The 60,948-nt window shown below is 47.9% G+C and overlaps 1 protein-coding gene across 2 annotated transcripts; it reads right to left on the bottom strand.

Annotated features, from left to right (window-relative positions):
- Window positions 1-7,415: 7,415 nt before the first annotated feature.
- Window positions 7,416-34,874, bottom strand: LOC146191609 (proton channel OtopLc-like). 2 transcript variants are annotated; one of them, XM_084602135.1, is made up of 7 exons: window positions 34,494-34,874; window positions 15,079-15,458; window positions 14,224-14,350; window positions 12,383-12,575; window positions 11,086-11,240; window positions 10,270-10,486; window positions 7,416-9,290 (listed from the first exon to the last, which is right to left on the bottom strand). In XM_084602135.1, exons 2-7 carry the CDS (start codon window positions 15,396-15,398, stop codon window positions 8,338-8,340), a joined length of 1,965 nt encoding a protein of 654 aa, XP_084458261.1. In that variant the 5' UTR covers window positions 15,399-15,458; window positions 34,494-34,874; the 3' UTR covers window positions 7,416-8,337. The 2 variants fall into 2 exon arrangements, with proteins under 2 accessions (XP_084458261.1, XP_084458260.1); XM_084602134.1 differs by having other exon boundaries at window positions 15,079-15,461; window positions 34,494-34,873.
- Window positions 34,875-60,948: the final 26,074 nt, after the last annotated feature.

Genomic DNA, 60,948 nt, shown 5'->3' with positions numbered 1-60,948 from the left:
TTGTGGGCGACGCCACTGTTCTTTTTTTGCCATTTACTAGCTCCTGATAGCTGAGTCTTTAGGGAAAGTTGTAATTGTAGGTATCTAGCAATGCTAGGCAAATTTGGTATTATAATTCAAATGTCTCGTGTCCGGATCCCAGTGCTTACACTACCCCTCTTTCCAATTCAAAACAGTGGTAATCCATTCTTTTTTATATGGATATCATGAGTCTGAATCGGCTGGCACCAGCATGCACCGATGCTACAGGTGATGCGGAGGATACTGGTCGTGCTTTCGAGACTTTATGTCTGAATAGAGAAAAGGAAGTTGTGCTAGCTGCTGATCAACAAGCCTGTTTGTGGCATAGCAAGATGGATGTGCAGTATTGCTTGTCACAGTGCAGAATATCTTGTGAAAGCAAGAAACTGTCATATTGTGATGATTTATCCTTGTGACTTTTGCCTGTAGTAAAATCATGAGGGAACATTACAAAGGAGGAAAGTTTAGTTAGGATCACCATGGTGGCTTGGTGGTTCGGGCGTTCAGCTGCCAATCCCTAGGATGTGGGTTTGATCCAAAGCTGTGGCAGCCTTGTTTTGAAGGTGAAATGCAAGGCGTGACTCTGCATGCAATGTCAGTACGTTAATGAATCCGAGTTGGTCGAAATTATCTGGAGCCCCTCCAGTACAGTGCCCCTCATAGCCTGAATCACTTTTGTATTGTTAAACTCTATAATCCTAAAATTATTAATATAGTAAAATAATTTTAGTAATACGTCACTAAAATTATAAAGTGCGCACGAGTAATGGGTATCCCATCAATTCTCTCTCCAGGATAATTTTTAAGCTAGCTTTATCAGCACCCAACATATGGGCGATCGAAAATAATGCGCCTCTCCCCTCTCTACTCAACCGACGCCGGCGCGTAAGAAAAGCAAGTCGCGACGGCGCCCCACCACGCCCCTTCCCGCCCGCATAACTTGAGGGTGTTCAATGAGCTGGCGCGGCCAGCAGCCCCACTGACGTCAGTAGGAGGGGGGGGTGCGGGTGTGTCGTGGGTGCGTGCCGGCGTTTATGCCACGTGTGCTTGGCAGGGAAGGCACAAGGTTAGGCCGCGATACATGTGAGGCCTATCACATTAACAGGGAAGGCGATAACTGTGTCAGCACGCCTTCACTTGCCTTGTTTAAAAATTTGCCGACTATTATGTTACTTCCTAATGCGAAATTTGAGCGCAGCTTATCAGCTGTTCCCGCTTTTCGGTAGATAGGCAAAAAATTCGAGCAAGACATGTATATACAATTACAGAATTTTTATTTTTCACACATATTACTTCAAGAAACACCCCACTAACAGTTCTTGATTGTCATGAAGGAAGCTTTGTTGTCGGAGAAATAGATGGATATATGCTCGACTTACTGCACCAATGCATGTTTCTTAAAGACTAGGTCTATATGCAAGTGTTTCGCGAGGTCGGCACAGCCGTGGACGGCGTTACGAGCGAGAGGAACTGGATGTACTGCCCCGCATAAGCGGTAAGAAATTGTCTTTATATCTACATTAAAGTCCTCCACTACTAACATTGGCGGGGATCGAATGGCGGTTGATACGAGTAGCAGGAAGTGCGATTCACTGCAGAAAACGGCGGCGTTGTTGAACTCAACTCATTGCAGTGTTATTTATAACTATAATTGGTTTACAGATAAGGCGCTGTATCTGTCACACTTTCTCCAGCAAGTGCTGGACGGTACACCATCGTTCCTCTCGCGTGGCGTTCCTTGACACGCGTTCAAGTGTGGGATTGCAAATGGCAGTAACACTAGACAAGAACACATCTCGCAGAATCTCGCGAACAAGCTTTTGCCTTAAAATGTGACAGATATTGTGCCTTTCCTTTTCTATAAACGAACACAAAGTCAGCGTGGGACTGCAATGCTATGCGGTGCTGGGGTCCACAGAAATTCACAGGGAGGGAAAGACGTAGTATCTGTCACACTCATTTCTTTGACGGGTAGGAGGGGTTGGCTTTTCTTGGCCCTACGGGGCTGGGACTGATAGGTCAACGCCGCTTGCGGCGGGGGCTAGCCTGCCACCGAATTTTTATCCGTTAACAACATATTCAGATATATTACAGCATTTGCGCCTTGAAAGGCAGACATTCCCGAAGCCCGCTAAGGGTCTTAGTAAATCAGAAGAGCGTCATCTTCGAAAGTTACAAACTATATCATTTAATAATCCAGCAACACTTCACGCCATTGAGCCCGAGTCCTTTTCGATGCAGTGCACATTTTGTGGCCAGAAGGCAAACTTATACCATATGGTATGAGCTTAACAAAATACCAGTATTGACATAATAAATCAGCCAACATGGGAAGGCTGGGAGGTGGCCCTGTCCAGCTCGGACCTCAAGAAACAACGAGCCCTCGTCGAAAGAGCACGGGCAGTGGCTTTTACCAACGGTGTCCCGATTAGGGACCCTTAATCTAAGCCAATGGGGCTTTCAATAAACGTTTTCATCATCATCGTCGTCTGTTGTAGGCCGTCATTGCACCCGCCACCGCTTGGGTGGTGGACGACGGCTGTTGTGGCTGCAGGAAGAAAGAAAAGAAAATGCACGGGCCTGCTACTGGCTCTGTAGCTGAGCCACCTCCGCTGCCTCGTGCGGATAGAAGAGAAAATAGAGAAGAAAAAAAAAGACGGAGAGAAAGACGCGCGCGTCTTTCCCTCCTTTCTTCTCTAGTTCCTTTCTTCTGTCCGCACGAGGTGAAGGGTGGCTGTTCCTGGTCCTACGGGGCTGGGACTGGTAGGTTAATGCCACTTGCGGTGGGGGCTAGCCTGCCACCGAATTTTTATCTGTTGTAGGCCGTCATTGCACCCGCTACCGCTTAGGTGGTGGACGACGGTTGTTGCGGCGCACGTCTCTCTCTCCCTCTTCTTTTTCTTCTCTACTTTCTCTCTTCTGTCCGCACGAGGTGTGGTGGTGAACAATCAGCCCCGCCGGGGTGGTGCAGTGGTAAGACGCCCGACTACTGTGCCGGAGTACCCGGGTTCGAACCCGACCTCGGCGACTGCGTTTCGGTGGAGGCGAAACGAAGAGGCGTCCGTGTGCTGTGCGATGTCAGCGCACGTTAAAGATCCCCAGGTGGCCGAAATTTCTCCGTAGCCCTCCACTACGGCTCCTCTTTCTCTCTTTCCACTTTCGCTCCCACCTTCCTTCCCTTACGGCGCGGTTGCGGAGTCCACAGAAAACAAGTGAGACAGTTACCGCGCCTTTCCCTTCCTATAAATAAATCAGTTTTTAGCTACCACCTCAGCTCGTGCCATGCCGCGGCCGCATAGCCACGCTTAACCTTTCGCGTGACCTCGCTGCGTGACGTCATACCATCTGTGTAAAAACGGGGCCCCATCACACGCCGTCGCCTTGCGCGGCGCATAGCCACGGCCGCGGCCTGACTCCCGCTCCTCTCACAAGGGGCGCTGCGCGCTATGTGACGTCATACCATCTGCTTAAAAACGGGGCCCCATCGAACCTGGCCCTACGGGGCTGGGACTGGTACTCCCATGATGGGGCTGGGATAGGTGGGTCACCGCCGCAAAAGCGGGGGCTAGCCTACTACAGAATTTTTATCTGTTGCAGGCCGTCATTGCACCCGCCACCGTTTCGGTGGCGGACGACGGCTGTTGTTGCGGCGCGCGTCTTTCTCTCCCTCTTCCTTTTCTTTCTTCTCTATTTTCTCTTCTGTCTGCACGATTCCACAGAAAACAAGTGAGACAGTTACCGCGCCTTTCCTTTCCTATAAATCAATCAGGCAGCGGAGGTGGTTCAGCTACAGAGCCAGTATCAGGCCCGTGCATTTTCTTTTCATTCTTCCTACAGCCACAACAACAACACGCCGTCAGGCCGCGGCCGTCGCATAGCCACGGCCGCGGCCTGACTCCCGCTGTTCTCGTCAAGCCCATGAGATGCCGCCTCCAGCCTATACGCTTCGGCAGGTTGCAAAGAGAAAGCATCAGCGAGCTACGGAGACAGAAGAAGAACGAGACGAACGGCTTTCCAAGCGACGAGCTCAAGATGCAGCCAGTCGAAAAAAAAAAAACGCTCAGCGTCTTCGGCAGCAGAATCAACGGCAGAAGCAAGTGAGGAAGCTGTTTGACCGACAGTGTGGAATGGGCATCTCGTTCCAGGACTACTAGTTCGGAACGCCGGAACGCAGCTAAACGGAAGCGACGTGCTCAAGAAACTCCGGAACAGCGGCAGCAGCAACTCGAGAAGGAACGTGCGGAGTTTGAGCGGTTAGAGAAACACAGGCTAAACACTGAATTCAACCGATGTGAGCAGTTGGTGGCGAACAGAACAATTACAGTGGCCACATTGAACGTTAGATCACTCGCTGCTCATAAACAGAACATAGTCACGGACTCAGTGTTGATGTCTGCGCATGTCTTAGTCTTCACTGAAACTGGATACTACCCAGATGAGTATCCTTTAGATATGCGTGGATTCAACTTTGTAGGTGCAGCCAGACATGCTGACCAGACAAGAAATGCAGGGGTAGCTATATATGTAAGACAGCCTCTACAAGCTACCATCGTGACGCCCCCAGTGCCGATGAAGCAAGGGGAAGCACTCTGTGTGGCAATTGCTGCCTTGAACTTGGTTATAACGGGAGTATATATTTCGCCTCACGCAGGAAACGACGATGCCGTCAACATCTTGGCTAATGGTTTACCTGAACGCACCGACAGAACAATGCTCATCTCCACAGGAGACTTCAATAAAGATCCCAGAAGAGACCCATCGTTCATCGAAGCCCTCGACTCCAGATATTCCCTTGAACTATGCCAACTGCAACCAGTGTCAACAACTCAGTTGGGAAGCAGTTTAGACTTAATCATGTACAGACCTGACGAATATGTGATAAGTGATGTGCAGACCAAGAGTCATTTCTTCACAGATCACCGAAGCGTATTTATAGGTTTGAATAAAAGATGAAAACGAGTAACATGTGTGTGTCGTCATTCTTGTCTGTGCGTGTTTACCCATGCCACACATAGCACAGCCAAGAGTATCACCATAGCCATACTAGCATAAGCATAACCAGAGCATCACCACAAGCGGTACAATAGCAGAACCCACGTATTGCTCCGCAATTACCAGGCTTAACCAAGCTAAGCCACAGCCAATTTTTTTCCTTCTCTACTTTCTCCTGTCTGCATGATCCCCTGATGGGGCTGGGACAGGTGAGTCACCGCCGCTTCCGGCGGGGGCTAGCCTGCCACCGAAATTTTATCTGTTGTAGGCTGCACCCTGTTGTTGCACCCTCCATCGCTTCAGTGGCGAACGACGGCTGTTGTTGCGGCGAGCGTCGTTCTGTCCCTCTTCCTTTCCTTTCTTCTCTTTTTCTCTTCTGTCTGTACGAGGCAGCGGAGGTGGTCTGTACGAGGCAGCGGAGGTGGCTCAGCTGCCCACGTTAAAGATCCCCAGGTGGTCGAAATTACTCCGAAGCCCTCCACTACGGCTCTTTCTTCTTTCTCTCTTTCCACTTTCACTCCCACCTTCTTCCCTTCCCATACGGCGCGGTTGAGGTGTCTACAGAAAACAAGTGAGACAACCACAATCGAGGCAGCGGAGGTAGCTCAGCTACAGAGCCAGTCAGGCCCGTGCGTTTTTATAGCCACAACAACACAGGATCCCCCCCCCCCCCCCCCGGGTGTGTAGGGTGGCTGTTCCTGGCTCTACGGGGCTGGGACGGTAGGCCAACGCCGCTTGCGGCGGGGGCTAGCCAGCCACCGAATTTTTATCTGCACCCGCCACCGCTTAGGTGGTGGACGACGGCGCGCGTCTTTCTTTCCCTCTTCTTTTAGAGCGCAGCTCTTTGGCGCCCGTTCCTGGGTTTCGCGTCGTCGTCGGCCGCGTCGGCCTCGTAACCAGCTTCGCCCCCCTTTCATCCCACCAGTTCGAGCCGGCATTTCGGCAACCGGAGCCTCGCAGGAAGAGGGGGGGGGGGGTACACTCAGCGGCGAATGATGGGGGCAGGAGCGCGCATAGCAACCGCAGAACACCGGGAAAGGAAGGGGGGGGGGCGCCGGAGTAGCGCTAGCAGCGACTGACTGATGCCGTTAACGAGTCAAGACAACGTGACTGTGTAGATTGATTGATTTTTAGGAAGGGAAATGCGCGGTAACTGTCTCACTTGTTTTCTGTGGACACCTTAACCGCGCCGTAAGGGAAGGGAGGAAGGTGGGGGTGAAAGCGGAAAGAGATGCCGTAGTGGAGGGCTGCGGAGTAATTTCGACCACCTGGGGATCTTTAACGTGCGCTGACATCACACAGCACACGGACGCCTCTTCGTTTCGCCTCCATCGAAACGCAGCCGCCGAGGTCGGGTTCGAACCCGGGTACTCCGGCACAGTAGTCGGGCGTCTTACCACTGCACCACTCCGGCGGGACCTGACTGCGTAGAAAACCGTCGCCGCCATGTAGAAAGAGGAAGAGGGGGTCCCTCTTCCTGCGTGGAGGCGAGGGTGCTCTCCGGTTGCCGAAACGCCGGCTCGCTATCAGCGGATCACGGTGAGTGCATCCCGTTCTCACTCGCTTCACTCGCTAGCGGCATCAGCGGCATTGGTCAGTAGCTGCTATCTGATAATCGCGCAACGTTCCTATGGGCGCAACCTCTCGAAAATTAATTTGCTCTCTTTATTTCTCCGACCACAAAGCTTCTTTCATGACAGCCAAGAACTGTTAGTTGGAGTGTTCCTTGAAGGAATGCGTGTGAAAAATTAAAAAAAAAAGTTGTCTGTAATTGTACATACGTGTTTTGCTCGAAATATTTGTCTCAATCTATCGAAAAGGTGAAACAGCTGATGAGCTTCGCTCAAAGTTCGCATTAGTGGCAATAAAGAAAAAAAAAAAGGAAACAACGTAATTGCGGGCATTTTTTTTCTTTCTTCTCTATTTTCTCTCTTCTTTCCGCACGAGGCAGCGGAGGTGGCTCAGCTACAGAGCCAGTAGCAGGCCCGTGCATTTTCTTTTCCTTCTTCCTGCAGCCACAACAACAACACCCCTCCCGTAATAGTTCCCCAGGTTGTCGAAATTACTCCGGAGCCCTCCACTACGGCACCTCTTTCTCTCTTGCCGCTTTCACTCCCACCTTCCCCTCTTTCCTTACGGCGCGGCTCAGGTGTCCATAGAGCAAGTGTGACAGATACTGCTCCTTTCCTTTCCTGTGAACCAATTATTATTATTGTTGAACTTTATAATTTCTTGCTAAACGAAGCTGTTCGTTTTTAAAAAGAAATATGCGCACGCGCTTTTCTGGATAACTCAGAGTTCAATAATCGATTGTGAAAAAAATGGTATCACATCATCTCATTAAAAAGTTTTATGGGGAGAGGGGTTCAGCGGGCATAAAATAAGCGCACAGCGAGAAGAGATTGTGGAAGAGTGTGCCGTTATCTCGGTAGGTTTATTAAGCTCTAAAAACAGCACGAGAAGTGATGAATGAAAACAATGAAGTTTAAAAATAACGTTTGAAGTTACCTGCGACACAGTATGTGTTAGTAAAATTCGCGTGTGTATGGGCCTGACGCGATTGTAGGTTCGATAACATGTTTAACAATGAAGTGTTGGCAGTGCTAGAGAGGAAGATGATACAACTTGGTAATATTTTAGCTGAGAAACTAGAAACATGAGTACTTTTTACGACGAAGCGTTGACAACAAAGCTTGCAAGGCACGCAGTGAAAGCCCGTTAGCAACAGATGCACGCGTTATGTGTTAAACTCAATACGCCGCTGAAAGGCACCAGCACCACACGACCACAATTCCGCGTGCACGTTTTTCAGCACGTTGGAGCAGGCCTGTTTCAATTTCTTTGAATTAACACAGCTGTTCATGCACATTAAACGTTACTTGCGCTTCACTGACACAGCGAACAACTTTTGACATTAGTCCATATTTACGCAGGCTTTGTTTAACAAAAGTAAATTGCAACAGAGAAGATGATCGTCACAACAGGTCCATAATTTCACGTCACTTATCGATGTTAGCTGTGACTATGATCATGAGTATCTTCGTATGCAGATCTGGGAGAGCTGCCGCTATAGCTGCGCCGGCTCAGAAACACGACTCGAGTTTTACTGTACGGTATATCAAAGGAGAGAGGGAAATAGAAGATTCTACCTCGTAACAGCCACTGATATAGCTCGCATTTAACGCGTAGTTGCGGCAGCCACACTTTTTCAATCCGCAGATTGTCCCGAGAACGTCACGCATTGTCAAATCGCGGCCTTTTTCACAGGCACTTGGCGATCATTTCACGAGCAATCGTCCGCCGACGTCACAGCCCTGGAGACGCTCACTCTCTGCTCAGGTTGATGGGCAACTGCCATGCCTCCAGAAGAAAGACACACGAGTGAAACCTGTAGAATATGACCAACGGCAGGGCCACTCTCGAAATGATGCCCCATGACACGGCTCCGTACATGGCCAACTGTTGCTGGCTGGATATGTGATTCTGGCTTGTGAAGGTCTCCAGGAGCCAGAGCACCAGGTTGCTGAACATGAGAAATGTGACCACTTGCAGGCCACATTTGCCGTCCTTCTTGGGCAGGCAGCGCATGGCGAGCCTCTGGACAAACAGCGACTGCAGGCTTGCGAAGATGACCATGAACCCTCCATCTAGGAGGAGCAGCAGGTGCTCCGAGCCCTGGAGGACCTTCGAGGCGCCGGCAACCACGCCGAAAATGCCGTACGTATAGACGGCGAGAAGGCCAATGCCTTGTAGGATAGAGTTGAGTTGAGTCGTTCTGCCACGTTTGTGGTACGCGCCTCCGACTCTGCAGAGGCCAATGACTGTGGCAAACGCCGACAGACCCTGGACGGCACAGTGCAGTGTTGTGACTGCAGACAGGGTTTCGATTTCCATGTTCTCATTGCTCAGCACGAAGAAGAGGATGAGAACAATGATGCCGGCCACGAGCACGAGAAGACCAAGGAAGAGGCCCTTGCTGGAGCCCTGGCAGTCCACGATGCGGCCAGAAGAAGAGGTGGCGGCCTCGATGCGGTCGGCGGTGGGAGAAGACCGGCGGCCGCAATGAATCTTGCCCCGGGTGCAATACGAATAGTTGTCCCAGATAGTGTAGACGACCACAGCAGCCACAACGCTGTACTGCACAATGAAGGGTGTCAGGAAAGGCGAAGCCTTCTGCCAGATGGCGCCAACGGTCGTGTTGTGCAAACAGCGCTGCAGAGTCAGCATACGCTCCATGGGCAGGTTCTCGATAGGCCGCCACAAGCAGTCCGACGTGACTGCACGGTAAATAACGAACGTCAGTACCGGCGCCGAAAGTATCACTGCATCAGAGTCATATATGGCTGCTATTTTTCCTTGTGGCCGTCTATTCAAAGAGAACAGCAGCAGTTATAAGCTCTGGATACGCTTCGAAATCATAGCAGCCATCATGCTCACTTACTAAAGATGAGAAATATTTGTTTTCTTTAGGGTGGTCCTTGCCACCTTAAAGGATGCAAAATCCACGATGGCACTCATTTCTTTAGCCGGAAGATGGTATTGTTGGTGGTGGCTTGTGATAGTAACGACCTTAGCAAAAAGAAGTTTAATTAATGAAACAAGTTCTTTGGTCATGTCCCGGTCAGTTTGTAAATTTCGTGGCTGACCTCAATACTTAAGTATGGCAATGATCACTTGTGCTTGTTATAGCCAACAGCTTTTTCAAAAAGTTACTGGACCATTGAAGCCGTACGGGATCAGGCAGTGGGCCGTGCTGCAAAGTGATGTAGCGCTTTTAGGACTCGGGCCTTAGGGAGTACTTAAATGGGAAAGAAAAAATCTTCCTTATGGCTGGTGCTTTGGCGATTTCTTGGGCAAAGTCCCCAAAGCACCTACGGCAACCCCACTGCGCCACATGGTTTGGAGACAAAGAGGAAGGGAACCTTAATTTAGTGGGAGTGGGAGAAGAGAATAACTCTGCTAGCAGGCGTTATTCACTCTTTCGGATTTACGCCTGTACAATGCAAAAGAGGAATAAGAATAAGCTCGTTTGTGGCACCTAGAGTGCGGCGCTGCAAAATGCAGACTCGATAAATATTGTTTTTTTTTTTTTTTTGCTCTTCTTTCGTTTTGGGGCATAGTAACTTCAATGACTATATATGTTCAGCGCACTGCATGTAGCCCTGGCCGACGGTCGCATTCAGTGAAAGCTACTCCCGTGGCCTTGTGAGAGCATCCGACGCATATGTGTATGTAGTCGGTCAGCATCGTACGTACAGAATGCCTTGTGTTCCCCCTGGTCGTCGATAACGTGAGTGGTGAAGTTGAATCCCTTGGGTGGCCAGATGTTCTCCCCTCCTTGGACAACGTGGCTCTGCCGCAGCCATTCGCTTGCGGTCTCCCAGAGCAGTAGCTTGAGCCAAACCGCTATGTTGGTGATCACCAGGTGGACCAGCACCAGGTGGCGCAAGCAGCCCAACGACCGAGCCACGCTCTGTGCACATAAAAATGACAGAGCGTCGGTCTTCCTTAGGTGTCGCCATAAGAGTGCGAACGAGACAGAATAAAGTAAAGGCAAGCAGGCAGGTCAGCGAAGCAAGCAATGCCCTGTTGCCTACACTATATGTGAGAAGGGGAATAAATGCAGCGAAAGGAGCGAGACAAGGAAAGTTAAGTTCGTTGAACAACCCGTTCTGTGAGCGTTCCCGCTGTCTTTTGGTCTTTACCAAAAAACGCTTACGGTCCTATGGCCTGGCAAAGCCTGCGCGTCTTTAACGTCTGTGGCTCAAATAATATTTAAATAGTATATAGATGTGAAATTATACATTTCCTATCGAAGCAGCTGTCTGACCTGGAGAAAGCCAGCTGCTCCAACGAATGCTCATTGAGATGGTCATCACTAGCGGATGATATCTGGGTGCTGACATTACATTCGCTTTTTTTTTCTTCTATACGATCGATAGTGAAAACATCTCACATTTTAGTAGCGAAGATATCCAGGATAACTGCCTTATTGCGAAAAAAAGTCTGTGCTCCCTTTTGTATCGCGCTAACGCCTGCGGCCAGCACGAACCTTACTGCATTGCTACGGACCTGTGCATTCATGAAGACGAAGTGCATCTGAAGAAATGTGAAAAGCGCGTGAAGCACGGGCATGCCCAAGTTCACTGGATCGGTGCACGGCTTCGTCAGGGTGAATATGGTGGCGATCTCGAGGCCGCTCGACAGCAGGGTCCCCAGGCCAAACACTGTACGGAATGACGCAAAAAGAGGAGACGCTGAGACAAAAACAAAATATCTTGTTTGAAGACGCGCTTATTAACCAGGCCGTCCTGGATGTAATGCGCAGTCAGTATGGAATAAGGCATTAAGTAAGCTTTGTTTGGACGGCACCATTTATTATATGCATTCGAGGAATCGATGTTCGGAAGCCGGCTAAATTTTTCGAAACATAAAAACCGCATTGTATAGCACTTCCTGTAGCAAAAGTTTATGCGACATGAGCCATTGTCAATTTGTCAGTAGCGTGACAATATGTTTGCTAAGTACACGCATGCAGTAAACTTCTGCATAGTACATGCAAATTCAAGCCATTGGTCAGGAGCCAATAATCACATGTCTAGTGGTATAACTGTTGTCCACCAGAGTCGGCACAAACTCTTTATTGCTGTCATATACTGATTTGTGCGCAACAGTGCATAATGCGATAGTCTGCACAGAGGCAGCGATTTACGCAGCCCGCATGACTGTGACTGCTTATCACGACGCACCTTCCATCCTCCTCACTCATGCCACTGGACTGTAACTCCGCAAGACGCATTTTACACGAACATTGCGAAGTAAATAATGTGCCTGCACAAAATGACGACTCGGAATGCTGAGAAAGAGTTGCGTGGTTACCTTAGGACGTTTTGAACGAATGACAAATAAAGACTGTTGCATCCCTGGTTGCTGTGAGAAAGCGGTCATCCACTGGAAAGCACTGGATCCGCGCTTACTCTAGTCTCACCTCGAAGTTTTGCATTAATTTATGAACAGCACCTGATCTATTAGAATGACTTTACTTTGTTTTATTTTTATTTGTTTTATTGGTGTTGTTTTATTTGTTTTAGCTGGCACGGGACAGGGATAATTGAAAATCAGCGGCAAGGGCTTGGTCCTGCAGTGCATATGAGCGTGTACAGGGAGATGACGATTTTTTTTTTTTCATAAGAGACATTTTTAGGCGTCCCCTTTATGGTGCGTTGCGTGGTAACTGAATCTGCTGCCAATGACAACTTTGTCCAGATGAGCTCCAAAAATGCGATTGAGCCCCTGACATCGGGTTTCGGCTATCTGTCCTCTATTTTTAGCGAAATTTTCACGCGTTTCAAAGGAGTGTCTCTCTCACCGATGACCCCTATGCGCAAGTAGATGCTGACGTCCGAGCAGGATGTCATGACGCGACCGCGACGCAGCGCCATCTCCGGGTCGCCGGAGCGGGGCTGTCCGGTCAGCGCCGGGCACCGGTCCACCATGGTGCTCACGTAGACTCCCAGCAGGCAGACCACCGACCCACCCAGCAGGTACGCGTACAGGTAGCCCTGCGGCGGCACAGACGTCGCTCGGATTCGGTTCGCTATTCACTCACACATGCTATGCCGGGACCACCGTGGCACCAGCTGTGGTATGGTATCGTGATCTAGGCTTCACTAAAAATTTTACCCGTGCTGAATATTGAATATATATATTGATAAAGGATATTCGCCCCCAAAATACGAGAAGTGTCAAAATGAAAATCATTCTGTCTTCGGACGCAAATCCAAGCTCTTACTGACACTCGATGTTGGGACATCTCATACGATAGTGAAAGGACCATATGAATGAGGTGCAGGATTTTGGCAGACTGCTATCAATAACTATCTATAGACCACGCACGCTGCGCGGTTAATGTTTTTGCCCTTTTGAAACCATTACCTCCGTGGGCTAATAAATATATCGTTGAGCCCCATTATGAAGCAAGTGTTATTGGGCGTTTGTAGGCGTACTGAAACCGTCATAAAAAGATAACAGCGCAAGACAAAGGCGGGAGTACAATTTGCTCGTCAGCATGCCTCCCATGACGCGGAGGAGCAGGTCGTATTCTTGAAGATGTGAGTCGGGGGTTATGAATGAAGCCGAATATCTCTGCCCCGACTTCTGACGTCGTTTTTCTGCTGATATAGGGCTGTCACTTTTCGCTCATTAAGCTGGTTCTCAACGCTTACGAAATTTTCGCTGCATTCTCTGGAGAACAAGAAGAAAAATAAGGTCAGAAGTCAGGGCAGAGATATTAATCTTCATTAGGTTTTTCATCGGGGCAAGGTGGATTAGAGAATGTCTGTGCCTCCCTCCTTCTGTCTTTCTTTCACGTCCCCTGCCTTTTTACCCCATTTTGACACTGCGATCCTCGTATATCCCTCACGGCTCAATGCGATCCTCGAGCAAGCAGCTCTGCCTAGCTGTCTCCTTGTGGTGTGAAACTCAGGTTTGGTTTGAAAAAAAAAAAAAAAAAGTGTCATTTCTCTTTTTTTTTTTCCAGAAGAGAGAGAGAGAAAAAAAATATTCGCTCAATATTGCCATAAAATATCGAAGTTTAATGCTGAATATCATCGCGCAGCCTATGTCTTAGCTTTACAGCACTCGCAGAAATATGCTTAACTGGACCAAATTTATTACTGAAGGGCGCGGCGAAGTTATGCCAGAATCTGATGTAGTACTGTTCGAATTTTGAGATCGACTCCTAGCTGATTGCCGTTTTCTGCCGGTGCAATCTGAAGTTTCCAAAATAGGCGTGGAGGCAGACATCGCTTTTGTTCTTCCACGCGCTCGTATTTTTATGGCCTTACTAAAAGTAAGCACGTCTTCAACTTTTTTTTTTTTGTCATCGACATTGCTTATATTGCCAACTTACACAGTCCGTAGGGACAACAAAGCTTTGTTGGTATCGATTACAATAGAAGCAGGAACAGCTTTTCGTCGTCATTTCACCTTATATACTCTGTACCTTGATATAGAAGCCATACTGGGTTCTTCTCTGGCCACCCAGTCTTTATGGTGTAGTGTGTGACGCAGCTTCACATATCATGATCGATGCAATAGGTCGCGAAATTTATTTATTGTAGGAATTCGGTCTTTCGGAATTTGCCGGCGGTAAATTGCCGCAGACAATTTGATGCGACCTCGGGAGCTCGGACCGACGACGGGACTTACGTGGAAGCGTAGAAGGGGCACGGAGTTGTCCATGACTTCCGTCAGCACCAGGACAGTCGTGACAACAACAGCTATTTTGCCATACAGTGCGCTGACCATGTTGCACGTCATGGACTTGGTGCGCCTCCTGCGTGCAATCGACAAGGAAAGCATTGAACATGACCACTGACGTCTGCGGTCTACCCGATGAATGATATGGTACCAGCCGTTTTTCACCTTGAGATACGACGCATGAGATGCCATGTGCACTGGCAGAGTCGAGATAACACAACTCAAACGTCGAACCAGCTCGGGAAGAGGTTTGGTGTAGTTGTGATAGATAGTTTTGAATCCTTGAATATACCCAGAGACCCCGCATGCGTGTCATCAGTGTCACACATTGTGCGGGGAATTACTGCAAAGATTTTAAGTTCACGTTCTCGGGCAAAGGATGTAGCATTTTAGCTCATAATATGTGGACTTGCGACTCCTACCCACTATTCTATGCAGAACCTTCATGGCTTTTGAACATACTTTTGTACACACCACCTAAATAAACACGTCATTCCGTTAGCCGAACTTGCAATCCGCACAGAGTCGAACATTTTGCGTTGATTTTATGCTTACACTAAGCTTCTCGTCAGAAGGGTGCATATGCACAATATCATTTAGGGTTATGACGAGGTCGGGTTCGCAAAGAAGCTTCTGTGCCTACAACCTGTACAGCGAAGCGAACGCAGTGTTACGGTCAGTCTACAGACAGCACGTATTTAATCGGCTGCAGTGTGTCAAATTAGCCAAGCCGAAGACGTCAGATGCAATACATTTGCGTTGCTGCTCAACGTCTTCCAAGCGCGACTAGCGTGGCACGCGTACCTGCATTTGGTGGAGCTTTGCGAGGAGTCTGCTGAGCCCTTGCGTGGCTGGCCGAGTGAGTCGTCGTCGGGGACGGCGAAGGGCGCCCGTATCTCGGGCAGGCTGCCGTTGCCGTGCTGCAGCAGGCTCGAGTCCGGCTCGGCCTCGTGCACGGGCGGCGGTAGCGGCAGCGGCGGCGGCGGGGGCAGCGGTGCAGACGGCATCTCGAAGCCCGTGTCCTCCTGGTACGTGTCCTCCTGGTACGCCCTGAGCAGATCCCCGTTTCGCGCCGGCTGCAGGGGCTCAGCGGACCCGTCGTCCGCCACCCCGTTCCGAAGCATGGCGACCGCGAGCTACGGGGGCCTCGGCCCCTCCCGCTGCGGCTGCTCCTGGTGCTGCTGCTGCTGCGAAGCGGGCACACCGGAATGCACACTCAGACGCCTATTACACATATCAGAGAGTAATGATTATATTACAGTTCGCCTAATAAAATCATACGTCTTCGATGGAAAGCTACGCGGCTTTCTCAGAGTCAGCGCAATAGGAAAGTAGTGTGCTGGTTCGGTGCTCGAAGCCGAGACAACCACCTGTCCTGGGCAGCGGTCACACAAAGGCTGGATACAGCTCAATGGCTGTGATTAGAGACTTCTACACACGTTGTACTAGCTTCCTGTGCATTCTGGCTCCCTTGTTGGCGTGTCTTTGTGGTTTTTGTTTTTCAGCATGTACTTCAATAGCTGATTTGCATTGCTTTTTTTTTTACGGGAAGCCAAATATGTCCGCATTGGACTATTGCAAACACGTGCAGAAATTCTTCCTCGTACTGCAACTCGCCTTATACCTGAGCCTTTACGATATTCTTCTTTTCGGTAATAACTGTGATAGATCTGCTGAATTGCATCCTAAAGGGTAATTACAGTGGCAACGTGCGTCGAGCTGTGCGCGCAGCGGATATCGAATCCGGACCCTTTGGGTCCCGAGTTTGATCCGCTATATACCCCTATTAGGTTGCATGGGGACGTTTTTATGTACGGCTTGGTTAGAGCGGGACCTTATGTTTATGCCGGTTGGTCATTCGCATAATGTGGTAGCCTACGACTATATGCTAACTAGTACGTGTGAGATAATAAATAGAAGCAAAATTGAGGGATAACTGATTAAGCGTGTAGCAAAGGATTCTCAAAGAGGGGAGTCACAGACGGGAAGCCATTAATGTCGCGTTATGCGGTGGCGGAGCGTAAGTGTCCCGCAAATATTTTCCTTGATTCCGTGTCTCAGAAACTTTCTTGGGCACCTGTAGGTTTATATTGGTTCTTATAAATGGGCTTCATTCGCATTGGTCAGAACGTGATCCCATGTCATTAAAGTGGCGATGACGTTATTTATCAAACATTTTTAAATACTACCGCAACGGCAAGCGGGATAGGATACGGGAGAAGGACGGAACGCAGCTGTGACCATTCCGTCCATCCGCACGTTGAATTCGCCATGTCAATGCACGTTAAAGAACCCCAGGTGGTCGAAATTTCCGGAGTCCTTCACTACGGCGTCTCTCATAGCCTGAGTTGCTTTGGGACGTTAAACCCCACAAACCAAACCAAACCAAACACTCTTCTACCTCCTGAAAACGCACAATGCCTTGCCCCTAGATCTGAAAAACGTATCAGACATATGTGCCATAAGTTAGTGCTAAATGATCAGCGTCGATTTCGGTGTGCCGCTCTTGAATTATCTCTCGCCGTTCACACGCGTTACCATGAACCTCACTCCCTATAGAAGGAAGATGTCTGTCATGCATCTGCACCCGCTGTTGCGTAGCGTTGATGTCGCACCACGGAACGTATCTCCGAAAACATCACCCGCTTACACAGTAAGGAAAAACATACATTCTGCCTTTAGGGCGACATGTGAGGGTGTGAGCTTGAGAAATTGTCGGACAAAGGGGAGACGATACGGAGGCGGACCACTTATCATCGTGGCCTGTTGTCGCGCCAGCCAGACGCCTCCTCGTCCACGCGCCCGGTGTCAAATTGCCGTCCTACGACACGCGCAGCCCGCCTGAACGGATCTGTTAAAGGGCAACTCCGGGGGTTTTTTGACATTCGAATATTGTAGTGAAACTTTTACCACAGGTTCTCCTCTCCATCCTGACGCATTCTACAAAATTTGGGCGCCGTACGATAATCCGTTCACACGCAATAAATCCGTTCACACGGCTTTAAAATATGCCGTTTTCATGGCTTAAGTTGAGAGTATTTCTGCCGGCAACACTGAGTTTCTGACGTCACAAACAGTATGTCCACTTCCCGCGTGATTATGAAATTGTGAGGCTTATATTGAACTACCTCAGACATTTTATGCAGTGCGTCATGATTTCCATACTTTATTTTCACCATCCAATGCACGTACGAGTGTTTTTCTAATACTGAGTGTGACGTCACCATTTCGTCAAATGGGACGTCGTTTCTGGCCGTGAAAGCAGTTTCGGTTTCAATTTGCTGTTTTTCTTTTTTAAAAATACTTCCAATATGAATTTTGAAAAACGGTTTTTTTTTGTTGGAGTCAGGACGTGCCGAGGAATGTAATTCAATTAAAAACACAAAATGGTGAAAAAACCACCGGAGCTGCCCTTTAAGCGCATTCCGTATTTTCCGCCAGCTATGCAAAGCACGTGTACTAGAAAGTATGTATTTGGTGCCGCATAAGGCCTGCTCTGCGATTTCAATAGTTTTAATCCTTGGTTTGTATATGCATTGTAAATAAAAATTAAGAAATAAATAATAAAATTACAACGCGGTTATTTGCGGTAAAAGTTTTGAGATTATCTGGAGTGAATCGTGTGGAGAAATACGTGCACTGGTGACCTCAGATCGCCTTGCAGTCACCGTATACAGCGACGAGTTTAACGGGAAACGGCCCTGTACGGCGGTTGTTCTAACGTTAGAATTTAACCAAATCCCCGCTTATCTGCGCCGTATTTTGTAGCTGTGCCGCGTTCCCATTTCTGAAATCAGGGTTTCCGCTATACCGAAGACCGCGCCACTCAGCGGCAGGCTTGGAAATAATTAGAGCTCAGTTGCGTTAAACAAAGGTCTGGCAGCTTTTCACGCTCATTTACATCGTTTTCCCCCGTTCACACTGAAGAGTCGCGGACATCTTGCGAGCGGCTGAAAGTCGCGACCTGTGACCAGGCTCGCCGTTATCCGCCGCCTCAACGTTATTTAAATCAACAAGAGGCAGAGTACTGGCGAAGACATGCAGACAGGAACATTTCCAAATCTGCATATCCTTAGCAAGATTTATCCGTTGCAATATCGGGACACCTGCCCGTGATGAGGTAGCAAACCTTCGTTATACCGCATCACGTGGGAATGTAGAAATAACGATAGCTTTTGTAAAGACCCGAGTGCGGAACAGTGGGAGAGCCGGCTCTCCAGCGGCCATCTGGGTTACCAACTAGGTTAAACAACGTATACCGTGAGCCGCCTTCTTGAGGGCGTCTCGTTCGGGTAGAGAATCAACGGGAATGACGTCGCCGACAGGAAGGTCCGATGTAAAACAGGCGCCGCTAGCAGGCCCGATCTCATGTGTTGGACAGCCAGATATAGTGATACCTTTCGATCAAAGCCATCATTTTCGATAGTCCCTTTAAAGGCGACAGCATTACAGTACCCGCCACAAAGAAACACCTCCGGCTTCAGAAACAAATTTTCCTCACTGATCAAGGCAGTGAAGACGTCACCGAGGCCTGAAGCTCAGCGGAACCCTGGAAAAGGGGCACCGACCCTGTGAGAAGAAGGAAGATGGACCTCTTCTGCTACTAGCACAAGACCTTTCCAGAGAAATTAACGTATTTCCTATCCTATCCTATCCTATCCTATCCTATCCTATCCTATCCTATCCTATCCTATCCTATCCTATCCTATCCTATCCTATCCTATCCTATCCTATCCAATAAAAAACAACGTATACCGTGAGCCGCCTTCTTGAGGGCGTCTCGTTCGGGTAGAGAATCAACGGGAATGACGTCGCCGACAGGAAGGTCCGATGTAAAACAGGCGCCGCTAGCAGGCCCGATCTCATGTGTTGGACAGCCAGATATAGTGATACCTTTCGATCAAAGCCATCATTTTCGATAGTCCCTTTAAAGGCGACAGCATTACAGTACCCGCCACAAAGAAACACCTCCGGCTTCAGAGACAAATTTTCCTCACTGATCAAGGCAGTGAAGACGTCACCGAGGCCTCATGACCACGAAAATAGCTTCAATTTTATGCGATAGCCAGTTGGGCTCGTTCAGCCGAAAAGCTGTCGCCGTACCACGTAATTATCATATCGCGCAAGAAACACACCGAAAAAACCTACGCATGTAATTTCAGGTCAGAACATGACGCAATCATTCTTTGCGCATGCATTCAGAGTGGTGTCAGACCATTTCGTTTTCTATTCAGCATCATGCATGCTGCTGGTAAAGATGGAGGCTAGTTTGTGATAGGGATCCGAACCGACGACATATGCATCTTCAAATGCATACCATTCAATGTGAGTGTAGTTGTCCACCGAAAAGTGAGACAGATAGCGCGTCTCCCTTTCTTCAAATACAAGCATAACCAAAACAAAAATTCCCGGAATGAAAAGGCGCTGTTAAAGGTGCTATCGCGTCTACTCTTAAGGCGAAGTTTGTGTTCCCTAATTTTGTTCTGATTGGTTGAGACAGCAATGACTTCATAAAGGTCACGTGACCACGTAGGGCCAATCAGAGGACGACCCACAGGAGTACAGTAAAAAGGAAGCATGACACGTGCATTAGAAGTATTTTTCAAAGTTAAAGGATTGAACTTAAGTAGGCTTAACAGCGGAAATGCGGAGTCTTTCTCTTTCCTCTCAAACCCATGACGTTGTGCTGTCATCATTATCGCTATCACTACTATCACCAACTATCAATCATCACTATCACGGACTATATGGTCATAGCCACAGTCATCTGCACTATCACTAAAGCACATTTTCTGTGTAATGAATGCCATGTTTAAAAAAAGAAAGATGCGACAATTATAGCGCTCTCGTGTCTGGGCCAAGGAAGCTGATCTGTTTGGATGGTGGTGCGCCTCCTGGAGGTGGCACGATGTTTTTTTTCTTGAGTGCCAGTTCGTGCGGACACGCCCTGGTGGCAGGCTCTGTCCACGTCACTCGTGAGCCAAGAAATGCTTTCGCTTTAAAGCAGCAGCCTATGCGACGGAGGCATTAGGTGTTCACATCTCAGGAAAGATTCGAACCCCAACGCTCAGGGAGGTAATGGCGACAGCCTTTTTTGTTCTTTTTTTTTTTGGGGGGGGGGGGGGGGGGATGCGCACCAAGATCTTGTTTATTTATTATCAGAAAAAAGAAATGAAGGCAGTAAATGGGCAACATTATGCCAAAGTTCTCCTAAAACTCCTTTACGCCATCACTGAGAGATTTCGAAAATTAGTGACAAGACGCGCCCTCATCGTGAACGACAATGGCCCCGGTTCTCAAATTTCGTGCTGCCGCGGCCACCATTTGAGAGTGCGGTTTCAAAAAGCTGAACCACACACCCTTCATCGCCGTTCCAGATCCCAGTGACTTTTTAAGTTTCGAAACCATAGTAGGAAACAAATCAAAAGAAGGTTCGACGACATGAACTGACCTCAAGCTGTCACAGAGGAGTGGTTTGATAACCAGAAAGAGGGTTTGCTTTTCGAGGTACACTGACATAATTTTTAAAATACAAAACTGGCAGCTTTTATTGTATGCGAGTAGCAAGAATTTATTTTATCATCGATTTGCATCTGTGGTTTTTGGAATTAATATAGTATGTCCAGAATAGAATGTGGAAGGCAGAAACCACTGAAGAACCTTCATTGCGAGCGCTACCTTATAGAGGCCATGTGCGACGATCTTCTACCGCGGAGTAGGTAGTAGTACATTTCAGCAGCACTTAATTATCGTTACCAATTACTCCCTTTCTCTGAAAATAATTTGAATCACATTCTACTTTTACGGGTAACCTAAGCAGCGTCCAATGCTACCATCTAAGCATTTTGCACACTCATTAAATTTCTGATTCTAGATGATTCTTCCACCGTGTTCTAAATCATAGTGTTATAAAAAGGCTGCCACGCTTCTCTCTTTCTTTTTGTCGACGAGGCTTTAGTGCTATAAGCGTATGCCTAATGCGACCCCTGAAATATGCTGCTCGTACAGCGCACTTCAGGTACAAGGGAATATAACAGAGCTTATTGTTGACTTAATTTGTGTTTACATTTTATGGTATCACTTGTATAGCAACGGAGAACGAGATAAAAAACAAATGACGTTAACAGGATACGTGCATGCTCTGCCAACGTCTATCTTTCCGTTTGCTCCGCGCGGAGCTTCGCATGTCCCGAGGGTCATTCCCGGGCATCCACATTACAAAAAGCGAGCTTCTGCTACTACTTATTTCTTCTGTCCTGACGAGAGAGGGATCTAGAACGGTAAAATGTAGGATCTGCAAACTCACCCATGCAGCTACATTGCAGATGGCACAAGTTTACGTTTGCTTCGCTTTTCAGACGTCTCGCATGAGCGAAGAGGAAGCGCGAAGGAAAAGGGAAGAAACAAACAACAAAAAATTACCGCCCTTGCGTGCGAAGGGCAATTCGTTTCTGGAAATGAGGCTTGTCGGACGTTTTGCCGTACAGTGAGAGGACGATAATAAATGAATCCGTCTCGCGTGAGCATCACGGAGAGAACGAGCTTTAGCCCAGCCTTCGAAAGCAAATTCATGTACTAGGTTCCTGTAGCGTAGAAATATCTCCCGGGGCATCGTAGAGGAGTAGAATGCGAGGCTCTTCGCAGTGTCAAGAAATGGGAGGGGATATTTGAAATGGTAGGAGCCCTTTCGCCTGTATTTGGCTTTCCGTCTCGGGATTGGTGCGAGTTCCATCTGCAGTATACAAGCAAAGTTCCGAGACTAATACGTAGACAATATTTTAGGCGTGTTTTTACATTCTCAGCGGATGCAGCCCGACGAAATTGCTTACCCTGGGAAAGCCCCCCCCCCCCCCCCCCCCCCGTTCAAACTCGGTAGCGGCGGCTGCGTTAGATGAAGGTGTTTCAGGCGCCTGTGTACTGTGAACGTTAAGGAACGCTGGATGGTGAATATTATCCAGAGCCCTCTGCGACAGCGCCTCTAAGTGTTTCGCTAAGTGTTCTTGATGATTATTGCAGTGTCATAAGCATGTTGTTCATTTCGTGACTGCGACTTCAACTATTAATACAATTCTGGTAACAATATAAACGTTCATTATACCAATATAATGAACTTTCTTTACAAGCTATATTTGCTGGCTTGTTAAATACTCATGGTGTTGGAATACAATTGATATTCCAACGAGGGTGACAACAAGTTCACCCTCCTTGATTGATGTATTCAATACCATGAGATCTCAGCGATCATTTACCTATATTCTTATGTGCCAAAGGTCGGTTAATCAACAGGAAAGTACCCCATACTTATTTTGTTCAGAAGATACACCGCGAAAACTAACCTATAGTTCTATGGTAAAATTTCACGCACTTCGCGGGATGAAATATTTCTAACCAAAGTGTACACCGCATATCATATGTTTTTCAAGATATTAAAGCCAATTTACGAGCAAAGTTTTCCTCTTGTTGCAGCTGAAAAGAGTAGAAAGGTCCGAAAACATTGGATTATAGTGCAGAGCTTTCCGCTAGAATTCGAGAAAAAAATCACTTATACCGCCATTTTATCAAGAGTAAAGATAAAGAAATTGCTGCTTGATTTTAAAGCATACCGTAATCGCAAAGATAAAACTATAAAGAAAGCGAGACGTGAATATTTAGACAGTATATTTTGCACTGCAGCAGAGCGGATGGCCGCAGTTTGACGTAGGCTCAACTCGATGCTAAACGACAACGTAGCTCCTGAAAAGGTATGTAAAATAAATGTAAATGAATTGAACTAACCGGAAAACATCTTGCGGACGATTTCAAAGAATATTTCATAAACGTTAAAAGCACCGCGGCTTTTAATGAGCTGACGAATTCCCCACGCGATTCATGTTCGACTGTTCCTGACTCCAGTCAATAAAACGGAGATATAATTTTGAACTTAAAAAATGGTGATGCCAAAGACGTTCAAGGTATTCAGATAAAACCAATCAATCACGTTTCCCACCTTTTTGCTCCATGTCTAGCACATATATAAATCTATGTTTTGAACAGGCTATATTTTCTTTTAGAATGCAGGTTTCTCGAGTAAGTGTACTCCACAAAAACTGTGATAAAATTGATGTGGAGAATTCTCGCCCCATATCAGTATTTCCTACTTTTTCCAAAGATATCAAAGGAACCATTTTAAAACGAATGAGAACTCCAAGAGTGAGCGAAGAGGGGCTAGTTGATATAACATGATTATAAAACACAAAACTGAGAAGGGGAAAGACAGAGGAGAGAAGCAAACAGGACGAGCTCAGACTAACACCATGTACAAGGAAGAGCTTCAATTTCTTGGTTTGATTAGATGATATCGTTGGGTGTGGTGCTTTAAGTGTTTGTGGCGCATGCATGTTGCTTTTCAAGGAAAGGAGTTTGTTCCAATAAATCAGTTGTTAGTTTGAGCTCGTCCTGTTTGCTTCTCTCCTGTGTCTTGCCCCCTGCTCAGTTTTATGTTTTGTAAGAATGGCAACTTTTGGAGAAAAAATTAAGCTGCTAGCTTAATCCCAGTTCGGCTTTCGGAAAAGATTTAGTACAGACCTTGCACTTCTGACACAAAAGGAATACATTTTAAGCAGGCTGGAAGAGGGAATGCTGGTCTTCGGTGCATATGTGGACTTCTCGAAAGCGTTAGACACTATTAACCATGCAGTACTGATAAGAAAGCTGGAACATTATGGCTTCCGCGGAAAAACCGGTGCCCTTATGAATTACTACTAATATTGCAATGAAATTGTAGCTATAGGTGATTCCCTGTCCGACACACTTCATGTTTCCATGGCGCACCACAAGGTAGCATCATGGATCCCATCCCTTCCTTTTTAATTTATACCTGAACGATGTTTACAGCATAGCTTAATCCGCTACATTCATAAATTGTGCAGGTGACACAAGACTATTTTTTTTTTACAGGAAAGTCAAACGATCAGGTAATAGATGCAGCTAACACATCACTAATGAAGCTTGGTGAACGGAAATAAATAAAATTGCCTCTGGATAAACGTTGAAGCAAACGCGGTTCTATGCCGTCCTAGAAACAAGAATACCGATGTTCAAAATGAAGTTATACTACAGTCAAATATAACAGAAATTGTGCCTAGCTTTAAGACACTGGGCGTCATTTTACAAGACACAAGGTCGTGGGATGCCCACATCGATTTTATTGCAAAAAGTTGTCACAAATAGTCGGCATAGTTTCTCGGAATCGCCGCGTGCTCCCTTGTCACATTTTGATGTTAATTTACAATAACCTTTTCTCTTCCAGACTTAACTATTGTCATCTGGTATGGACATCAACTACTAAATCCAACATTGAAAAACGTTTCATTCTGCAAAAAGAAGTTTATGAGAGCACTCTCATACGCGTGAATTATTTGCCAAGTAGAACGTTGTTGCATCCACAAAATATTGTGAATACCTGCTTTGCGAACATTTTAAACAAGACATTAAATATAACAACAGATTTATTCGCAAAATAGCTAAACTAAAAAGAAATGTAGAGTCTTGCAATACGCTTCATTTCGAGCCACGGGAGGTTAAAACACTCTGAACAACGTGCGCTCTACAAATGGTATACAGAACAAATTGCCCATTATACTGGACATTTTAGATGCTCGAAATGTACAGGTTCAAAACATTAGTTTCAAGACACCGCATGATCTTTTCAAAATGTAGTACACATCATTCTTTTTTTTTTTACATTTTATTGTGTGCATTAAGTTGCAATTTCTGCCTTTGTTCGGAATTGCAGGTGAAATTAAGTTGTATGTATAATGTCGTTTTTGTCATATACGCTTCCTCATATTATTCCATGCACACTGCCCTTATTTTCTCTCGATATGACTGAGACGCTGTTTGTTATTGTTCACTGACTTCTGCCAACGAAGGGGGCCTGCGGACCTGTCAAGCTGGCTTTTGGCAGCTTTTTCTGCAGGCTTCCTGTATCATATATAAAGTGATGTACATAAAGTGCTATTGCATTGTATTGTATTGCATATGAGTTGGTATGCATGTGTCGTTATTGCTTCAGTAGCGTATTATCCGTGCAAGTATGTACGTAAAATCATTGATCGGCGCTACCGCTTCTGGTATAGGAACCGTTGCTAAGGGAGCGAGTGCAGTACCAAGGGCATTGTGGTCAATATGGTTACCAAGTGCAAATGTACTGCCAAAGTAAGCGCGAAATGCTAAGTGCGAACCAAGTTCATTGCCAGGTTTATTTCCAAGGTCCATGCTAACGGTGCCGGTCCACCACTGCCTAATCACACATTTCAAATGCCGTGTTAAATGCACAACACGTTGTTTTTGTTTGTTTGTTTAACAGTACCTGATGCCGTTTCACAACGACCCTCTGTTCCTGCTATGCTTCTGTTATCATTCCACCTCTATTTTGTTTTCAGTGAATGCTGAGCTGAAACTGAAGCCTAAATCATGCGCCTAGTCATCCCATGCAGAAGAAGAGCTCGTCCTATATGACGACGCCCGTCGATCCCTCCCTGACATCCCGTACTCGAGGAAGTAGCAAACAGGCCGCGGAACTCCGCGGCAAGGTCTGTCCAATGAACAGCGGTCGCCACAAAAGCAAGGCGCAAGGACCCGTGGCTAAGGGACCACGACACCAAGGACACCAAACGGCGGAGGGGTCAGCTCGTGCAAGAGAATGGAGAGGCCTGATGTCCGCTTGCCAGTTGGCCCCAGTTGCGTCAATAGTATGCGTAGTCATGACCGGACGTAGTGTACACAACACGAGTGGACCGTTTGCTCCACTCCACTCGGACCGTCGCGGCCGTTGTCGGTGCGATCAGAGCGCCACGCGCTTTACATGCACAAGCAGAGAAAGGGTGATGAATGTACGTGACAGTGGTGAACGAACGCTGGATGCGTTTACAAAGGATGCACAATGGAGGCGGCTTGCACGCAGTAGGGGTACGAAGGACGTGCCTAAACGTATTCTGTGCCCACTTCCCTCCAGTCGCATCTGTATCTAAACATTTTACACACCTCTCGCTGCCTGTATCGTGCTGGATCGTTTGGGCGACCTACTGCTGTGGGAACGCAAGTGAACTGTAAAATTGACCTTGTTCTTGGTTGGTAGAAGGTAATGCTGGCACTGCTTCGTTTCATGAAGTCTGCAGACACCTTTTTCGTTTTACCATGTCCCTTTAACGCTTGTGAGATTCGCTTTCTTTCCTTTCTGTTAAGCCGGATGACCCGGTTTCAGTCCTGACCAATCCTCGACTTTATCCTGACGGCAGAGCATCTGCTTAGAAATCGGGGAGTTCTGGGTCCACTCTCCAGTGCTCCCGGGGACCCGCTGGTGTTCCATTAAGATTTCCCCCGGCCTGGTCCTCAGACCTCGGGATTCCCATCTCGATAAGATAGGTCTATACAAATCGAACTCTTGGACGATAAGACACGCAACGCGTAGGCCACGCAGGCGAGTCCTCACGGCTTCCTTAAAGCAGGGCTATATGGATATCTACCGGTGGTTTTTCACAGAACTGGATATCCTATGACTGCATACTGATGAAGCTCAAATTAGGGGATTAGAGACTGTGCCATTAGCAAAGTCTATCTACGGGAACGAAGGTAGGCAACATGACCCTCAGATGGGAGCCATTAACAATATCAAGCTTAACTGTCCCCCGATTTTTTATGTCTTTACTGGGCTGCGCACTCTTATTTGTATTAGAGTTATCGCACTGTAAACAAAATGGCACCCTTAAAGGTGCATTTCCGTGTCTATAACTCATACCCTCCAGGTAGAGTGCATTAAGTTAATGATGCAGTGGTGCTTGCTGCACACATTAAAAGGGCGCACCATTAACTTAATGCACTCTTTCGGGGGAGGGGGGGGGGTCGAATTGGAGACAAGACAAGAAAGGGCGCGATTTTGTTTAGAGTGCAGTCAATAATATTTGCCCTCTTTACCTCCTTCGGCCCTCCTGAACAACGTTTGACCTTTCCATGATCCATTGCATCCCCCCAAATATGTTTCAAACACTGAACGGACGCACACTTCCTTAAGTGGACGCTTCTGCCAAGAGGCCATATCTTCCCATTGCTTTTAGGCAGGGGCCACTGGCCAAGACGACGCCGATCTTCTTGCCATTAGCGTCGAGCCTTTCTCTGCTCTCCGCGAGTGGCCTCTTCATCCGCACGAATGGTCAAGCGGGCTGCTGCGCTTTCTTTCGCATTACCCTCCCTCACACTATATATCTATCACATCATGCAGAACATCCCCACCTAAATAAGCGTATTTACCTGGTATGGATTCCTTCCCACACAGCATTGTAAAGAATCACTATACTCATATACCGGCTCCCACGCGCTCAGTCTTCCGGGCTTTACCACATGCAGAATGGTATGCAAATCCCATTCCCAGAGTGATAACCTCAATATTGCGGGTCTGAACTGACGTCGCTGGCTCGGTGAAATGGCGACTTTCTCCTTACATCCCATCTAAGTACTTTCTCCACATCCCATCTAACCCGCTACGCTGGCTTGCTCATCGGGGCGCCCGGCTTACTCACTGCGGTGGGTTTCTTGACACCCTTCATCTTCTCTGGTGGCACCATCTGCATCTGCTCGTAGAATCTCTGCCTAACTCTGTTCTCCCATGTCACTACCACCGATTCTTCCTTAAAGACGTGTCTGACAAACTCATCATGATCGAGCCCCAGCCAGACGAGCGCATCGAGATACTCTATATAGCTCCGGCGCGCAACATGCCCGCTTTTGGGTTCGTCATTTCGGGCAACATTCTCCTGCAACTCACCAGGGGAATGAAGCTCCCTCGTTTAGTTTTATTCTCCAGAATACTTGGGACTTTAGCCTCGGCCAGATGATGCTGCCGCCGCGTCGACAGTGGCTTCAATATATATTATCGTGGTCGGCTACTTGACCTCCACAGTTTCCTTCACAAATGTGGTCCTGGTTACCACCGAGTCACAATGTATTGCTATCGCGCTATTGCTAACTATACCCATCACAGACGCTCGCTGGTGCCTGAGAGGCGTTTTGAAGAGATTGACTGAGCCTTGCGACGGCGTCCTACCCCCGATGAGAGTGATCGCACGCACGCACGCACGCACGCACGCACGCACGCACGCACGCACGCAAACACACGCACGCACGCACGCACGCACGCACGCAAACACACACACACACACACACACACACACACACACACACACACACACACACACACACACACACACACACACACACACACACACACACACACACACACACACACACACACACACACACACACACACACACACACACACACACACACACACACACACACACACACACACACACACACACACACACACACACACACACACACACACACACACACACACACACACACACACACACACACACACACACACACACACACACACACACACACACACACACACACACACACACACACACACACACACACACACACACACACACACACACACACACACACACACACACACACACACACACACACACACACACACACACACACACACACACACACACACACACACACACACACACACACACACACACACACACACACACACACAAAGTCGGCTGGTTTTTGCAAGCCCAGAAAGTAAGTACACGCTGCCGTGGTTCCGTGTTACTAACAGTGTCAAACTGTTAAAGTCACCAACATGTTTAATGTTGAGTTTACTGGCCTTGGATTGCAACCAAGTTGCTTGAACGATCGCGTTTCGACAGGTGACCGGCCTATTTTTAACGACAAATATATGTCAGTAGTCTCATCCTCCGAAGCAGTGTTACAATACTGCCGATGTTGAAGTGCATTCTAGGCCTCGGCCTTATGTGGCCGGGCACAGACTGGTCGGTGGGATGTCTGGCGTATCTATAGACCACATCACACGGTTGAGTTAACAGCAACTTCCAACTCGGGTACGTCATTTGAAATGGAAGGTTGAGACAGAAATCGAACTCTCCGGAACCCTGGGACCCCGTGCGAGACACGCTACGCCTGGGCCGGCACGTCCCTACCGCCAGCAGCGAGGCTTTATATCTATGTCGGGTGGTGTTTCAGATTACGTGGTGAGTTATTGCTATATGCTAATGAGTATGTACGAGATAATAGAGACGCAGATTAAGGGATTAGGGATTAAGCGAGAAGTAAGCACACTACATGTAGAGAAGAAAGCACGCTACATGCACTACATGCAGATGCACTTGCCACCTATACGCGTACCAGGATCCACAAGGGAAACCGCGGACGGCCGCCAATATTGTTGTCGCGCATCAGTTATAGGCGGGGTTAAAATGGCCCCCAACTTTTTTTCGCATACTGCAGGGACGGAGGCATCCAACACTCCTGTCATGCATGCAAGTCTTATTAAGGCCAAAGCTTTACTATGTTGTCTGCAAAATCTGTCATGAAAATGAGTCGACGGATGCGATGTCATCACCTGGTGATGTCATATCGAGTCGCTGGTCATCAATAGTAGCGGTTAATAATAATAAAACATGATGAAAATAATAAAAATGATGATCACTAGTGATAACAATTAATGATAAAGATAATTAGTGCTAGTGATAACATGCTTAGTTATAACGTAATCACTATAAGATAATTAGTGATAGTAAAAATGTCACGGCAGTGCTATTCGCATTCTCCCAATGCACTTCTGCAGTGACAGCTAAGCTTTTCAGAATAAACTTGTAAAGTGATCGATGTACGCATAAAGGCTCTCTCTATAACCGATGAAATCGTGGTGCGACGTTCTGAACGGGAGCACGAAAAGTGCGATGAGGAGGCTGGGAATGCATTTCTGCATTAAGAATTGACCACATTAATTTTTGCACCCGGCGAGTTGGACGATGTGAAGCAGCATAGCTTTAGTGTAAGCAACTTTTCTATCTTTTCTGCAAATCCTGTTTTTTTTTTCTTCTTTTTCTACTCCATTGCCATTGCACCGGGCTTCAATATATTTTTTTCAAGGTTGCTGTCTAATTTTTGATACAATAGCATGTTTTCACATTCCAATCCACTTCAGACAAAGTAAGAATTAAAAAAAAAACAGCACTTCCAATAAAGATGAACGAATAAATTTAAAGCGGATGCACTTCAAATTTTGGCGGTGTATCTTGTGCCACAAAATCGCCCATGAGTTCTCTTTCCATTCAATTATCTTTCCATTCAATGATGACGTCTGTTAGCGTTCATATGGCCGTCAACTAGGCATTCTAACGTGGCAAAGGTGTTTTCTGTTGCTAACAGAATCTAATTCTCTTCGCATAGTAATAGGCGTATTGAGTATGAGATCGAGATGTCACTGATGTGAGGCAAAGCATATTCCCTCTTTGGTTGCGGCCCAGCAATAAATGAATGACGTAAACTTTGTTCGTTATTGAGCACTGGGAATATAAATGATCGGAGAAGAAAACAAATGGATAAAAAGAAATAGCGACACATATGCCTGAATTAAGCTAACTGAAGAATTTTGTTTTTAATTTCACAGTGTAAACAAATTTCGCAAAGATGTGAATGGCGCTTGCCATAGTGGGCGGTGTGCTGCTCTCTTAGCACAGAAAAGAATTGACGACTGCCCATCTTAACAGTCCAGCCACCCGGTTTGTCCCAGGGTCGTGAAAATGTCTTGTCAGATGTTATCAGATGTGTTACCTTGTTATCAGATATGTAGCAAGTGGTCCTCATTCAGTTCTGGCATGTCATGACCTCTAGCTTTTTGTGTTGTTATTTTATATTCTTTTTTTTTTTCTGGCACACTGATTGTTTACAATGTATCCCCCCCCCCCCCTCCCTTTTTTTGCTACAAATCCTGCGGGCGCTGCAGATATTTTCAATAAATAATTGACTTCCTCGCTCACATCCCTTTTTGCTGTTCCTGTTATGGCGAAGTGCGTTGTGTAAAGAAATAGCCTGCCTCTTGCTTTCCAGACATGCAAGAGGCCGAATGCCCTCTGTATTTGCTCTGTAAGAACTGGATTAGTGAACCTTTTTCTGACACCATTAGCTGCAAGCAGTATAAAAATTATGCTGCTTTCTTAATGTAATCTGATTGTGTTTCCCTTGTCACATTTTTTTTTTTTTTATTTTGCCATAAAACGCCATGCTGCCTCTCACTTTAAACCTTTCTGCACCCGCATTGGTTGACTACTTCATCACAAACTAACGCACTTAAGTTTTTATTGATAAGTCTCTATCAAATCGTCTTCTTACTTTGCTGCTGTGTTTGCAGTGCGTTTCAGACCACGTAAACGGCAGCCCGCCGGTGACGTAGAATAAGAATAAGAATAGTTAGGGCGCTTTACTGCTGATCCCAAGGAAGCGGCTTCTGTACCGGCCACTCGTGAACTATGCAATGTGAGCAAAAATTAATGAGCACCTGCCGATCAAAATTAACGTCGAGCGCTTCCCTACGGCGTCTCTCATAGCCTGAGTTTGGGGCGTTTGGGGAAGCCGAAAATGGTTGTGCCTTTCCAGAACGCAAGCGCCATGCTGCTAGCAAAGTAGACAACTGAATGCAGACTTTTGATCTGTAAAGCACACATCGTCGTTGCTTGTTTCAGCACCAAAGTGATGAATAGCATGTCCCGCATAGCTTTCACATAGACCGCAGGCAACAAAATGCGATTAATACACGTCAGAGTACAAACTCGAATTCCAGGCACCAGTGACGTTGAATAAATTTCGATTTGATTTGATTTGAATGAAAATTGAATTTCACACTCTTTAAATGCCTCGTATTTAAAGCAGTCTATGCTTGAACTTGTGAAAGTTATGCTGTAGACGATTTAATTACTAGAGCGGACGATTTCTTTCCTTAGCCTTATAAAATGCGCAGATGAAGAATAAGATACAATATAAATGCCTGCTTAAGTGAGTGTCATCCACGCAATACAGGTAAAACAGTTTCTCGATAGCTTCAGCACTCGCATACAAGATGTGTACAACATAGCCTGACAACCAAACTGCCAACGACGACTCGTCAGCGTTTTTCCTTCGCTCTCTCAGGATAGATTGGGACACAATGCTTACCCTTTCGGAAGCCTACCAGGCTGCTTTGATCTGATATTAGTATCTACTGTTTATTCGATTGCTTATGTTGCATGTCGTCGCATACCGAGTGTTGCTTCATTCATACTCGCCCTGACGGGAATTAATGGACGTCGTCATACGTAGGCGTTCGCATTCAGACAGACGTTGCTGAACAATGGTGATGGAGGGCGGCGTGTTGTAGGATATCTCTTGTCGCACAGTTCCCATTCGTGTGGAACGCATTTGCATTGCCTTGAAATTGTAAATTGACACCCTTTGGTTATGCATATAGCGACACGGACCAAGCACACAACCGACCCACACATACGATAGTGACGACGAGACGATCCCAAGGGGGACGCGCTTGAGCGCTCATTGACGGCTAGAAACGGCGTGGCAGATTTACGTTGCTGGGGGCAAGAGGACGTTTTGGGTTACGTTTTTGCGGCAGACCGCCCGCGGATGCGAACGAGGCGGCCCGAGCCGTGTCACTGGAGAAGCTCCTCTGCGAGGGACGGAGACAGTCATGATTTCCCGGAGCGATTCGCTTCTCTTCAGCCGTGTAAGCAGCGTGGCTGGCGGTTTCTCCTTGCCAGCGATTGCACAAGCATCGTCCCCACCCGGCGACTAGGATTCACGACCGAGCAAACTTCCGACAACGGGGCGGCGGCGGCGAGAGTTCTCGTCTCGGTGCGACGGTTGCACAAGACTCGGTCGTGTGACTGGGTTATGTTTGTCGAAGGCGGTTGCCAGTTGGTGAAGACTGCACGCATTGATATGACTGATAGGTTGCAATCGACTTTTTTCATGCCAAAAGCATTTTGTGATTGGTGGACGTTGTTGTTACTGTTTTTATTTTACCAACAAGGTTATTAATAAGCCAACGTTCTTTAAGCACGAACTGAAAGGTAGCGCACGCGACGAAAGAGTTGAATATAGCAGACTGTGGAGTTTCTTAAGTTGTTGTGGAGATTTCATGTACAGTTAAGTCACTCTACCGTCCGCTGCTGGCCGCTACGTTCACTGGTTGCCTTGCAATTCTCTCAACGCTGGTTAAGAGGTAAAAAGGAGCGCGTTTTCGTGTAGTAGAATGCAGAACAGATTTGATTTCAGTAAGAGCTGTTACGTGCATTAGCTCGTGTTAGTGAAACAAGAAATGAAGAAGTAACGAAGCTCGTGAGAAGCTGTCGCTTCCACCTGTAGTACACTGAGTTTGGTGGACAACTTAATTCAGCGGAGGATACCACTAGAGAGAGATACAATTTGCAACGTTTGCGCCGTCAATGGTTAAGACGACCTCTCTAATGACTGAGTTCATACGTTCATACTTACTGCTCGGCCTATGTAATATAGGGATGCGCATTAAGAAAAGGAACACTTACAGTAGAGGCTCAGAGTCAAGGTGATTACTCGGATGGGGTTTGTATTGTTTTCTCATTGACAAGAAGAGTGCGGCCTAGTATCTTAACTGTGCGCTTTTTCTCCTTCCTTTGAAAATATACTAGACGCGGACTAAGGAGGACTGCCTCGTAGGGCTGCGCGATGTAACGCGTTCACACATTTTACGGTACACGGGACAACCGCGTAATAAAGCGTCGCTAACTGCATGATGGTTAATTTGATTTACAAGAACCTGCCCAGGGATTGGTACCGGGCGCGCCTCTTCTTCAGTAGTGATGCGACGAAGCATCGTATGCCACCAAGCACGCAAACGGGACATATAGCGAAAATATCGTTAAGCAATGAGTCGGACTTCCAAAACACCGGCACTCGTATGCACACGTTGAAACGCTGACGATATTGCCTGCTGGCGGACGGCTTATTTGAAAGGTACGCGAGAGTGCCGAAAGATAACGACGAAACCATCGTGTGCTGATTTATAATCCTAAAAAGACTTTTAAAAGGAGATTGCTTGCATGGTTCCTGCTTCGCACATCATGGAAGACGCAAACGCATAACAGCGTGACAAGCACACAATCATATGTAAATTATTGTGGGCAAGAAAAAGGAAAGAGAGATAACGAGGAGATAACGACAGGTCTTCCTGGTGGCTGATGTATCCTTGCCTTCAGCCAAGTCACTGCTATACAAGGTACCCCACCAGCCGCAGTGCACGTCCGTATCATGGGACGACCATCCTCACCTCCGTTATATACAGCGCACTGGTCCTCCTTCGGAAGGGGCAGGCACACAGTCAATCCTCAGAGGAGACGACCAGTCGGCTTTCGTCGTCGGTGCCGGCGGCGAGGCGTCAACCGCGCACAACTCATCACCGGGTCCCGACACAACAGTGCGAACAAACACAGCGTCGGGAAGAGGCAGCGTTTCACCAGCGGCGGCGGAGGACCACTCTGCAGGCGATCAGCAACGCCAGAGCAACCTCGCGCGCGAGCGGCGGAGAGAGTGACGGCGTAAACCGCAGCATCCGGCGGCGTCGGGATGCGCGGGCCTTCGCGCCGCGCCTCTGGACCCAGCGAACGAGGCCCGCAGGCGGCGAGGGTACGCGGGGCCCGCCCGATGTCCGCGTGTAGCCCGCCGAGAGGCGCTCAGGGCGCGACTGATTTTGCAAGCGAGGAGGGTGATGGGAGGGGGTACATTGTGACGACGCCTTCTACTTGATGCTTCCCGTATCTTGGAGCCAGAAACAGCCTCCCTGTTGCATTTTGCTCACGTCAAGTTCTTTCCCACTACGCACTGACGTCGACAGCCGCGTCTGTCTAATGGGAGCTGCTTCTGTCACCGATGCTCTGTCGCCTTGTGTGGCCTTTGGTCCGGGAACCGCGCCTTCGTGGGCCTAGACGTTTTTGTCTCTTCAGCCAGATCTGTGCCATAGCGTATCTGCGCTCGCGTGTTCTTTACTGGTTGAACTACTCGCAGCATAGCCCTCGTCGCGTGCGTTTACTGGTGGTTTCATTGGTCAGTTGATATATACCTTTTACCAAATCTAAAGACAATCAAGCTATTAAAGAAAGGCTGCACGCTTTAGTCTCCTATAAATTGACTCTTCCGAGTAATAGTGGCGCGAACCAAAATAGATTAAAAAGCAAAGCTGGACGAGCATGAATTTTAGCAATGGTAAGACAAACAGGGTGACGTCAACAAGCAGTCGTATGACGCAGAGCATCCACGGTGCATCACTGGATGCATCAAAACCCATCCGCGCCGGAGGCCATCCCCAGCCACAAACAAGCTCAAATGAATAGAAAAATAATATTTGGACGCTTAGGAAGGCTTACGTGCATGAAGGCAACAGCTGGTCTCACACTGACGCCCGATTTGAAAACGAGCGCTATGCTAGGGCACGTGTTGTAGAGAGCTGATTAGAACTTGCATTTGGAGGCACATTAGTAGATTCGAATCTCGATCGCTGAACTAAACTAGGAGATGTCAACTAGGCAGCGAGATGGTTTAATACCACCCAGAACAGTGCACGGAGAACGGTTGCTTCATAATTGTGGTACCCGTTATAGTTCGCTCTTTAAGAGCGAATAGCGCGCTAGATGCATTAAGGCGGGAAGAGCCCTGACCTAGAGGTATCTGTCGTGATTGCCGTTTTGCCACTCGCTGCTTCGATGGCTTGACAATGACTGGTGTCACAGTTGGACTGGGACCCACGTCCTAATGTATGACATCACAGTTTCTGTGACAGCAGCTAGGGACTCGAACCATCGACATACTCTGCGACTCGAACCCAAGTCCTTCTTTGGGGCTGGAACCCATGACTTTAGGACTCGAACTCGTGACCTTTTCTGAAACTCAAACCCACGAGCGTCTCTTGGAATCGAACCCTGGACGTTACCCAGGGTTCAATTCCTAGACCTTAATTTAGGACAAACTTTCGATCATACTTTGGGACTCGAACTCTCTCTCTACCTTCTATCCCTAAAACCACTTACGTTATTACATCACACAACTTCCGGTACAACTACGAGCAGCTTCCGTGACAGGTTCTGAGGAAATGAATTGGTCTCATGAGCTGTAATTAGGCTTTGGCTTTAATAAATAAACAGTGGTGGAAAAAGACCAAAAAAGAAAAATTAAGGGGAAAATGCCAGTTAAAAAAAAAGCAGAGGTTTAACCTGGCTGAACATAGTATATAACATGCGAAAACACTAGTCTGGCGTAATTTATCTTGCATTGTAGGTGTTGATGTCTTTCTTCTCCTCAGTGTTGTTCACGTCGCTTGACGCGGCGTATCTCATCCTCCTCCAAATGCCGCGAAGGATCGCTATCCATTTCAAAGCAGACTGAATCACCCGGCTGATCGCGTGAGTTATGCAGTCAAACCACGTGACACATACTTCTCTGCTGACGTCACACATGCGTTTAAAAATTATGGGGGACAAGTAATCTCCGTATTTAAGGGTGTGACGCTGAAGGTAGACTACCACCGGACATATAAAGCCCCGCTCCGCGCCTTTGTGTCCTACGAGCACCAAATCAGAACTCCTAATCATACGCCCAAAACCACGCACCCTCCCTACAACATTCATCAGCATAACTCTGGAGGGCCAGCCTATACCAGAGGCAAACACCATACGTATCTTTGGACTCAACTTGCAAAACATCGGACACAACAGTTTCACTATCAAAACGCTTAAAAGCACAACAACTGCACTGGCACATCCACCCGGCGCGTCTCCACCAAACACTATGGGCTTAAAGAAGATGGCATCTGCCGCCTCATCTACGCCTTCTTACGGAGCCGCTTTTTGTGTACAGTTCCATATCTGAAAATATACCGTAGGGAAATAGACACCTTAGAAGCCCTCCTCAGGAAAGCATACAAAACCACTCTCCATCTCCCCCCTCATACACAAACCTTAAAATTCCTACAACTATAGTACTCCGTAACAACACACACGACCTCGTTGGCGCTCACAGACAAGTTCAATACCTACGGCTTACTAAGATCTCTACAGGTAGACACATACTTGTTAGACTGGGTATCCGAATACCGGCGAACCACCCTCAGCTCTCCTCCTCCCTAAACCCATACTCTGAAGCCTAATAGCTGTTGCCATTGCCCACGTTGAAGCTCGCTACATTCTATCCGATTCAAGAACTGCATTACTAAATTTCGCCAGAGGCAGGATCCATGAGACAGCATACCGCATATGATAGATCGATTTCTCCTGAACCATCGCGCCAAGTGGAGCTGATCTGGGTGCCTGCGCACTCGGGAAATCTTGGCAACGAGGCCGCCAATGTCCACGCTCGAGGACTAATAAACCGGCGGCGGCGGACTCGGACCTGGACGACTCGAGAGAGCGCATCGAGCTGACGCAGGCCTATCTAGCCGAGCGTCAGCTTTACCCCCAACTCCACCCATCCCTTGCCACACACTACCAAATTCTATGACTCCGCCTGCAGACCCGAACCCTCCCCACGTCCTACCTACTATCCCGCATGCATCCGGGTGCCTTCACCCCATCTTGCTCCTTGTGCTTTCATCCCACCGCTACCCTAACACATATCCTGATAGTATAGTGCCTACTGATAGAGTGCCTTGCTGATCCTCCCCCGCCGGGCTCGGAGCTGTCCACGTGGGAGTAATGGGAGGCCTTACTGCGCGCCACAGACCCACATCGGCAGAACACCGCCATCACTCGGGCCGCGGATGTGCTGCAAATACATGGACTCTCACACGTTTAATGCAGTGAGGCCATGCCTGGCCCGGGCTTGCGGCCCACATCAGTGGACAATAAAGTTTTTTTTCTCTCTCTCTCCTAAGAGCAGCGTGGCTGACTGTGCATCCAAGAGCACTGGAAGGTTGATTGTTATTCCACCATCCCACCTGAAATCAGCAGCCCGAATTAGCAGGCCCTCCCAACTTTCGATATCATGTGGTCTTGTTAAGTCGCGCAAACCATCAAAGAATCAGTCGGGGTGGCGCTGTGGTTACGGCGCTTGACTACTGTTCCCAAGGACGCGGGATCGAATCCCGGCCTCGGCGGCCGCTTTTCGATGGAGGCGAAAAGCAAGGTGCCTGTGTGCTGGGCGATGTCAGTGCACGTTAAAGAACCCCAGGTTGTGGACGTGTCCATCAACGACTCACATTAGGCAACGGATCATGAAGGTGGGCCTGCGGTGGAATCGCGATAGTGATTATGAGAAATGGACAATGGACAATTGCTATACTGTCAACCTTCTCGAATACATAAGCGCAACTGGACTTCACTCCTTCTTTTAACTTTCTATCTCCTGCATCCCATTCCCCCTTTCTCAACTTATGCCTTGTGGCAAACTCTTCAAAAAAAAAAAAAAAGAACCGCAGGTGGTCGAAATTTCTGGAGTCCTCCCCTACGGCGTCTCTCATAGCCTGAGTCGCTTTGGGACGTTAAACCCCACAAACCAAACCAAACCAAACCAATTGGCCCCATGCCTGCGATTTTTTGTTCAAAACGCCGCCACCGACGTCGGACTTTCTGTGTAAAGGGATCTTTAACACTATATCGCGTTAATATAAGCAGATAAGCAGATAACAGAAACCACCGACCGATCAGTGCCCGGCCATGTCACCTTTCAACAACTATACCTTCCAGAGGCACCCTCGTGAAGAGGCGCACGATGGCTGCTGCCGACGCTGCCATAGGTGACACAGGTATAAAGTCCCGCTTTGACCAATGTTAAGCTCGGGGTCCGAAGGTCCTGAAAGGATTGCGATTTAGGCCTCCCATCTGAGTGGAGAAGTCCGATCTGGTAACGCCTGCCATATAACTCGCACATTTAAAAAAATGCTGCCACGTGGCAGCTCTGTTGCAGTGTCCCTAAACGCGTCTGAAAACACGAAACCCGCTTTCCTCTGGACCGCTCTCCCCAGTAGAGCTTTGCGTCCGCACTAGATACACTCCAAGTGGTTGGTCATATATGTAGCTTTCTTTAAGGTCGGTAAATTACGCTTCGTCTCGATACCCTGCAGTAAACATCTCAGACAGGTTTTTTTTCTAGATGCTCTACAACTTGAAGTTTGGAACTTTTCTCCTGGAGGCTGTAATCAACTGGCCTTTACTAGTAATTTTTGAGAATAAAATAAGAAACAGTAAATGGGCCACGCTTTTCCCAATAGCAAGAACGACACGTGGTATCACGAGGACAAAATTCTTACATCATTTGCTTTGTTTTCAACCTGTGTCCCCATTGATTTTTTTTTTTTTTTTTTCATCGTCAGCGATGCCATTTTATACTCCCTCTGGGACAATGCCTTGCCTCCTGCTGTTAGCCCAAGGCTTCACAGAAGAGCCGAGGGAAACACCGGCCTTGGAAGGAAACGAGGTTGGGCCCAACAATGATATCAGCCTGAGAATCGGCTGGCGGTCACAAGCTGGAGGAGGTGAGATTAAGAGCAGCGAAGTTTAAAGATACGCCCGATGTATTCACTCGATTCTCAATAAAAATATGCAAGACGTTGCTGCAGACGCATGGCCAAAGTTGCGTGAAACGTATGCCCGATCATCGGCTGGATCAGCTGCTTCCTGCTCTCCTGCCCGATTTATTTATTTATTTACAAATACTGCAGACGGCAACGTTTCGCAAGCAGGAGAAGGAAACTTAAATACGTTGCAATAACAGCTCCAAATTTTCATCGGAGCATCCAACAATAGAGGCAAACAGTTCCATTGATGTGTTGTGAGGGGAAGATACTAATTCTGGTAAAGTTTGGTCTTGGCGAAAGATGGGGGCCTGTTTTGGAGTGGTTCAGTCTACTGGACTTATGAGGCAGCAAAAGCATAGGTGTCACGTGATAAACCGGATTTTGCAGTACATCATGATAGAACTTCAGCCTATAGAGACCTGAAGGCGTACTTTAAGAGGTTCCAAGTTGAGCTGATTTATCGTGTTAGTGACCGAAGATGTTGTACGGTAGCCAGGCAAAATAAATTTCGCAGAAAGCCGTTTGATACGCTCTCTAGTTTAACAATGTCCTTGTTATAGTACCGGTCCCATACTACATGCCGATGCTTGACGACAGGAGTTGTGTCTTTTAATTTTCGGCGCAGAAAACAAAGCTTATTAAAGGCCTTCGTGCTAATTTTGTCTTGTGGGTGTTGAATTTAAGGTTGTCTGTAATAGTTATCCCTATACATATTTGGCAGCCGAAACGGAATTAATAAACTAGTATCTTGTGTGCTGTGCGTATTTACTCTGAGGCGTGTGTTTTGTGACAGCTGTGTGTTGTGTGCCTTGTGTGTCGTGTGATAGCTGTAAATAGCGACGTTTTCTTTCTTGTTATTGACATAGATACGGACGTTGAAAAATTAATCTTCATACTGCTCTCCTCGCGCCAGTTCGCAAGTTTACAAAGCTTTTCATTAAACACAGTTTGTTGCGAAACACTGTCTATGACACTGTCAGGGCATAATCGTCGGCAAACAATTTCACTCTCACACTTTCACCGACGCTTTCGGCGATGCTGTTGATATAAATTAAAAATAAAAACAGACCTAACACAGATTTCCGAAGCACTCCAGTCAACACGTCAGTAAAAGCAGATCTAAATCCCCAACGTTCTACAAATTGGGTCCTATTGCTTAAACGTGCCTGTAACCAGCCAGTCAAAGCGTCTAGAATAACTATACTAACTTCAACCATTTCTCTCTCACAACTTTTATATCCACTCACCCCCTTCCCCCAGTGCAGGGTAGCAAACCGGTTGCTTTTACGGGTTAACCTCCCTGCCTTTCCTCCTCATCTTCCTCCTCCCCCTGCTTGTTTAGCTCTATCAATAAGCAAAAGGTACAACACGCAGTCGAAAGCATTTGGAAGTCAAGAAATATGGCGTTAACCTGCTCCCACCGTCAACGGCCGAAGCAAAGTCATGAGTGACCGATAAAAGCTGCAGAGCGGTTGACACCTTCTTCCGAAATCCGTATATGCAAGTAGCACACTACATACTACATATTCCAGACTTTTGAAGAGGGGAAAAGAGAATTTTCTCCAAACTCCCACAAACGAGAGACTGAAGTATTGACACCCAGTTGCGCGCAACTAGTATCTCTCTCACTCGTGACTTTCGCTCTCGCTCTTCACCGCCGTCTCTTTCAACGCAAGCGACGACGGCAGACGAAGCGACGCAAATGCCATCAGAAATACACATTCGCTCGGTGTTGCTTCACACTGAACACACAGTCAGTTTTTCTGTGGTTTTGGTCTTCTATAATTTCAGCAAACTATCATTACAGTGTTCGAGCAGGCTGCAATTCTGCACAAACCCCTGAATTCGCGCAGATATGTGGTACTGAGCGCCAGTACCCGGCTGGCGTAACAGGCAATACCTCACAGTGCAGAACGCCCGTCCGTACGTGATAATCTGTAAGAAACGTTACGTTATACCTCTGTTTACCTGCGAACAGAGCAAATGGGATGCTCATTCTTTGAATCTTTGCGAGGTCAGTACAGCGGCGATATCAGACCAACGAGAGTACGTGCTCGGAGGAGCATCCAGAGTGCCGGAAGCTTGAAGGATTCGCTTCTGAGTAAACAGCGACGTTGTTTGGTAAATACTACTCTAGCACCCAGCCTGCAGCTTTCTATTCTCGCGAAAGTTCGCTTTCATGGAGTTACGGAACTCGTGCGTGTTCGAGGTCAGAGCGAACCGAACGGCCCCCCGCTCAGCCGTCGCCACAGGAGAGCATGAGAGAGATGCGGCGCGCAAAACAATTTTGACGAAAACATGGCTCACAGAAGGAGAGTGGGGGAGGGTGGCTGCAAGGAAAGCCTAAACATCCCGACTGCGAGGCACACGGAAGAAATTCACACGCGCCTCGTGTCTAGCTGCAAGGGAACTACCAGCGGCAACTTTTCTGTTCGCACGCCGCAACACAACGACCATTCGTTGCCAACCAGCTGAAAGACGTGCATGTAATTTTACATATCTGCGCATAGCAGCAACTACCGTTCATTGCTGGCACATTTGAAGTGTGCGCGCCGAATCATGTCTGCTTGAATTTGCCTCGTGATACCGAATCAATGAGGACATTTTATTAGACATGGCCTTGGACGTTGAAAAACCAATTGGACATGTCCGTGCCAGAGATTAAATGCGTACAGGGTCTTTACGACTTTTAGTCACTGCGGCGGAAATTCAAGAGGTTCCAGAGCGAGGCTATTATGCGCCCGTTTCTGGATTGTGCGTCATCGGCGTGGTTACTGGCGTATAGTAGATGGCGTAACTGGTTGATATAGAAATCTGGCCACATTCCAGGGAGAGGAGAGAGGGAAGAGCGTGCGAGACAACGGGTAGTTTGGGGCTATGGCGACAGCAGGGGGATACGCAACCAGAATGGGGCTGCCACGCGGGAAGAACCCGCAGGGTAGCGGAATGAGGGGGTCATAACGAGGCCTGAAGAATAAGCAACCTTAGAGCGGCATCTCGAGAAGCAGCCGAAGGGTGACTACGAGGAAAGCAGAAGATTATTGCGAAAGCGCACTAGTGCGCCCCACTGAAGAGCGAGAATGAAGTGCGGAGGATGAGGATAGAGAGTGAGGGCAGCGGTGGAGGAGAGAAATACGGAACTGTAAGGTGGAAAGTGGAGGAGGAGCGTAGGGTGGGGGCAAAGGGAAGCAAGTCGCACTCAGTTTGCGTCGGCTCATATGCGCGATATGCCGCGGTGAAATATGATCGCGCAGAAGGGAAAAGTGCTGACTCTCCCTCATGCCCCTCGAGATGAGGTCGACGAGGCAGGGTGGCAGCAGGCACGCCACCGGTCATTTCAAGGAGTGTCACTTGAAAGATGGAATATATGTGCTGGAAATACAGAGTTAGGCTCTAACCGCACATGTAGTGCACATGTTTCTCTCCAGTTCCTTCCCTCAGCATACTGCAGACTCAAATACTCGAGCACCTGCGCTCATATTTTGTATTATCGAATATCAAAATCATTAACCAATTTGAACACTTTCTTAATTTTAAGAATCAAGGCATTCGAACGTTGCGCTAATATTTGACAAATAAATGTGTGAAGAACGAGGGGCCCGTTATGTGATTAAAGAGCCAACAGCCGCTGACACCAAGGAAAACATACAGGATCTTCTTTTTGGAGTTGTTCGTTGCGTAATTGAAAAACAATGTAATCATGGAAATAACTGGTTAGAAAGTAGAAAAAAATACCTCTAAGCTTTCCTTGGTTTCAGCGACTGCTGGCTCCCTTTCCGGGTTGTGTCATGCGATTTCTTGCTGCACGTAGCATAAATCTGCACGCCAGATAGAGGCTCGTGACAGGGATTCGAAAGAACGACATATGTACCTCCAACTGTATGTCTTCAGACTGTGGTTTCGGTGAGTAGGGCTCCTATATTCGGCGTGATTCGTGAAGCATGAGTCTGTGTTCAATACGCATACATACGCACACACCCTATACAATACTAACAGAAAGAGCTTTAACGCATGTTGAAAACATATCGCCCACGGGACTGCATTGCTTTTGCATTCATCACGCAAGCAGAGATAAGTGTCTCTGCCGAACTGTTTTATTAGTCTGTCCCGGGGAAATAGAGGCTAAATGGCTTTATGTATTGTTATGTATGTACGTACGTACGTACGTACGTACGTATGTATGTATGTATGTATGTATGTATGTATGTATGTATGTATGTATGTATGTATGTATGTATGTATGTATGTATGTATGTATGTATGTATGTATGTATGTATGTATGTATGTATGTATGTATGTATGTATGTATGTATGTATGTATGTATGTATGTATGTATGTATGTATGTATGTATGTATGTATGTATGTATGTATGTATGTATGTATGTATGTATGTATGTATGTATGTATGTATGTATGTATGTATGTATGACTTTACTGAGATGCCGGCAAACGACGGTTTAATGCGTCTTGACGCTGGCCAAGCGTCGTATTGTTAGTGCTCTATTTAGCTTACTTAGTGTGTTCGTGGGTGTGTGCGTAATGCTAAAAAAGTGTCTGCACGTTGCAAATCAGTTTTCACTGCACCAGTAAGCGTCACTACTGCTATTAGAATACACCTACTCATACTCCTCCTGTAACAACAACTGCTACGAGATTAGAAAATGCACTATTATTGCACTGATTTCGTTTTTCGTCCACGTCCACAAGGATTTACCAGTAGTCGTCCAATGGATTTCTTTGTTCGGCTATCAATAACTTACACTCCCGAGTTCTTCGGAGTCACGGCCCAGCTGTCAACGCCGTCGCCCAGTTTCCACAGGCCTCCGTAGCGACGTTGACTCGAAGGGCCGACGGAATGTAAGCATACAGAAGGTCACGCGTCGGCTCCCTCTAAGCGTCGCAGACACAATCATCGAGAGTCACTGGGGCGACGCTTGTCTGCAGCCCCCCGACTGCGGAGCGTGTTTGTAGAAGTGGCTTCTGCACGTCGCTTGAGCGGAAGCGACCGGATGCGGCGGAGGACAGCTCCCTCCGTCCACGTCCGCTGCCTCCCTGCCGCGACGCTCGTGGACAAATAACGGCGCAGGTGCTGGAGGGGGCGCGTCGTCTCTTTGCGGCGAGAAAGCGAGCGTGACTTCTGTCGGAGTTGCGACGAGGACGCCAAGGCAGAAACAGCTTCTTCGAGACGCCTGCACAACGATCGCCGCTATTTCGCGGTGCGGACTGCGGAGCCCTTGCTTCATACCGTTCCACATGAGGACATGAGGGTACGAGAGCTTTTGAGAGGTCGTCAGGAAAGCGCGGCCGCCAGAGGGCCCGCTCGTTGCACCACATTCTAAGTCATCGCTATGTACACCGACGAGGCTTTTGTATGGGAGCTGAAAAGTCTATACCGTTAACCCTGCTCTTGCCGTTTTATTGCAGTGTTCTTCTTTGTGATATCAAATTCACGCGTCTTCACACTGCTTAAATGGTTGGTGAGAGGAAGGCACACAGGAATCCTGGCAGACGAGAAGTTAGAAAGCAAAGCTGTTTGTTTTTTGTGTAAATTGGTGCCCAGAAATGAAACTCGAAGAAGGTGATAGCGATACTGGTGTGTTTTAGCGATGCGTATATGGGCCGGTTACCAATCGAGTATTATACTCGCACACTACGTACTTCGACCTTTGACCGCTTGCGTTTTAGCGCCGAAATGAATGTTTAGCCGCTACATATCTCGGCCGTGAGCTGTTAAAAAAAAAAAAAAAAAAAAAAAAAACAAACGGAAACTATTTGAGCTTGTTTGCTTTTTTTTTTTTTTGCTGTTGTTCATGATGGTGGTAGTAGAGTGCACGGCATCAGGAACGCCGAACTTAAGCAGAACTCAATGGAGAATCCGGCGACTTTGAAGTGTAGAGAATATAGGGACTGGCCGATAAGGTCTGACATCACACGTGAAGCGACTAATTCGAGAAGTGCTTAAAAAGAAATACAGGAACTATGATTACAAGAACGCAACGTGACTCCAACGCCACTAGGACATGTAAGTAGGTATATAAAGTAAATGTATTTCGCTCAAAAGAAAATTAGAATTGCACTAATATGAAAAGCGTCCCAGGATACTAGAGTCTTTAATAAGACACGCTACCCTTAGTCCAAGCACGCAATTTTGTTTCTATTGTACCGAAAGCTGCACTACGCTCCCCTTGAGCATTTCGCCGGTGCCTGAAAGAGCGCAAACTCGGGCCTCTCCTTTCATGTGGGAGGGTGACATTAGAATCAGCCTGCCATGAAATTTGAATTCACGTTACCCCTAGGACACGCTGGCATGTTCATACGGCTTAGTTAAAGCGAGGCTTTATATACGGGCTGGTAGCCTACGTTATCGCGTCATCCCCTAAAGGCGGAGCTTAAGTGTGAACCATAATTTTGTAGCGAAAGCTACACTACGCTGCCCTTGAGCATTTCGCCGGTGCCTGAAAGTGCGTATATCCCTTTACCTAGCAACCGGTTTCGCCAACTCGGATATCTCCTTTCATGTGGGAGGGTGACATAGAGTCAGCCTGCCATAACATTTGAATTCACGTTCAGTTCAGTTCAGTCGTTCAGTCGTGTCCGACTCTTCGTGACTCTATGGACCATATCACGCCACGCTTTCCGGTCTCTCACTATCTTCCTGACATCACATAACTTCATCTGCAGCGCCTCGAGGATGCCATCTAACCATCGCATTCGCTGCCTACCCCTTCTCCGGCGACCCTCAACCTTTCCCAACATCAAATCTTTCTCCAGCGACTCCTCTCTTCTCATCAGATGACCAAAGTAGCTGAGCTTTAACTTTAGAATTTGACCCTCCAATGAGCAGTCAGGGTTTATGGTCGACAATATCGACTGATTTGATCTTCTGGCCGTCCAAGGAATTCACGTTACTACGTTTCATAACAGGCATGAAAGTGGGTTCTGCATAGAACGCCGGCGACTTTGAGCTGTTCAATGGAACGCTGGTTGTGTTCGATGCAACGCTCTGTCGCCCGCAGCTGAAGCTTTCGCTCCAAATTCAGTTCTGCAGCGTTGAACCCCTATATTTTCCTATTACATGAAAGTAAAACGCCGCCGACAGGCTTCCAGTCATAAACCACGGCGCGCTCTGCTAGCCCACTAACATCAGCAGCCTGCCGTCATTCTGCTCATACATCAAAATTTCCAGTAGACACATGCATACATCAAGCAATGGCTGCCATACAGGACACAGCGTATACATTCTCCTCATCGATGCACACTGATCCCTGAACAGATACTTCGGTGAGCGTGGCGATCGATCATGCATGCTGTTTCATAATCTGAAGTCCTATGAACACACACACACACACACACACACACACACACACACACACACACACACACACACACACACACACACACACACACACACACACACACACACACACACACACACACACACACACACACACACACACACACACACACACACACACACACACACACACACACACACACACACACACACACACACACACACACACACACACACACACACACACACACACACACACACACACACACACACACACACACACACACACACACACACACACACACACACACACACACACACACACACACACACACACACACACACACACACACACACACACACACACACACACACACACACACACACACACACACACACACACACACACACACACACACACACACACACACACACACACACACACACACACACACACACACACACACACACACACACACACACACACACACACACACACACACACACACACACACACACACACACACACACACACACACACACACACACACACACACACACACACACACACACACACACACACACACACACACACACACACACACACACACACACACACACACACACACACACACACACACACACACACACACACACACACACACACACACACACACACACACACACACACACACACACACACACACACACACACACACACACACACACACACACACACACACACACACACACACACACACACACACACACACACACACACACACACACACACACACACACACACACACACACACACACACACACACACACACACACACACACACACACACACACACACACACACACACACACACACACACACACACACACACACACACACACACACACACACACACACACACACACACACACACACACACACACACACACACACACACACACACACACACACACACACACACACACACACACACACACGCACGCACGCACGCACACACACACACACACACACACACACACACACACACACACACGCACGCACGCACGCACGCACGCACGCACGCACGCACACACACACACACACACACGGAAGCATGGAAGCATGGAAGCTTAAAACATTTTAGTGTAGACAGGCATGTTATAGTGAATGGTCTCAATATAGCGAGACTGTTGAAGAAAGCACGAAGGAAACACAGCGTCGCGACAAAACACGGAGCAATGGCCTATAGTCTATGGGTGCTGGCACAGGTGGCAGTTCGCTGACCATAGCACAAATGCTCCCTTTGCACGAATCCACATCGGGACAGATAATATCGCTGATCCGTTACACTCGATTTGATAAACTGTTGTCTAGAGACTAGAGGTAAGGCTGCCGATACATTCGGGAAACACCGCCTCGATGAGAACTTTTTGCGATCTGCTTTTTGTATAGAAAGGGGAAGAAAGGGGATAGAAAGGGGAAGTAAAGTTACGCCTTTACGCAGACGACTGCGCTTTATATCGAACCATCGAATCCCCAGTTAATCATGTTAGCCTTAACAATTCATACACTGGTTTTTGCAACTGGTCCAGTATATGGCAAATGAATATTAACTTTTCTAAGACTGTCCGTCCGTCATTTTTCCGACGTCCGTGCCCTTCCTTCTTCCCATAATCATATAATACGGCCAACTTACACAGAGTGTATGAATACAGGTATCTCGGTCTCCTGCTAGCACACGACCTGTCTTGGTCAAAGCACATTGATATCATCTGTAATAAGGCCCTTATAAGACTAGGATACTTACGCCACACCTTGCGTGCTGTTCCCCAAGAAACTAAGCTGCAGACATAAGGAAATCTCATTCACCCCATTCTTCAGTACGCTTGTGTTGTTTGGAATCCGTATAAACAGTGTGACATCAACAAATTAAAATCTTCACAGAAAAAAAGCTGTGCATTTTGTTTGCAGGAGATTTGGGATGGATTTTTAATCGTCTGCTTTTCTTCCACAAATAGGGCTGAGTACACACGTCGTCATCTTGAATGTCTTAAATTTATGTACGTTTTAGTTAATTTTTCTCGCTTTTGTTCACCACATAATTATCTTAAATTTTCCAAACCTTCATCTGCAAGGAGCCACAATGTCCTGAACATTTCCTCCTTTTTCGCGAGCACTCATAAAGAATAGTTTTTTTCCTCATACCATTGAAGCTTGGAATTCTTTACCAGGCGACATTCGCTCATTGTCATTCAATAAATTCTTAGAAGCCTGTTCATAATGTTTTATATTTATTTGTATTGTACCCCACTTCTGCAATAGCCTCGCCGAGGCTACAGTGTGTAAAGATAAATAAACTATAAAAAGGAAAGTGAGGAAATTAAAAGCATCATCAACTTCTTTTAGAAAACCTCACAAAAGCTTATCATGTTTATTACCAATTGGGGTGAATAGAAAAGTCAAATGGCCACTTAATCTTGTGTTAGGCACAGCTAACCGGAATGGATGGAGTGCAGTTCTAAACAAGAAAACCCCCGAGACAAGTTGATGCACAAAGCAGCTGCCTAAGAACAGTGAAAACAGACTGAAGAGGGAGAAAAAAATTACCTCGACGCATATATGCTCTCACTTTTTCACTGAGAGTGCCGCGCAAAGGTCGCAAGAATTCTATGCATCGCCTGTACTAGGGTGCCTCGATGGGCGCGCGCATCGAGGCACCCTAGCCTATACTTTTCACAACTGAGCAATGGAACATTTACATTTCGTATTGATGAGCTTCGAAACCAGGTTTCAGTGAGGTCCACTGTTGTCCAGTGATGACACGAAACCCAGTGATGTCTACGGTTGCGGTTCTGATGCAGAAGAAGCCCCCAACTAGTGCAATGTTTTCGAGTACCACCTGACGCCTACAAAATGACGGCTTTATCCCCCAGTGGCTTAGCTCAAACACTTTTTGAATGATCATGTTAAAGAGATGCACCTGAACTCTCATAAAACTGCCCAATTAGATGAAAAACCTATAGAGCACACTCTTTTTATCAGAACAGAAAAGGGCCGCATCACCAGCATAAGCCAATATCTTCATTTCAATTCTACATCGAAATAGCGAGTAATTACAAATTGCTATGTTTATGGTGATACTGGGGCGTAGGGGCTTACGATACAGGGCAAGTAACAAAGGCGATCAGCTGGCAGCGTTGCCGAACCGATGATTGAAGTGGAATAGATTTGGTAAGCCTTTTGTTAACGATAAATTTGCATTGGATGCTTTACTAACATCTCCTTGAGCAAGACATCCTCTATATTTGCACTCTCGTGACTCCAGACTGAAATCCATGCATGACGCACCTTACGAAAAGGTTTTTCCGGATCAATCTGAAAAAAAAAAAAAGAAAGAAAAAGCCAATTGGCTAACTTCATCTGACGCTTTCTTCAACACCGAATGTGCGATATGGAATATGATATTGAATACCGTGGCTTCTGATTTCAAACATTTGGAGATATATATAAAACAGGACATTACGGCATTGTGCTTGCACTGTCCTATCGTTCTACACTGACTTCCTACTTTGCTTTCTCTTCTATAGGCAATTCTGTGGTCACAGAGCAGATAACGTTGTTTGCTACCTTCGGCACTGAAGTCATAGTTGTAATTAAAAAAGTATATTTTTGACTCATGTAGAAAAATGTCTCAATCTAGGTTAAATGTCTGTGCAGCATGTGACTGGACCAAGCGGATAGCGACATGAGATTTAAGGGCGCCATTTTAGCTGCGTAGTTGCAGGCACTTTCGCGGCAACCCTGTATTTTAGGCTAACAGGGAGTCCAACGACTTGATGATCGAGTGGCCGTCCCGTGATCGTCCCTGAATGAAGTTTTACCAAACGACACCAATTTTCTCGCATATTCGCACTCCCCTTTTGTCATCCGCACGAAACGCGTAGGCGGACCTTATATACTTCGAAGCCAGCTCCCTCGCTTTCTTTCTATCACCGGTTCTGCATAAAGCGGCTTAGGAAACGTTACGGAATTTGCTGATGTCGCCTGGCTTGTATATAAAATTAAGTCGGACCACGATTTGCGGTTCTCTTTCCACGCGCGGTTTCATTGTGATGCTGCGCACCGTGAGAGAGAGAGAGAGAGAGAGCAACTTTTATTTAAAATGCCTGCAGAATCGGTTAGGCTCCCTCCAAGCAGGGAGGACAAGCTTTTACCGCGACGCGGCCACTACGTCAGTCTCGTGCGTTGTGCTCCTTGAGGTCTTGTTACGTCCCTCGCTACTTCCGCGGGTTCGAGAGGGCCGCCGCCCCCTTCTTGGGGGTGCTGCTCCCCCTCTCCTCGGTTTCGCTCGGTCGCTGCCTCTCTAGAGCTGCCGAGACCTGCTGGACGGCCTTGAGTTGTGTCTCTTGATCACAGCTCCTCGTTGCAGCCTCTAGCTGCGGCGGGATCGTCGTCTTCTCGCTGGCTTCGCGCGGATTTACGCTACAGTCCCAAAGGATGTGAGCCGCGGTGGCTCTCTCCTTCGCGCACAGTCTACACATGTCGCTCGCGTGCACACTCGGACACATGTGCTTAGCTAGCACCGGGGTGAGCAGGGACCCCGTCTGTAACTGCCTGTATAACACTGCCTCCTTCCGGGTAAGCCCCGGGTGAGGTGGCGGCATAGTCTGTCTGTTCAGTCTGTACCATTTCACTATTTCGTTGAAGGTGGTCATCTTGTCCTTGGCACTGCGCCGCGACCAAGACTCCGAGTCGGCCGTGCTTGCAGCCGCGCGGTTGGTTAGTCCTCGCGCGGCCGAGTTGGCCGTCTCGTTGTGGTTCACGTTTCCGCGTTCCGACACGTCACTGCCCATGTGGGCCGGAAACCGCTTGATCACCACAGGACTTTTGCGTCCGATGTCTTCGGCCTTGCGCAGTATGCGCGCGGCCACACTGCATACCCTACCCTTGGCGTAGTTCTTCACTGCCTTTCTAGAGTCACACAACACTGTAGTGCATCCGGGGTCGGAAACGGCCAAGGCGATGGCCACCTCCTCCGCCCGGTGCGCTTCTCGAGTCCGGACGCTCACCGCGGTCTTCGTTGCACCCGTCGATGCCCCGACAACCACCGCCGCGTATGCGTCGGTGTTCCCTCGATACTCCGCCGCGTCCACGTAGGCGGCGCCTTCTTCTCTGGCGTGGAGGTCTACGAGAGCCCTGGCCCTCGCCAACCTCCGCTCCTTGTTGTGCTCGGGGTTCACGTTCTTCGGGATCGGGAAGACCCTGAGCTTTCTGTTGATGCTATCTGGTATAGGTACGTCTTTCTGCTGCTTGCCTTCCCTCGGTTCGAGGCCAAGGTCCCGCAGTATCTGTCTTCCGGTTCTCGTTTCAGAGAGACGCTCGAGTTGCGCCGTTCTCTGTGCTTCGGCTATTTCGTCCAGCGTGTTGTGGACTCCCAGCGCCATGAATGTTTCGGTGCTCTTGCCCCCGAGGAGACCGAGTGCCGCCTTATACGCCTTACGTATGGTGGCGTCTATCTTGTTACGTTCACTCGGCCTCCAGTTGTGGTAGGCGGCCACGTACGTTATGTGGCTAACTGCGAAGGATTGAACGAGCCTAGTCAGGCTCTCCTCCTTCATCCCCGCTTTTCTGTTGGACACCCTCTTGATGAGTCTCATTGCCGCAGCCGCTTTGCCCGCGAGCTTGTTGACCGTTTCACCGTTGGCTCGGTTTCGCTGGATGAGCAGCCCGAGTACTCGAATCTTCTCGACCTCCGGTATTACTTGTCCTCCCGCCGTCTTGACTGTGATCTTGGGACGCTCGTACTTGACTTCCATATTCTTTCTTTTCCTGCCCGATCCTTTCGGGGGAATCACCAGCAGCGCACCGTGCCTCTCATTTCTCACTCATATTGTTACTCAGACCCCATGTACTCTTCTCCTTCAGTATTGCGATTAAGTCTTTTTATATTCTGGTTATCCCTCTCTTTTGCATTATTTTGTCCCGTGAGCCTGTCGGCCGCAATAGAATGCAATTTTTTTTTAATACTTTTTATCGACTCTTCACTTCCTTGCCTGCCTTTCTTCTCAATGATGTGTCACTTTATGTAAAGTGGCGCGCATATTCAAGCTGAAATGAGGCGGATGTAGTTCTCGCCACCCGTATCGCTCCGTGCATGTCCTTATAATACATCACTTGCTAACCACATCCAAAGCGCATCCTCCTCGGGAATCGCGCTCTACACTTCCTGGTTGTGTGCGCCTCTCCAGCGCGTGCAGCGCGGAGATCGACCGGCACCGGCAGCAGTGAAGCTGCGTGTGCGGTCGCACGAGTTCAGTGCCACCTTCCTAGCAGATGAGGTCTCGCCGTCTTCGGTGCACGCACGTCAATCCAAAAGTGTGCACCTTTGGCGGACGTTATAGCGTTACAGTCGATATCATTGACCGGGTAGACTAGTTACGCAGCCCTTCCCAATAACGATTCACCATGCCACGACAGATAAGGCTCCGGCCCGTCTCCAACCTTTCATAAAGAGCGAACGTTTCCGCGGCTCGCTTGTGACGTCACAGGCAGGCGCCATAATGGCGGTCCAAGCCTACAGCTTTAACAGCACACATCAGACCAGGTTAAGATGACCTGATTAGATAACCACGCAGACTGTCACTGCCGCCCCCCTCCACAAGAACAGCGGCCGCCATGACGTCGGTGCAAGTCATTGCACTGTTCCCCATAACCCGACGCCAGCGCTACCTTCTGCAGGACTGCACAGTTCTAACGTGGCCGGATATCCATGCAAATGTATCTCTGCACGAGAGAGAGTGAAGCACGCGCAGCGCGTTCTTCGGCACGCGTTCTGCCGACAGCCGGTACGAAGGTGCCAACCCAAAAGAGGAAGCGGCGTAGCCGACCAAAAGAGACCCGAATTAGCATCCGTACTCCGCGGCCGATGCACGCGGTGGCGGCACGTGCCTCAAGGACTACGCGCACGCACGCAGGCCAGCCGCTCGCGCGCGGACCTCATTCTCACGGGCGCCCAAATAGGGATGTCCTGTGCTGTGCCGCCCACTTTTATCGCTCACCGCTCAATGGACCGCGCCGCCGAGCTGCGCGTCTCGGCGACGCAGGCCCCGCCGACGCCTTCCCCAGAGATTTTCTTTTCGAGTCGTCACCCGAGCATGACGATTTGAATCTGACCAGCGCGCACGCAGGCATACGAAGAAAAGGCGAGGGAGGAGTTTAGTTGCGAGTCAAAGCGTTGAATTTTGACGCCTAAAAGGAAACGTACGTAGGAGGAATATGGTCTAGTCACTATACCTAATTCTTCAACTAGTTCTGCCTTTACCTACGCTGTATACAAGGTTATAGTGTACATACAGCCAGCATTCGTAATCATTGCGACTCGTGGAGCTCTTCTGGTTTCGAGACCGCAACTTTCCCCTGCTTCTATATGCATGACCGGAAGCGGAAGCCGAAAGGAAGTGTATTTCTTGTACTACCAGGCATGGCCATATGTGGATGCAAAGCGCGGTAGATAACTGAGCGGAAACGGTGAATTAGGAAGTGAAAGAAGGGGGGAAAAGCCACAGGCGGGTCTGTTCTTTCAGCTCCACTAGGTTTTATCAGTTCGCGGAGCTCATGCTTGAGAGCATGAAAAGGGAAACATTCAGACACGAACTTTAACTGCGTTCGTCGAACGTTCGGTTTGGTTTCCTTTCCGCTAGTTTTTCACGCCTTCGCATTTTGTTGTGTTCCGGCACGAGTACAATTTGACTTCGTCTTGTTCCCGAAATAAAGAACTATCTCGTGATTCTGTTCGCTAATCGTGTAGAACACTGCAAGTCATGTCGCAGTTACTTCGAGTTATATTTCTGTTAATGCGAGGAGAATAAAGCGCGACATATATGTTGGTTAACAGTTGTACTATATCATTCTGAAAAGGGACGAAAAACACACTAACGTAACATTCGTGAGGTGGCAGCGTCATTCGCAGCAGAATGTTTTGCACGAATATTATTATTGTTATTATTTTTTTTTTTTGTGGGTGTAGTGTTCAATACGCACTCGTTTCTAGAGTGCTAGTCTTTAAGATTCAATTTTCCCAAACCGTAGCGTCCTTTCTGTGCATTTAGTAAGAGTAAGTGATTTTGTATTATACGTTATTAGCGAAGATTGTGACTAGCGATCTGGTCATCATGAATTGCCAATCTTGGCAAGTCATGATTGGTCATGATTTCGCGCACTGCACGACCGCGTTTCAACGTGCCTGTCGACGACGGTGTAAAGATATAGTAGCGACACATGAATCATGCGACGTGCGCCATCCTGATTGGCCCAGTGTAGGCATTCACCCGCCCGCCATGCATTCGGAAGGTGCCGAGTTCGATCCCCTGTGCCATCGGGTATACACAGGTGAAATAGTTTTTTAAAACGTTTTCTTCTCCTGGTCAGGCATTCGGCTTCTCTGGAATATATCCATTTGAAAAATGGGTATCTGACTCCACCCTGACGCTTATATGACCCTATCTGACGGTATCTGACACAATTCCATCATGTCACTTTTGGGGCAAAGCAGCTCTTGCGCCATTAAATAACATAAATGAATGATGTCGCCACAGCTCCATGCCATAGATGAAAATATGCCTTTGGAGAGACATCGAAACAACGTTCGTGACCACAACTGCTTACGCATGCCACTGTTGTTCTTTTTACACGGTAGACATTCCAACAATTATAATGCTGCAATATTCTTATAACTCTCATTTTTATTTCTCATTGCCGCCAGAGATGCATCACATCGCCAAGAGCTCGTGTCTAGGTTTTCTCCCCATCAATCAAACAAAGGTGCACAGGTACACGCGTGTCTCAGCCGTTTTACGTAGCCGTAGTCTGGCAACGGCGTCCCTGTATTGGCACCAACGTCGTGTCGCGCCAAGCGACACCGCACTCCTCTTTCCCACGGCTGTGGTCTCGGCTGTCGAGCAAGTGTGTCGCGGGGTTTTCTCAAGAGCGGTGTAGCTGTTGCGACGGCGGCGGCTTCGGGGTTACAAGGCGGACGTTTCTCTTTCGTCGCGACCGCCAAGCGTGCCCTATAGTTCCACTCGTGGCGCGGCCGAATAAGTCGCGGCTGCGCGGCGGTCTCGGGCCTGCGGTTCGTCATCGCTTCGGTCGTCTCCGCGTCGTCGCGCTTGCACGAAGGGAGGGACACCGCGCTCGCCCGTGTAGTGGCGAACCCCACTGGCTCGGACACCGCGCTGCAGATAGGCGCCCCGTTCATTGACCCTGAATTGAAAGCCAAGAGCGAGGCGGGCAGCAGAGCGCGCAACCACCGCCACTACCACCCCTTCTGGGAACAGCCCGGCCATTAGCGGCTATCGCTTTCCACAGCCTCAAAACTGCGCTGCATCAACGTGACTCTGTGTACGCTCGACGCTAACGTACGCATTCTCCATCTCTTCGCCCTCTGCTTCCTTCCACAGAAACTTTTTTGCTATGTCTGTCTTCGATTTTTCAAAACTGTTTGTTTTTCTCTTTCATGCAACTCTGGAACTGCACAGACCTAGCCCCCTCTCGCCTTTGAAGCGCGCGAGAATTTTCTTTGGAGGTGATGCCGGAAGGAGAAGAGTCCTAGAACCGTGCCGCCCTCGGAGGAAGACGCTCTCACCCATTACGACATCCGTTTTTTTTTTTTTTTTTTTGTGTGTGTGTGTGTGTGTGTGTGTGTGTGTGTGTGTGTGTGTGTGTGTGTGTGTGTGTGTGTGTGTGTGTGTGTGTGTGTGTGTGTGTGTGTGTGTGTGTGTGTGTGTGTGTGTGTGTGTGTGTGTGTGTGTGTGTGTGTATTTTTTGCTGTTGTTGTTGTTATCCTGGGCGCCGATAGAGAGCTTCGATAGAGAGTGAAAGTCGAAGAGCGAGAGGAAGGAAAGAGATAGGGAAAGTGTGTGTAGTGGGGAGCGCCAAACTAATACATGCCTCGCATGCATGATGCACTCAGACTTTTTAGTGTGCACGGCGCGACATTTGCAATGTATTAAGATGTGCCATGGTGCGTTGTAATGCATCTAGTTGACCGGGCCGCAGTACTCATCAATCGTCAACCCAGCTTGCCTTCATACCTGCCTGCCTGGAGAGAAAATGAGGTATTATTGAAGTTTGGTTTGTGGGGTTTAACGTCCCAAAGCGACTCAGGCTATGAGAGACGCCGTAGTGGAGGACTCCCGAAATTTCGACCGCCTGGGGCTTTTTAACGTGCACTGACATCGCACAACACACGGGCGCCTTGCTTTTCGCCTCCATCGAAAAGGGGCCGCCTAGGCCGGGATTCGATTCCGCATCCTTGGGAACAGCAGTCGAGCGCCGTAACCACTGCGCCACCCCGGTGGGGCAAGATGTATTAATGAAGACTTTAGTCATCCACCAAGTGACAGAATAACCGATGCACCGAGTAACAGCGTAACCCGTGTTATAGCTGCGCCACGGATTTGATAAGAAGAGGTGTGAACGTTAAGGCGCGCCTCGTGGGCCGGCAAACGGAAATGAGGGTGCCAGACGAGGACAGCCAGGCTTCGTTGGGGGTATCCATCGGCACCAGGCCCACATAGACGGTGCCGGAAGTTGCTCTGTCAGAGCTATTGTACAGAGGATAAGCCAGAGTTTGTAGTACTGCTCCGAAGCCATATTCCCCGAGGGGGTTTGCCGGCCGAAGATAATTTTGGTGGCCGTGGTTGTATAGCGCGCTTGTTTATTGTTCAGCTCGAGGGGAAGGAAGGGAGCTCCAGATGGCCCGGCGGTGATTCGCTCGGAGGAGGCGCTTTGTTTATGGCGCGAGTTCCGTACGCCGGAAGACGCCAGCAAATGTGTTACGGGGATGCACCCTGGCGTGAACTCGTTGTGTGTGTGTGTGTGTGTGTGTGTGTGCGTGTGTGCGTGCGTGTACATACATATCCTGGCACACTCGGCGGGAAGCCACGTATTGAAAGCTTAGAGCTTGCAGCTTGCTCTTTCACTCTCTCTCTCTCTTGACCTCTTTCCTCCGCCCTCCTTTGGAAGTGGATGTGATTCCCTCGCCGATGAGGAGTTATGTTGATAAGTTCACTGGCTGCATCATCAGTGTGGTGCACATAGCATTGGCCATTTTATAGGAGTCATGACTTTTCTCATTTTCTGATTTTCTCCTTTCTCGCAGGGCGAGAAAGGAGAAAATTTCGCTGTTCATTGTTTTGTAGTCGGCCAGATTAATGAGTAAACAATGCTCGGAAATTAGCGCTTTCAACCTCGCGTATTACTGTACTCTTGATGGTAAAGTTGACACTTAATACTTTGTAAGATGTTTATTTGAAGTTGAGGGAGGTAGGAGGCGATTGAAGACAGTTGCTCGGACCAGCTCTCAAGTGTCACCCGGGCTCCAGGCTGCAGTACATTTACTTCCTCGCTGTAGCGCGTGAACTGCTGTCGGTCGAATGCCTTACAACTGTAACGCTTACAGTTTAACACTTTACGGCCCTTTGTACACAATTCTGTAGAGAGCAAACTTGCAGGTTCTTTAAGAACGCGTGGCAACGAGGAAATATTTGTTTCACGCGAATTTATCATCCTTTACTGCACAAACAAAAGTTTTGTAGCGAGAACTACATTGACACAGCCTCGCCATTTCGCCGTGCCTGTCCGAAGAGCGAAGAAAGAGGAAAAAGAAGCAGAAAAAGACAAAGTAGAAGAAAAAAGAAAAGACGAAGAAAAGAACAAGCAGAAAAAGAAGAAGGAGGAGGAGGAGAAGAAGAATAAGAAGAAGGAAGAAAAGAAAAAGAAGGAGGAGGAGGAAAAAAGAAAAAAGGAGGAGGAAGAGAGGGAGGAGAAGAAGAAGAAGGTGGAGAAGAAGAAAAAGAAGAAGACAGATAAGTGGGTAGTTGGCAGAAGCGACAGACAACAGTGAGTTGCTAGGACAGAAGGTTCGTTCGAACGTTGTGACGGCGGTGTGCTCCGGAGTTCGACGTAGAGACGATGTCATACCAATAGAGATCTTCTACACCTTGATGAGAATGGTCAACGACGAGAGGCAAGAGGTGCTCATACGTGAAGTGATTCCCCTATGACACAAATAAAGCTGTAATCATATAATAAACTACTATGCGCAAAAGACATGCCTTTACTTTTAAGCCGAACCTAAGCGTAGCCATGCTGATTGCTCTCCCGTAACTCCAGGTTTAACCACAATTGCTAAACCACAACTAATTCTTTTTGTGTCACACAGCAAAATGAGTATATTATATTTAGCAATAAAGCGAGCAGAGTAACAAGTCGCCTCCGATTTTTGTGCAGAAAAATTTTCTCTCAATCAAAAAATGTAATTTTTTCACCGCGATTCCAAGTCTAAGGCGGATATATCCAAGATGAAACCAATTGCAATACTCTTCGCCCATTTGCTTGAAAAGTACTGCCTTTCAGGGTTGCTTTTTCATCAGTTATGATTTATTTCACAAAATGTTTCACGTGTTTGTAAAAATTTAACCACTTGCTTTTCGTGCTAGGCTAAACTAACAAATTTTCATCCTCGACTCCTTATATTGTCACGACTGTTCGTCAAATTATGCGAGAAAATACATATTTTGTCGGTGGAAACCATAAATGGTGTCTGAAAGGGTTGGTTAAAATGCATTAAAGTGCGATCTCCGCGTGTACCGTCTCACCTCGTTTATAGGATTCCTCGACGTCCGCAGGCCCCATCAAACTTTTGATGTTCGGTTTTATTATTTCTTGCATCTTTTAATCTGTGCAGATAACCCTGCCTATTGTACTGGCTTGAGGTGCAGAAAAAAAAAAAAAGTTCTGCGCAACTTGGGCCACAAAGTCTTCCTAGTAGATAGCGCGGTTATGTATCCGCGAAGCGTTTTCCCCACCCTTCGCACAGTTCGTCTCTGTGATTTTTCTTTTTCCGCGTCGATTGAAAGCGCATATCCTGGCGGCGAAGCGAACGACTCGTCCTCGCAAGCACTAGGACGATAATGGTCACTAGGGAACTGTTTCTTGCTACGGCGAAAACTAGATTAAGGCCTAGTGAAAGTGCCCAGCGCAGACCGTCAGGTCGAATGAAACGAGAAGACAAACATAACTATATAGGCGTATAGTTTTAACCAGCATTCTCAAGGCGATCCTTAAAACACCATTTTTCTGGTTAATAAGACGCGGGAAACACATTAAATTGCCGGTTGGCTTGGCGCGAAACCGAGCCCATCGCAACTCACTTTTCGCGCACCGCTTCCTCGCGTTTCGCTCTTCTTCCCCTTCCGCGATCGCAGCTCTCCGGGGAGAGCCCGATCGCGTACACGGCGTACAACCCAACCCGTGGCGATGCAGTCGGTCGCCTCCTCTGGCTCGCTGCCACTGCTGCTGCTGCTGTCGTATCGGTGTACAACGCGGGCGCAAAACAACGCCTGCCTCTCCTTTGGCTTCTTATCGTAACGGCCCTGGGCCCCAATTATCCTATTATGCGCTCCGCCGCCTACGCTGCTCGTCCCACGCAACATCTGCGTGGCTCGCGTGGGAGCGCGATAACCGGTCCCTCTCCGAGTACACGTCGCCGCCAAGCGGTCTGTACAAGCACAAACAGACGCGAAAGCTGCGTTAGCGCGATCTTTATTTCATTTACTTCTGCGCCTGAAATAATTACGCCCGACCCGCGAGCGAGTTCTAGCGCGCGCGCCGTTAAGCGTGCACTTTGACGCGGTGCACCAGCTCGCGCGAGGGCAGAAAAGGAAAGAAAAACAAAGAGAGAACGAACAAACAAAAACTTCTGGCTGCGCGGAGGTCGTCGGCACCTAGGTCTGCCGACACGTGTTTTCTTCACGTCAATCGGTTGCTTGTTGCTTCCTTGAGGTCTTTCTACAGACACATTCCCACGAGCTGTACCCGTACTGTGATTCCGAAATGCAGACACGCACTTCCGAAATTATACGAGT

This window comes from Amblyomma maculatum, chromosome 4 (assembly GCF_055883805.1).
Source record: "Amblyomma maculatum isolate TAMU_Amacu chromosome 4, ASM5588380v1, whole genome shotgun sequence".
NCBI classification, from domain to species: domain Eukaryota; kingdom Metazoa; phylum Arthropoda; class Arachnida; order Ixodida; family Ixodidae; genus Amblyomma; species Amblyomma maculatum.
Note: the sequence above shows the minus strand (reverse complement) of the source record. Positions and strands in the feature narration are given on the sequence as shown.

Excerpts from the sequence above, each read along its gene's own strand:
- LOC146191609 (XM_084602135.1), bottom strand. The coding sequence starts at position 15,398 with ATGCTTCGGAACGGGGTGGCGGACGACGGGTCCGCTGAGCCCCTGCAG. Across the intron at positions 14,351-15,078 it reads CAAAGCTCCACCAAATGCAG|GAGGCGCACCAAGTCCATGA; the intron begins GTACGCGTGCCA and ends GATTGCACGCAG. Across the intron at positions 10,487-11,085 it reads TCGTCTTCATGAATGCACAG|AGCGTGGCTCGGTCGTTGGG; the intron begins GTCCGTAGCAAT and ends TTATGTGCACAG.